Raw genomic sequence first — 72,089 nt, 5'->3', positions numbered from 1 at the left:
AACAAAATTCGAATCAAATTTGACTCATATTCGAAAATGAAAACAAAAAGAATAGATTAGAATAGAATAGAAAATAATAGAATAGAATGGAATGGACAAGACTAGTATAGAAAAAAACAATAGAATAGAACAAAATAAAATATACATTTCTGATATTCTTTCCACTTCACAATTTGAATAGATTAGAATAGACTAGAAAATAATAAAATAGAAAAGCATAGATTAGAATAGAAAAAAACCCCCAATAAAATAGAATATAATAAAATAGAAAGAATATAACTGTGTTCCGAAATTAAAATTTCAAATAAAATAAATCTGAATAGATTAGAATAGACTAGAAAAGAATAAAATAGAAAAGCATAGATTAGAATAGAAAAAAAAAACAATAAAATAGAATAGAATACTATAGAAAGAATATAACCATCTTCCGAAATTCGAATTTCAAATAGAATAAATTTGAATTTGAATAGATTAGAAAATAGACTAGAAAATAATAAAATAGAAAAGCATAGATTAGAATATAAAAAAATTAAATAGAATAGAATAAAATAGAAAGACTGTAACCGTCTTCCAAAATTTGAATTTCGATTAGAATAAATTTGAATTTGAAAACCAAATTCGTTCAAATTGAATTAAAAAGTGAAACAAATTCAAAAGATGAATTAAACAAATTTAACGAAAAAAATGTATTTAACAAATCGAAATGAAGCAATTTTTTTTTCATTCTGCACATGTCTAAGATAGCTTAGCTGCACTATATGGCACCAAGCTGTGTCAGGGCCAGTAAAGGAGATAAATAGAAGGAGGTTGCGCAGTAAAAGCTAGGGGAACAGAGAGCAGAAATGGGGTCTGCACGTCTATAGCCGGAGCACTGAGGTTATAGGAATGTCTGAATAATGAAGGTGATAAAAAATTGCTGCTGGGATGCAAATAAAAATGTAATTGATTCTCTTCTGTATGCTAGTCAGCGTCTAATTGAACTGTGTTCAAATAAATGTTCTGGGTCAATCAGTTGCACTTCTCATTCTACTGACTATTGATAAGATCCCATGACTGATGACATAACTGTCCCTGTTCACATAAATCACATAAGAAATGATATCACGTATCTGTAATATCTTCTGTAACATCCACAAATACAACAGCAATCACAAATATTATTAAATAGAAACCATTCATTGTTGCCTTTGTCTTGCAACTGCTAATTTGTATTCCTAGATTGCAGGGACCACAATTGTTGATGCAAAGAGTTGAAATGATAGAGGGCAGTCTCTTGGCTCGTATTAAAGGTTTTTGGGAGTCACAAATATATATTTAAGGGGACGAGCATTTGAGCAGCCATCAGTTTGTTACCTTAGGAGCCCTGATTCTGTTTTCTACAGTTTGTTTGCCTTGTGTCTTCATTTATTGTACAGGAGAGATGAGGAGTCCAAGGGGATATAAAATCTGATGGGAAGGCTTAAATTTTTTTTGTGTGTTTTGCTGGCAGGGGCACCCTACAATAAATCTGTCCTAACTTTACTGAAAATGACATACGGTGTGAGGAAATGTGGATCTGCTAACCCAGGACTTTGGCAAGTACCTTAACCCTTTCACCTCTCTCTGATATCTCTTTGCTGTGCTATGGTTCTTTGTATATTTATATATATATCTTAGTTACATCTTGTTTCTGTAAATATTTTTATTGCACCCGTTTGAACTTTTAGTAATAAATCTTTCTTTCTAATAGTGTTGAACTGTTTCTATAGCTCTGTATTGCAATTTACGAATCCCTGCCTCTAAAGAGAACGCTACTGTTTGTTTAACCCTCTGTATAACAGGCCTGTGTTATGACCGTTTTATACAGACGATTATCTCAATCATTATAGTGTTATAGCTGATAACACCGAGTTTCCTCTTTCCTCTTTCTCTGTACAAAAAGGAGGTGGTGGCAGTGTGAAGGGTTAATTTCATAATTAACCTGACCCAGTAACAATCGTCCAGGCTGCCGGTGCATGGATTGTGGTCCGTTAGCTGGAAAATCGTTGTGCAGGATGCAGCTGGGTGTGGCATTGTTACGCACGTCACATTGCGGTTTTAGATTGGCTAGTCCTTCGGTCACGACTTTGGTGAGAAGGTCTGGGGTCTGACGCCATGATCGTGACATATTGGTGGCAGCGATCGTGGGATCATGACAAGGGGCAGTGGGACAGGAGGAGCGTAGAGGGACAGATGGGGGGCAGCATAACTGGGAGGGCATGGGACAGGATCGGGGCAGTGGGACAGGAGTAGCGCAGTGGGACAGGTGAGGGGCAGTGGGACAGTAGGAGCACAGTGGGACAGGTGAGGGGCAGTGGGACAGGAGGTGCGCAGTGGGACAGATGAGGGGCAGTGGGACAGGAAAAGCGCAGAGGCATAGGTGGGGGGGCAGCGTTACAGGGGGCATGGGATCAGGGCAGCTGGACAGGAGGAGCGCAGAGGGACAGGTGAGGGGCAGCTGGACAGGAGGAGCGCAGACAGACAGGTGGGGGGCAGTGGGGACAGATGGGGGGTAGTGGGACAATGTGGGGGACAGGAGGGGGGAAGTGAAACAGGTGAGGGGCAGTGTATCGGGGGACAGTGAGACAGGAGTGGGGAAGCACCAGTCCTCCAAGCACTTACCTGTCCAGCAGCGGCTCCTCCAGATGGTGTCAGCATCACTCCAGGATGGGTGCCTGTGTCCCTTCTCCCCCAGGATCTCCGGTGGTGGCTGTAAAAGAGCGGGTGGACTCCTCCACCCTGACCTCGTCCTCTTCTGCTTCCTCCTTTGCTGGCACCTTCTGGCCATCCTGCACATCCCTGAACACTGACAGCGGGCCCCGCCCTTCATGCGCTCTGAGAGCTCACCACTCCGCTCTCCTCTGCAGCCGGTCCCTTGGCCTGGGTGACCCTCCTTGCTGTACCCTCAGCCATGGCAGCCCTGCCCCTCTCCCTTTTTCACGGAAGTGTCCCTTTCGTGGGAAAGGGGGGGTGGCACTGCCGCCGTGCTGCCCCCCTTAAAAGTGCTGCCCTAGGCAAATGCCTTGTTTTCCTCGTGGCAAATACACCCCTGGGTATAGCATGCAGAATAATAACTGCTATCCTTCCCAGCCAGGTCACAAGCAGTGGGACATGTTCCATCTTGGTGACTATTACCGTTAGTCACATATACTCCCCAGCCACTTTATTAGGTATACCTGTTCTATTGCTTGGTAACACAAATTGCTAATCAGCCAATCACATGGCAGCAACTCAATGCATTTAGGCATCTAGACATGGTAAATACGACTTGCTGAAGTTCAAACCGAGCATCCGAATGGGGAAGAAACGGGATTTAAGTGACTTTGAATGTGGTATGGATGTTGGTGCCAGGCAGGCTGGTCTGAGTATTTCAAAAACTGATTTACTGGAATTTTCACGCACAACCATCTCTGGGGTTTACAGAGAATGGTCCACAAAAGAGAAAATATCCAGTGAGCAGTAGTTGTGTGAATGAAAATGCCTTGTTGATGTCAGAGGTCAGAGGAGAATGGGCAGACTGGTACTAGATGATAGAAAGGCAACAATAACTCATTTCAATATGGACCAAAATCTCTGAGGAATGTTTCCAACACCTTGCTGAATCTATGCCATGAAGAATCAAGGCAGTTCTGAAGGCAAAAGGGGGTCCGACCCGGTATTAGCAAGGTATACCTAATAAAGTGGCCCCTGGGTGTACATTATCTATATGATGCAACACCCAAAGCAACAATTTTCTTTATGTCCTTTTAGTATTCCTTCATATGTGAATAACCATATTCTTTACTTATCCAACATCTAGATTATTTTCCTTCTATAAGGAATGAGAAGACACATGTATAAATGATATTGGAATTTACATTACAATTTGTGTTTCATTTTCCATCAGATCTGTTATGCCCTAGATATGTGGCCATTATTTTTTTGTGGAATAACTAAGCTCAGACCCAGACCACTTTCAGGTAGCCCTTTAGTTGCCATACATTAGATGACATTTAGTTATTAGATAAGTAGATACTTGCAGTCCTCAGTTCCACCATTTCAGCAAGGAGCTTCTACTGTTGGTGCCACGTGCCAATTTCCCAAGCAAAGAGGCTTCTAAAATTAGTGGTCACCAAAAACCAAAAACCTTCTGGTGCAGAGCAATGTATGGAAAAATTGCTATTGCAGGTGTAAGAAGGCATTGGGGTTGCACCTCTGGCAGATACTGTATGCTCGTGGCCAACTGAAATGGATTTTGACATGTTTGACATCTTTTGACATGTTTATGGTATCTTGACATTGTCAGATTATAATTTTTATTTCATTCTAAAACTCAATTTCGAGTAAATTAAGTGTCTGTTGGCTCAGTACCTTCATTCCTTGTAATTAATTCAGTATAGAAATATTTCCCAAATATACAACTGCATCCACTGGTATATAAACGTGGTTCTAGAAAAGCATCATTATAACCTTAAATATGTAATGTAAACGTTCCATAGAGGTGGAATGTAATATACACTGCTCAAAAAAATGAAAGGAACACTTTTTAATCAGAGTCAATTAAACTCCTGGGATATTGATCTGGTCAGTAGCAGAGGAGGTTGTTAATCAGTTTCAGCTGCTATGGTGTTAATGAAATTAACAACAGATGCACTAGATGGGCAACAATGAGATGACCCCCAAAACAAGAATGGTTTTACAGGTGGAGGCCACTGACATTTTTTTCCCTACTCATCTTCTCTGACTGTTTTTCACTAGTTTTGCATTTGGCTAGAGTCAGTGTCACTACTGGTAGCATGAGGCAATACGTGGACCCTACAGAGATTGCACAGGAAGTCCAACTCATCCAGCAGGGCACATCAATACGTGCGATTGCCAGAAGGTTTGCTGTGTCTCTTAGCACAGTCTCAAGAGCATGGAGGAGATTCCAGGAGACAGGCAGTTTCTCTAGGAGAGCTGTACAGGGGCATAGAAGGTCCTTAACCCATCAGCAGGACCGGTATCTGCTCCTTTGTGCAAGGAGGAACAGGATGAGTACTACCAGAGCCCTACAAATTGACCTCCAGCAGACCACTGGTGTGAATGTCTCTGACCAATCAGAAACAGACTTCATGAGGGTGGCCTGAGGGCCCCACGTCCTCGAGTGGACCCTGTGCTCGCTGCCTGGCACCATAGAGCTCGATTGGTATTTGCCATTGAACATCAGAATTGGCAGGTCCGTCACTGGCACCCTGTGCTTTTCACAGGTGAGAGCAGGTTCACCCTGAGCACACATTCCAGACATGAAAGGGTCTGGAGAAGCCATGGAGAACGTTATGCTGCCTGTAAGCATGACCACTTTGGTGGTGGGTCAGTGATGGTGTGGGGTATATCCATGGAAGGATGCAAAGACCTCTACAGGCTAGACAGTAGCACTCTGACCATCATTAGATATCAGGCTGAATTCCTTGGACCCATTGTCAGACTGTACACTGGTGCAGTGGGTCCTGGGTTCCTCCTGGTACATGACAAAACCTGGCCTCATGTGGTGAGAGTATGCAGGCAGTTCCTGGAGGATGAAGGAATTGATACCATTAGTCAGGCATGCTTGCCTGACCTAAATCCAATAGAACACCTCTGGGATATCATGTTTTGGTCCATCCAACTCCGCCTGGTTGCACCTCAGACTGTCCAGGAGCTCAGTAATGCCCTGGTCCAGATATGGGAAGAAATACCCGAAGACACCATCTGTCGTCTCATTAGGGGCATGCCCCAACATTGTCAGGCATGCATACAAGCACGTGGGGGTCATACAAACTACTGAGTACCATTTTGAGTTGCTACAATGAAATTTCAGCAACATGGACTAGCCTGCTGCATCATTTTTTCACTTTGATTTTTGGGGTGTCTTTGAATTCAGACCTCTATAGATTGATAATTTTCATTTCCATCAAACGATGGGGCTTCCTTACATTCCTAAGACAACACCCAGTCCATATCAGTGTAGACATGCAGCATGATATTTTTTCCCATTGAGATCTGATGTGTTTTCAAAGTGTTCCTTTAATTTTTTTTTGAGCAGTGTATTTAAGCAGTACAGCTCCTCTGTAGGAAGACCTCAGATTTGTATAGCCAACATTGAAAAAGATAAAGTCTCCCATAGCTCAAACTATAATTTGTTGCATAGTAATTAAAATTGTAACTAGTGTTTCTATTATCTGAAATACTTATTACAGGAGAGTTATGTTCTGTAGACAAACTAAAATTTGCAGTGCTTAATTGCATGCTTCCTTCATCATTTAAATACTTTCATCCCACCTCATGTCAATTGCCCTCTAATTCACTATCTTTTTGTTTTCTTTTCTGAAAAATAAATAGAAAAATATTGAAGTGAAAATATAATTGCATATACATCCAGGTGACACAATAATAATGTATCATTTTTTATTACACTTTCAGTTCTGTTACATTTCTTTAGAACTGTATGATAGAAATGACATTGCCTTTTGAGACCTATTCACTCTAAAATGAAGAGTCGTGCCGCTAAAAACATTTCACAATAAATTCTTGTTTTTTTTCTATGATCATTTTAGCCTCCTAGACTATGTTCATGCTGAAAAATAACACCTCTGAAATGGCAGATTCAAATGAAGGTAACATATGGTGTTTGACCCAATCAAGCATATAAATATCAGTGACTTCTGTGACTTTCACGTAAACAATATATATAAGCCAATAACGGACATACAAATTAATGTGCAATCATATATAATCCCCAAAGAGGTAAAAAATATATTTATAGTCCCAAATAGTGATGTGATCAACCAAGGAAAAAATGACTTCCGAGCAAATCCTCCACCAATATGCACTCACCAGAAGCAAGTGTCAAACCAGCATGAAATGGACTGACAATTGCGGGAAAATTTGCTCAGTTCTACCACCCCAGTCAGCAGGTCTGTCCAGGGGTAAGATCTCTCCAGAAGCCAGCAACAAATCAGAAAAAAACTGCAGTTTAGGAACAGGGACGGACTGACAACTCATGGGCCCCCGGCAATAGGGGATCATGGGGCCCCTTTGTCTTTGCCCAAACTCCAAAAAGCCTATGAAAAAGGTACCAGGGGCATCTCATGGGGCCCCCTACTGAGCCTGGGCCCTCAGGCAGTGCCCAAGTTTCCAAATGGTCAGTCCATCCCTGTTTAGGAATAAACTTGCTCCATATTCAGCCAAGTGTTCAGGGTAGGGTTTCTCCTAAAGGATAAGCTCAAAAAGCGGCCCAGAAATAGCCTCATATGGTGTTGTATGTTTATTAAAAATTGTAAAGCAAATCACATGGAACTCTATGCATAAAACGATAAAAGCACTCATAAAGATGGCTACCGAACCATCATGTGGACACGGCAGCATGACGTCAGCACGTAGGCTCCTCTCTGACGCGTTTCGTGCACACGCACGTTCTCAAAGGGATCTGCCCAGGGATCACTTCAGCTTGGTTCAACAAAATGTATGTTTATGATAATAGTACCAATAGTTGTGGTACACCACAGCGAACCAAAGCATTTAAAATTGGTACAGAAATATGGAGCTTAAAGTGGTGAAGGTAAAAACTTCCTTGCGTCAGTGGTGTCACTGGAAGTGAAAAATACCCCTGCATCTGCAGTCGCTGAAAGGAAAAATGTCCCTGCGCCAGCGGTGCAACTAGAAGGAAAATAACTTTGCATCAGTGGTGTCACTGGAAGAAAAAACTGTTCCTGCATAAGTGGTGTCACTGAAAGGAAAAATTCCCCCTGTATCGGTGGTGTTGCTATGAGGAAAAATGATGTTGCATCAGTGTGAGTGGGAAAATAATGCCCCTGTGTTGGTGGTGTTGGTCTGAGGAGGACAGATTGGGATTTATGTCAGTGAAATGAAAGAGGGGAGTGGGGAGTTGGGCTCTGTGGGGTGCATAGAACTCAGGGGATCTGAGGGGCCTCTGACGGACAAAGGGTTAAGGGGCTTTTGGGGGAATCTGAAGAGAAGAGAGGAGGACTAGGGCTGAGTTTTCCCCCTAGTATCTGTGTACTCACTTAATTCAGTCGTTCTAAATGCGACACCCATTGCGACACCCATTGGAAATTAAAAGTATAACTAAAGACAAAACTTTTTTTTTTTTAGTTTTCAACAGATGGATAAGAAAACCTGTTGCTGGCTGTGCCCCCTGTTAGGGAGATTCCTCCTCTCTATTTGTCCTGGTTACTATTATTATTGAAAGCGAAAGTAAAAGAAACCCCAAATTTTGGGTTGTCCCCAGAAAAGTAATAGAGGGGAAATTTTTCAATGGGGACACTAGTTCTGGTGACCTGGGGGTCCCCAAGAAATTCCAGTAACCACTTGCCCTCCAGAGGATTTACCCCCCCCCCTTCCTGAACAGGCCATTTTTTGTATTACAGCGCTGCGCTAACTGACAATTGCGCGGTCATGCAACGCTGTACCCACGTCCTTTTTTTCCCACGAATTGAGCTATCTGTCAGTGGTATTTGATCGCCTGTGCGTTTTGTTTTGTTTTTTGCGCTATAAAAAAAAAGACTGAAAATTTTGAGGAAAAAAAACAATATTTTTGTATTTTTCCTATTAATCATGTCCAGTAAAAAAAATGTTAAAAATCAAATTTCATCATAAATTTAGGCCAAAATGTATTCTGCTACATGTCTTTGCTAAAAAAAATCCCAATATGTATAAATTAAATGGTTTACGTGAAAGTTATAGCGTTTACAAATGGCGGTATATATATTGGAATTTTTTTTGAATTTTTACTAGTAATGGCGGCGATCAGCGACTTATAGCGGGACTGTGGCAGGCATTCTGATACTGGGGGAACTGACTTGCTGTAACTGACATCCCCAGTGACACCAATACAGTGATGAGTGCTAATAAAAAGCACTGACACTGTACTAATGACACTGGGCAGGAAGGTGTTAACCACTTCCCGTTCGCCCTATAGCAGAAATACTGCTACAGGGTGGTATGGGTGCACAAAATCAAGTATATATACGTGATTTTGCATTTCCGGGTAGGGGGCGCGCGAGCCATTCACGGTTGTGGCAGTCACTGGGTCCCGGCCATTAATTACTCTCCGGCGCCCAGTGATTATAAAGATCTCCGATGGGCAGGAGGATTTTTTTGTTTACTAACAGTCCTCCTCCCTGTCAGCTCGGGCACACTGCTCTGGATGGCTGTGCACAGCACAGCCATCCAGAGCAGTGTGATTACAGTGAAGCACACTGACACCGCCCCATAGTAAAACACTCCCTGCACACAGTTAACCCTTTGATTGCCCCTCATGTTAATATGCAGAGATTTTCTCACTTCCTGTTTGGCTATGGGACAGGAAGTGAAGGTAAATACCCCCAATGGGACACAGATGGCAAAAAATAAACTGACAGGTTATAACCCTGCCTTACTCTATCCAAAATGAAAAAAAAAAGTTTTGCCTGTAGTTCTACTTTAAGGTATCTTCTCCTTCTTCCCATATCAAGTTATATGGTATGCCATATGACAAGGGAAACAGGAAGAAGGACAGTCTGTCCACACTCCTAAATTGCACCATGCTGAAATGAAGGTGTGTTCGTAGTAGCTGCCTGCACTTTTCTGCCCATAGTAGGCTGCTATTGGAGAGAGGGGAGAGCAGAATCCACAAATCAACATTGTGCCCATGGTATGTGCTCCTTCTGCCCCCCTTGTCCTGGCAGTGATGTCCCCTCAAAAGGCGTATATCCTCTTAGGAGCAATTGATGCTGGTCTCCATTCAGCATCTTCAATTACTGCAGGGGACAGTGCTGGAGAGCAGGTGGGTTTCACAATTTAGCCTGCATTTTTTTCAAAATGCTGGGGTACCAAAATAGACAATAAGGTAAGATCTTTGCAACAGCTTGTAATGACAATTGTGAACCAAGGATATTTTTAATATTTATGCCACCCTAGACACACACATTCATATGGGATAGGAGCTAGCCATCGGAAGCTAGAAGCTAAGTGCAAGGGTACCCACAGCCTTCAGATAATTATCACTCAATCCAGTGATTACTACTTTTACCTGTTACCACTGCTGTTATCCTTCAGATAAACTGAAGACAGGATCCTGTTGCTTGCTCTGTCCTCTTCGCTCTGCATATACAGTATCTCACAGAAGTGAGTACACCCCTCAAATTTTTGTAAATATTTGATTCTCTCTTTTCATTTGACAACACTGAAGAAATGACACTTTGCTACAATGTAAAGTATTGAGTGTACAGCTTGTATAACAGTGTAAATTTGCTATCCCCTCAAATTAACTCAACACACAGCCATTAATGTCTTAACCACTGGCATCAAAAGTGAGTACACCCCTAAGTGAAAATGTCCAAATTGGGCCCAATTAGCCATTTTCCCTCCCCGTTGTCATGTGACTCGTTAGTGTCACAAGGTCTCAGGTTTGAATGGGGAGCAGGTGTGTTAAATTTGGTGTCATCTCTCTCACTCTCTCATGCTGGTCACTGGAAGTTCAACATGCCATCTCATGGCAAAGAACTCTCTGAGGATGTGAAAAAAAGAATTGTTGCTCTACATAAAGATAGCCTAGGCTATAAGAAGATTCCCAAGATCCTGAAACTGAGCTGCAATACGGTGGCCAAGACCATACAGCGGTTTAACAGGACAGGTTCCACTCAGAACAGGCCTCGCCATGGTCAACCAAAGAGGTTGAGTGCATGTGCTCAGCGTCATATCCAGAGGTTGTCTTTGGGAAATAGAGATATGAGTGCTGCCAGAATTGCTAAAGAGGTTGAAGGGTGGGGGGTCAGCCTGTCAGTGCTCAGACCATACGCCGCACACTGCATCAAATTGGTCTGCATGGTTATCAACCCAGAAGGAAACCTCTTCTAAAGATGATGCACAAGAAAGTCCACAAACAGTTTGCTGAAGACAAGCAGACTAAGGACATGGATTACTGAAACCATGTCCTGTGGTCTGATGAGACCAAGATAAACTCATTTGGTTCAGATGGTGTCAAGCATGTGTGTGGCAGAAACGAGGTGAGGAGTACAAAGACAAGTGTGTCTTGCCTACAGTCAAGCATGGTGGTGGGAGTGTCATGGTCTGGGGCTGCATGAGTGCCGCTGGCACTAGGGAGCTACAGTTCATTGAGGGAACCGTGAATGCCAACATTTACTGAAGCAGAGCATGATCCCCTCCCTTCGGAGACTGGGCCGCAGGGCTCTATTCCAACATAACGACCCCAAACACACCTCCAAGATGACCACTGCCTTGCTAAAGAAGCTGAGGGTAAAGGTGATAGACTGGCCAAGCATGTCTCCAGACCTGAACCCTATTGAGTATCTGTGGGGCATCCTCAAACGGAAGGTGGAGGAGCCCAAGGTCTCTAACATCCACTAGCTCCGTGATGTCATCATGGAGGAGTGGAAGAGGACTCCAGTGGCAACCTGTGAAGCTCTGGTGAACTCCATGTCCAAAAGGGTTAAGGCAGTGCTGGAAAAAAATGGTGGCCACACAAAATATTTGCACTTTGGACTCAATTTGGACATTTTCACTTAGGGGTGTACTCACTTTTGTTGCCAGCAGTTTAGACATTAAGGGCTGTGTGTTGAGTTATTTTGAGGGGACAGCACATTTACAGTTATACAAGCTGTACACTCACTACTTTACATTGTAGCAAAGTGTCATTTCTTTAGTGTTGTCACATGAAAAGATATAATATATTTACAAAAATGTGAGGGGTGTACTCACTCCTGTGAGATACTGTAAATCTCTTAGAAGCTTGACTCATAAGGGGGTGATCTGACCCTCTGATACATTGTGACAGCATTTACTGTAGACAGCTTTCAATCCATCATTCCTTCACTTACTGATCTTTGAGCATAGGCCTCCAATGAGCGCAGTTTACCAGCATTAAGCTGGCCATGAACCAGCAGAATTTCCTTAGACAATTTCCATTTTCTGAACATGTGTTAAATTTTCTAATGGTTAGTGGAATGAAATCATCAATCATTTTCAATTGTAGTCACAAGAATATTAGAAGGAGCACAATTGAAATGTTTTCTCATTTCTTATTTGAAGATGTGAAATCCTAACTATAAATGTCATTTCTGTTCAGAAAAAAAATGTGCATATTGTAATGTGCATGTGCTAGGCACAAAAGAAACCTGTTTAGTATGCGGGGTGTTCAACTCAAACTGGGACTTTTGAGTTTATATAAAAAAAGAACATAATTCAAGGATTGGAAACTGCATTTATTTTTCAACATACTCCCTGCTACATGTATACACTTATCCCAGCTTTTATCTAATGCCTGGAAAGTTTCACCATAGAAAGATTTGCCAGTACGCCTGAACCATCCTAGGACAGCCTGCTTCACTTCATCATTGTGTGTACCATTCCCACAGAAAGGTTTGTCTCTTGTGCAATTTCATGACAGGTTATGCGTCGATTATCCAGGATCAGGCGCTCCACATGCTGAATGTTCATAGGAATGACTGCTGTGGGCTGGGAACCATCACGGCCGGGATCATCACCGATGGACGTACATCCACCTTTGAAACATTTACACCATTCAAATGTCTTACTGTGGCTGAGCGTCTCATCACTGTACTGTGCTTGAAGTCTTCTGTAGATATCCACGGGTTTTACGCCTTCATTCACAAGAAACATCCTCACCACACGCTGTTCCATGCACACACTAACACTGTTGTCTGCCATCTTGATTAACGGCCTCGGGACTGGCCTGTGACATGTGCATCGCCTATCAGTAATAGGACACACTTGCCACTTACTACTGAATGTAGTACCGCCATGCTAGCATCCCTTTTATACCTGTAAAATTAAAAGTCCCTTTTGACTTGAACGCTCTTTGTACATATGGGATTCTATTCAAGTAGCTGTTCTAGACAACATTTTAAGGGCTTTCAAACAAAATTAGTTGATTCAATTAGGCAAGATTGCTTGTTCTGATGATCAGTTTTTCAGAATTTCAAATTAAAATAAAATTCTACTATTGTATGGCCAGACTTTATTGCAGTACTTCACGCAGTTTGCTTGAGGTACCATTATGCATAGTACTACTGACATCAGGTGAAGAACCCTTCTCACTAGAACAGTTTGGTCTAAATGTAACTCTTTGAAGACTACCGCTCAAACAAAACATATTTAGATAGGAAATTGGAGTTGGAAATCATTAAAACACATCATAGTTCATTTTTTGTTGTCTGTGCCCTATTAAGGAACTTTACTCATCTCTGCTTTCTTCCTTTCATGGAGAGACAATAGGAAATCTCTACAAAGAGAGAGCAATTTCCCTCTTGGATTGTTGTCATTACAAGAGGTGTCTTGATTGGAAGATTTCCTACTGTCTCCTGTGCTGGTGACACTTGTAAAATTCAGGATTTACCATTACTTTCTGTTTTGGCAATAATGGTCACCAAGACAAATGGAGAAGGGTCAATCTCCCCAGCAAAGAACCCAGACAATTAGAAAAAGAAAACCTTCCAGAGGTTCTAACACCTTTCTACTCTACCCAAAACTAAACAAAATGTGTTAATGAATGCATTTTACATGTGAATATGATGGGTAAGCAATATTTCCCCAGTAATCACAAGCCTTGGCATACGGGAGACATTTGAGTGATCATTTAATGACTACATGTAAATCCCTCTGTAATAATAGGTGGGCAAAGATGTCACTACTCATAGACATTCAGCAGAGCTGGAACACCAAATAAAGATCTGAGGTATGTCCAAAAACAAAGTTGCCTTGAGGCTTGGACACAACTATTGACTCTCCAGCTGCAGTTGTATCCAGCAGAGATAATGGACTCTGTCAATGGATCTTTTACACAGTACTCTGGAGAGTAATAAATGCTTGAGTCTTGGGTGTGTGTGTGTATTTAGTCTTAGCTACTTTAGTAGCGACTTCTTCAATGCAAAATGTAAGTAGAATAGGAGGGAAAGGCATACTGCTTCTGAAGGACAACACCACATCAGTTCTTTTTTTTTAGCTAACCAGGTCAGGTATGCACTAACTAACCTGTTATTTTTATTTTAAAAAAAAAAAAAAGCTGTGAATACCTGTAAAAATGGCTGTCCGGGTTTACTTGTTTACTTTGCAACCATGGTAACATTTAAATAGTAACAATCTTGGGAAAGAACCTTTAACCAAGTTCACTAAAACTACCTTTATCAGCAGCCAACACGTTTGGCAGTGTAATGCAAAGGTGAAAGTACACAAAGAAACAAAAAGCAATATAAATATGATTAAAGAAGAAGTATCGTCAGAAGTTGAAAATCATTGTTGACTCCCCCAGGAAACCCTGTGCACTTAGTACTTAGGGCTGTTGAGATCCATGCAGTGGTTGTGACATCAAAATACATTGCTTTTATCTCTGCGCTGGCTGTAGCTACACCCAAGGCTGAAGATCAATTTATGGGCATTCCTATGGGGGAGCGTCAGGCATAACTGAACCCTAATATAGATTTACATTGCTGCACTTAATGTGACATGTGAAAATCATGAAGACAAATATTGTGTCTTAATATGAAAAGTAAAAGGAAAGATGCAGATAATTGCAAATAAGTTAAAAATCAGTAAAGGGTGTGTTGAAAAAAATTCCTTTGTGTCCAGAATACTTACAACACCAAAGTGTACTACTACCAGGGGTGGACTGACAACTCGGGGCCCCTGGGCAATAGGGGATCATGGGGCCCCTGTGTCCTTGCCCAAACTCAAAAAAGCCTATGGAAAAAGGTACCAGGGGCATCTCATGGGGCCCCCTACTGACCCCAGGCCCTCGGGCAGTGCCCGAGTTTCCAAATGGTCAGTCCGCCCCTGACCACCACCTTAAGTTTAGAGGACTCTTCCCGGAACAAATGAACCCTTTGTGTAAAAAGAGTCACATGAGTTTGTAGGTTAAATAAATCCTGTGTAGCGGACCTGATGTCACTTCCAAATCTCCACATATGATCTACCCATTATCCAAGCCTTGTTTTGATTTTCCTCCACCCCAAAATAAAACAGGATAGGAATCAAGCCTCGTTCTGAAAGAAGTAAAGAAAGAACCAAGCCTGTTTATAAAAAAAAATAGATGGCAAAGCCTCAGTCTGAATTTAAATAGTCAATCTGAAATGTAATAGATGACCAAGCCTCAATGTAAATATAAAACAAGACTCACATCAACAAAGTGAGAATTTAATCGGCTGGTATATGAATAAAAAAAAATAATAAATAAAGGAATAAAGAACTCACACAAGGGAATATAAATACCCACTCCTGTCCTAGTAGACAAAAAAGAAGAAAAACTAACTATATAAAAAATATATTAAAATGTAGACTATAAAACACTGTGGGGTGATTTACTAAAGGTAAATATACTGTGCACTGCAAGTGCAGTTGCTTTAGATTCAAGGGGAAGCTCTGAAATGAGGCCGATTTCTTTCATCCAATCATGTGCAAGCAAAATTGCTGTTTTTTATTTTCCTTGCATGTTCCCCTCAGATCTAGAGCAACTGCACTTTCAGTGAACAGCCTATTTCCTTTTAGTAAATCATCCCCTATGAGTATGCCTTATGAAATGGATCACATAGAAATGTGCATAATTACAATATTAAAAAATGACCTCAACCTCAAACAATAACATTATTCCTAATCTTCAAGGTCCATGCTATCAATTTAATACAATGCTCAAAAAAATTAAAGGAACACTTTTTAAGCAGAGTATAGCATCAAGTCAATTAAATTCCTGGGATATTGATCTGGTCAGTTAAGTAGCAGAGGGGGTTGGTAATCAGTTTCAGCTGCTTTGGTGTTAATGAAATTAACAACAGGTGCACTAGATGGGCAACAATGAGACGACCCCCAAAACAAGAATGGTTTTACATGTGCAGGCCACTGACATTTTTCTCCCTACTCATCTTTTCTGACTGTTTTTCACTCATTTTGCTAGGGTCAGTGTCACTACTGGTAGCATGAGGTGATACCTGGATGCTACAGAGGTTGCACAGGCAGTCCAACTCCTCCAGGATGGCACGTCAATATATGCCATTGCCAGAAGGTTTGCTGTGTCTCCCAGCACAGTCTCAAGAGCATGGAGGAGATTCCAGGAGACAGGTAGTTACTCTATGAGAGCTGGACAGGGCTATAGAAGGTCCTTAACCTATCAGCAGAACCGATATCTGCTCCTTTGTGCAAGACGGAACAGGATGAGCACTGCCAGAGCCCTACAAAATGATCTCCAGCAGGCTACTGGTGTGAATGTCTGTGACCAAACAATCAAAAACGGACTTCATGAGGGTGGTCTGAGGGCCCAACATCCACTAGTGGGCCCTGTGCTCATTGTCCAGCACCAAAGAGCATTTGCCCTTTAACACCAGAATTGGCAGGTCCGCCACTGGAACCCTGTGCTTTTCACAGATGAGAGCAGGTTCACCCTGAGCACGTGACAGACATGAAGGGGTCTGGAGAAGCCGTGAACATTATGCTGCCTGTAACATCGTTCAGCATGACCATTGTGTGGTGGGTTAGTGATGGTCTGGGGAGGCATATCCATGGAGGGATGCACAGACCTCTACAGGCTAGACAATGGCACCCTGACTGCCATGAGGTATCGGGATGAAATCCTTGGACCCATTGTCAGAGCTTACGCTGGTGCAGTGGGTCCTGGATTCACAATGCCCGACCTCATGTGGCAAGAGTATGCAGGCAGTTCCTGGAGGATGAAGGAATTGATACCATTGAATGACCCCCACGCTCACCTGACCTAAATCCAATAGAACACCTCTGGGATATCATGTTTCGGTCCATCCAACGCCACCAGGTTGCACCAGACTGTCCAGGAGCTCAGTGATGCCCTGGTCCAGATCTGGGAGGAAATACTCCAGGACACCATCCGTCGTCTTATTAGGAGCATGCCCCAATGTTGTCAGACATGCATACAAGCACGTGGGGGCCATACAAACTATAGAGTACCATTTTGAGTTGCTGCAATGAAATTTCAGCAAAATGGACTAGCCTACTGCATCATTTTTTCACTTTGATTTTCAGGGTGTCTTTGATGGACATGAAAATGATCAACCTACAAAGGACTGAATTCAAACGATGGGGCATCCTTACGTTCCTAACACAGTATAGATATCCAGCATAATTATTTTTCCCCATAGAGATCTGTGTTTTCAAAGTACTTTTTTGAAAGTGTATAAACATATGATGAACATGTTGACCATGAAGAAATGTTGATCTATTAGTTGGATCAATAGTATTAGGGGCCACCTTGGCCTGGAGTGAGGGTACACCTCTAAAAATTACCCCGGGTCTTTCAGGTAGCATAGGACCCAAAACTATTAACTAATACCGATTTCAAATCTACGGATAGTTTCCACCATAAAGTTTGGTTGCGATCTGTGCTTTGCAGTCAGTTTGTCAGATTATGACACAATTGTACCAACATTGATGACTATAAAAGACAAGCAACTCTTTTAAAGAATCATTTCATTAAAGGGGTATGAAGAATATTTTTTGAATTTGGAAATCAACCAAAAGATTTAAATAGGGATCTTTTATTACATAGCTAACCAAAATGATTTTGACCATTTTAGATAGTCCATTACTTTTTTTCTGTATATTATCAATAAACATTGGGCTGTACTTAAAGTGTTATTAAGCCCACAACAGTAAAATGAGTCTGTATGTGCAGTAAAGCATGCTTGTTATACCCACTATGGAACCTAAGGGGTTAATCCTACGCATTGTGTAAAAAGACTGTTTGACCCTCTCTTCTCTGATCCTCCCCTTCTTCAACAGTCCCCAATCCAGCTGCTGATACTACAGAGCCCTAGGAGACACTGTGCACATGCTGTTTGGTGTGTATTGCAAGAGATTTTTTTTTTGTCATAGGACAGTTAGAGGAGACTGAAAACTCTTCCTCCAAACTTTAACATGTGCTCTGCTGGACACTGATAGAAGTCACAAGACTGCTATATACTACTGATGAGAAAAGGTATTTAGCAGTTTATATTTACTAAAATAATTGCACTTGCATGTTCTGTGTACTGTGGGAGACCAGATATAGTGAATGCAGGGTCCTGGGTTTAGTAACACTTTAACATGACAATGTTTTGGGCCCCATACAAATTTTTTTTTTAACCTAGTTTGGGGCTTTAAGATTGTTTACAAATTACACTCAGGCTAAAGCAGACTTTAGATATGCCCTAATGATTTATGAATACCCAATGACAAAAACCTTGTTTAAAAAAAGTGGAATTTTTATTGCATACAAAATTAAAAACAAAAAAAAAAAAAAACACAGATTCCCACAATTGTAAGCAAGTAGGATACATAATTTAAACAATCATTATTAATCAGTCATCACATTACAACTTACTGTCAGGACTATAGACAAAGCTTTCGCAAAAGACTGACCGGAGAACAAATGCATCTAGAAAAAATAACATTAACAAATCTGTATAATTTGTGTATTCTATCTTATACATGTGGGAAACCTATGTGTGCGAGTTTTTTTTTTCTTCTTTCTTTCAAAACAAAAAAAAAATATGTATGCAATAAAAATCAAAATGTCTTTCTGAACAAGGTTTGTCATTGGGTGCTCATATATCAATCAACAGAAGGCGTATCTAAAGTCCCCTTTATAGCCGGTGTACATTCAGGCTCCATGCACACAGGGCGTTTTAATAACGCTGGTAACATTAGCTGTGCAAAGTCACGTTAAAAAACTGAGTTTTTCAGCGTGTTTTTTTTTTTTTTAGTAAAAAAAAAAAGTCCAAAAATGCTAGGTTGCCACAATTTACTTTGTTTTACAGCGTTAGAGCATTTTTACAGCTAAAAAAACTCCTCTAGAAACCTACTAGTCCTGGGTTTTTTCCAGCCAAAAAACACTGATTACAGTCTATGTGAGCATGGACACATAGGATAACATGCTGGGGGGTTTACTGGCTGTAGAGAAAAAAAAAAAAAAAGTCAAAAGCCAAAAACAGCAGCTGTAAAAATGTCCAGTCTGCATGAGGACTTACTGTGTGTAGGTACATAGGGGTGATGCCCTCTAGTGCTATATATTATTTATATTACTGCAAGCATTATACGCCCTTCTTTTTCCTTCATTTGCAAACTACCTAGGTGTTGTGGTGTTCCCAGAGCCATCACCCAATAGATTAGAATGTATAATTATTTTCAAATTTAAAAAAAAACAACAAAACTTTAGATTAACCACTTGCCGTCCGCCTGCTGTTTATAAACGGCAGCACTCCAGGGGCAGGTTGCCGTTCATAAACGACACCCACCATTTGTAGCTGTGCACGCTCCCTGGGAGCGCGCAGCACCGTGATCCGGTGCCCGCTGTGTCCTCCGGACACAGTGAAACACCGATCGGACGGGATCTCTGTACGAGGTCCCGATCATGTGATCAATGATTGGCCAATCAGTGATCCCATGCAAAGTAGTAAGCAAGATGTCACTTGTGACATCATTGCTTACTACGTGTGAAATCTGTGAATGATCACAGAGGTCACATGGTACAAGGCTATTCACAACAGCCTTGTACCATGTTGCAAGCTGTGACCAATCACAGCTCACTCAGTTCTCAATGGCTGCAAGAATGCAGACAGAGAAAGAGAAATGATTGTTTTTACACCCATATAGGATGTAAAAGCAATCACTGTAAAAAAAAAAAAAATCTTCATCACCCCCCACAAGTAGTAAAGTGTCACCATGGTGATACTGTACTGCTAGGGTGACCGTATGTAAAAAAAACCCATAAATAAAAAAAAAGTTTAAAAATTATCTTTTTTGGTTATAAACTAACTTGGCTTTTTTTTTTTTTCTACTAAAGATAGCTGAATATATTTTGGCCAGGATTTATGATGAAAGATTATTTATTTGCAAAATTTTATAACAAAAACCCTTTTCAAAATTTTTGGACTTTCATTTACACAGCAAAAAAAATGAAAATCCCAGTGATGAATAAATACCACCAAAATAAAGCTTTATCTGTCTCAAAAAAAAAAATGGTAAAAAATTCATATGGGTACAGTGTTGCATGACCGCACAATTGTCAAAGTGGGATAGCGCTGAAAATTGCCTTGGGCAGGAAGGGGTAAAAGTGTCCGGACAGGAAGTGGTTAAAAAAAAAAAAGTAAGAGTCCCAACACTGAACCTTGCGGTACACCACTAACAACTCGAGACCAGTCAGAGTATGAATCATTAACCACTAGTCTTTGAATACGATCTTTTAGCCAGTTTTCCATCCATTTACATACGGATTTTTCCAAGCCTGTAGACTTTACCTTACACATTAGCCATGTGGGGAGCTGTGTCAAATGCTTTAGATGATCAATATCCACGATGGACCATTTAAGGTAGAATCCACCTTAAAAATGTACTCCTCCTATTTGCTCTCTTAAATATATAATTAACACCGTTAGCCTGGAAGTCAGTTGGGGGTGGGGCCTGAACATGGCGGCACTGGAGAGTGTAGAGTGAACACTCTCCGTTAGCCTCCCCCGACTATCTCCTCCTCAAGTGTCCCAGCTTGTGGACCGGCTGCTCTGGAGAGAAGTGAACCCACCTGCCTGGCTGATGAAGGTCTTTGGAGACGGTGGAGAGCTGAGCCTGGAATGAGACAGCGGAGTGCCTGCCTCTCCGGGGACATCTCGCGGTAGTGGCGAGACAAGGAGAGCGGTTGCCGGGAGACAGGAAGGTGTAGTCACGTGTGCGGCCGCGGAGGAGCACTGGGAGACAGAGTAGCCGGCCGGCCGGCGTTTTGGGAGGTCGGAGCAAAGCCGGCTTTCTGTTGGTTGGGTCCGTGGTGGCACGGGTAAGTGCACGTTAAGCACCCCATGCCAGTCTCCCCGGACCTTGAGAATCTCCAGGCTTCCATTAGATGCTCTTGAGAAAGCTCCTGCTTCCCTGCGGTCAGTTAGCGGTGGTGGTGCGACGAGGAGTGCGGCTGCCAGGAGACGCTTAGGACGGCGCAGCCACATGGGAGAGACGCCGCGCTCCGGCTCACACTCCGGGAGGCACAGGCAATAGTAGTGGAGAGGTCTTACGAGCCCTGTGAGGAGAGAAACCTGCGACCTGGCATCCCGAGATACATCTCAAGCCTTTATTACTCCACACCATTGGGAAATAATATATTGTTACTAGAAGAAGAAGTTAACTTCACAAAGAATAACCCCCCTAGGAGAAGATTGCTACAGAAGAGATTCACACCCTGAAGGACATTTCAACTTGGAGGGTGAGTGATAATAGTGGTTTTATTGCAGGGTTGTCTAAGGAATTTGGACTTTGAACCTGGAGAGTCCTAGGGTGGGTCTAAAGACCTGACAGACTGTAAGGAAAGGAGTAGGAATAAATCTTCAAAATAAACATGAAAGGCAAAAATACCAAAGGGGTTGGGTCTAGGAACCCCCAATCCGGGACAATCAAAAAATTTGCGACACAGGGAAATTTCACGCCAGAAAGATCCCAGGGAGTCAGTGAAAAAAGTGAATTGGAAATAAGCCTGGATAACAGTCCGAGACTTTCCTTGGGCCCGGTGTATAATAGTCAACAATTAATGGAAGGCATTGAGTCGAGAGAAATTGAAAGGGACCTTCAAATACCAAATAAAAAGGAAATGGCGGAGATGTTTAAAAATCTGGAAATATCAATAAAGCAAGAGATGGGTACAATTCGGGTAGATCTGGAGCAATTGTTATCTAGGGTGGAGGAAACGGAGGAAAAAGTTCAAATACACGCCCAAATCATCCCAAACTTGAAAAAAGAGATAATAGACAATAGAAAGGACCTAAAAAGATTGCTTTATATGATGGAACAACAAGAAAACAGAGCAAGGAGAAATAATCTAAGAGTGAAAGGAGTCCCAGAGTTGACCCCGGGGGAAGATTTAAAAGAGTTAATTGGTAAAATTTTGACCTTCATAATGGATAATCAGGACATGGCGATATGTAAACTGGATGGAGTATATAGGATTGGGAGGTATCAACGAGAAAAAGGAGTAGAGAAACCAAGAGACATAATTATCAAATTCCATAACCACGGTGATAAAGAAGAGATATGGAAAAAGGTGAAAGGAAGAACAAGTATTGTATATGGAGGGAAAAACATCCAAATTTTTGCGGACTTAACAGCAGAGACTTTGAGGAAAAAGAGATCACTGAAACCCTTATTAGAAGTGCTGAAAAAGCATAATGTGAACTATAGATGGGGTCGTACAGCGGGATTAATTGGTTGGAGGGAAGGAATTACAGCGGTCTTGAGGTTCCCAGAAGATATGGGGGATTTTTGTGATAAATTTGGCATACAGAAACTAGAGATCCCGGGTTGGGAAGTGGAGGAGGGAGAGCCATATAAATTGGAGGAAGAAACTTGGCAGCCGGTCAGAAAAAGAAATAGAGAAGTAATGGATAAAGGGACACGAGGGAGGGAGAAGGGGGGAGTGCGGTCATGGGAGGAGCTGAACCCCTAAGGTAGGGATCTGAGGTGGAATATGATCCAAAGGCGGAGGAGGCCTGGAGGGGAGGGTGTGGGGGGGAGAGGAGGGGTGGTGGGATGTGGGGGGAGGGAGGAGAGATGGGGGGTGGGGGGGGCCGGAGGGGATGGGAATTGGGTTGGAGGGAGGGAGGGGGTATTGGGTTAACACTCTGCATGATAGTAGGGATAAAGAGGAAGAGGCAATCTGGAAGAGAGATAGAGCGAATTAAGAAGGATGGAAGAAATACAGTTTATAACCTATAATGTGAATGGGTTGAGTTGTCCGGGGAAAAGATTTAGATTGTTTAGGGAGTTACATCATAGGGCAACGTCAGTGGTATTTTTACAGGAGACACACTTTGAGATAGAGGCAAATGTGAAATTGAAATCTAAATATTATCCAACATGGTATTACGCAGACTCTCCAGTTAAAAGAGCAAAAGGGGTTGCAATAGGATTGGCAAAGAATAGGAGATTTGAGTTGGAGGATAGAAGGACCGATCCGGAGGGGAGATTTTTATTCTTGAAAGGTAAACTTCAGGGGATCGAGTGTACATTGGCCAACGTATATTGCCCTAATAAGAAACCGGAGATGTATATGAAGGGTCTGTTGAAGAAATTGATGGAATTTAAAAAGGGGCGTTTGATAGTAGCAGGAGATCTAAATTTCTGTATGGACCCACAAAAGGACGCTACCTCTTCTGTGCAAAGAGAGGGGGGTAGGTCTCTGAGAGCTTTGAAAAAAGTGATTCACGAGTATCAACTAGTGGACACTTGGAGAATAATGCATATGAAAGACAGAGACTATACCTTCTTCTCTAATGCTCACGAGACATACTCGAGATTAGATTACATTTTAATCGACCATCAACTTATAGAATTTCTGGTTAAAATTGAAATAGAGACAAGAACGTTCTCGGATCATGCCCCTGTCGTAATGAAAATGGGATGGGGAAGAAGGTGGACTGGAGGTTTAGGATGGAGGTTAAATGAGGCCCTTCTTCTGGATGAGGATATAGCTCAGAAAATCGAGAAAGAGATTAAGGTGTATTTCAAGGAGAACGAAACAGAGGAAGTATCGATAGCCACAGTTTGGGAAAGTCATAAGGTATTTATAAGAGGAATCTTGATTGCGGCAGGAGCAAGGAAGAAAAAAGAAAGAAGAGAGAGGGTCAGTGGGCTTCTAAAAGAAATACTGGACTTGGAGCAGATCCATAAGAAGAAAATAACAAAAGATACAAGTCAGAGGTTAACGGATAAAAAAGATGAGCTAGAGATGTTGATGGATGAGGAGAAGAGAAGAGTATATAACAAAGTCTTAAATGAGAGATATAGATGGGGTGATAGACCAGGAAAATACTTAATGAGAGCCTTGAATAAAAAGAAAAATAGGAACTATATAGAAAAGATAAAAAGTTCTAAGGGGGAGTTGGCCCACTCAACTAAAGAGATTATTAAAGTGTTTACGGAGTATTACAGAAAGTTATATAACATTAGTCCCCAAGGTTCCCCAAAAGAAGCTCGAGAGGGAATTAATGAAAAAAGGATGATATATTTAAAAAATGCGGGATTACCAAAACTAAGTGAAGCTCAGCTGAACTCCTTGGACGTGGAAATTTCCCAGGAAGAAATTAAAGCAGCATTAAGAAGTACAGGGGGAGGAAAAAGCCCAGGCCCGGATGGCTATACAGTTAAGTACTATAAGAAATTTAGTGAAGTGCTGTTACCCAAACTGGAAAAGTATATGAATGCTCTGGGAGGTGGGATGGAAGTGAGGAGAGAATCTTTACAGGCCCATGTAGTCCTTATTCATAAGGAGGGAAAAGACCCATCTCAGTGCTCCAGCTATAGACCTATTTCATTATTGAACACAGATACCAAACTGTATGCAAAGGTTTTAGCAAACAGGTTGAAAGATCTAATGCCTGAATGGATCCATGGAGATCAGGTGGGCTTCGTACCTGGGAGAGAGGGTAGAGATAACGGCCTGAGAACCCTGATGCTTATTCAGAAAAATAGAAAAGGGAAAGCCCCGGTGGTGCTCTTGTCAATTGATGCAGAGAAGGCATTTGATAGAGTGGACTGGGGCTTTATGATGGACAACTTAAAAGTGCTGGGGATAGGTGATAGAATGCGTGAGTGGATAAGTAAATTATATAGGGAGCCTACTGCAATCATCACGGTAAATGGGGAGAGATCAGAACCCATTGGAATGTCTAATGGAACAAGACAGGGTTGCCCACTGTCCCCTTTACTATATGTGTTGTCACTCGAACCTCTGTTGTCAATAATAAGGAACAGTGGAGCGGTAAAGGGAATTCAGATAGAAACTATAGAACATAAAGTAGCGGCCTTTGCGGACGACTTATTGTTCTATGTGGGGAATCCCCGAATAACTCTCCCAAATATAATGAAGATTCTAAAGGAGTATGGTGAACTATCAAATCTAAAAATTAATCCAACGAAAACAGAGATCTTGAATATTAATATATCAAAGAATGAAAAAGAAAAACTACAAAAAGAATTCCCCTTTATATGGAGAGAAAAAGAGATAAAATACCTAGGAATAAAACTCACTGCCTCATCTAAACATTTGTATAGATTAAACTATATTTCTTTGATAAATGAGATCAGGGAAGATTTAAAAAGATTAGAAGGAGGAAACCCATCCTGGATAGGATGTATAAACCTAGTTAAAATGGTAATTATGCCTAAAATATTGTATAGATTTCAAATGGTACCAATTAAAATTCCAGAGGCCTTTTTTAAGATAATAAAAAAAATGTTAACAAGATACATATGGAAGAATAAAAAACCTAGAATAGCATATGAAACATTGAGTAAGACTAAAGAGAAAGGGGGATTGGGTCTACCAGATGTCAAGAGATACTATAAAGCAGTGGTTTTAGCAAGAATATATGACTGGACATTTAACCATAAGGGGAAAAGCTGGGTAACAATTGAAAATGATCTTAGTGGAATTAGATTGAGTCAGATGATATGGGTTCCAGCACAGTTTAGAGGAATTAAAGAAAGCACAAGTATTTACACTTTAAATGTTTTAAGGGTATGGGACAATTTACACAAAAACATGAAATGGGAATTTAATTCTACACTAATGCCTCTCACAAACACTGAGTACTTTCCCCCGGGACAGGATAAGATATCAGGGAGATGGTTTAGAAATCAGGATACCCAACTGAGAGATGTTCTGGTGGAGGGGGAATTGAGATCACTTAAAGAATTAACGGAGAAGAAGGGAGATATCTTTTTTAGAATAGATGAGTGGAAATATCATCAATTGAAATGTTTTATTGGAAATCTCCCGAAACCCCCGAGATTAAAACAGGAGTGGAATATGTTTGAAAGGTTGTTAGAAACACGAAGGGATGGGAAGCACGGTATATCAAAAATCTATCTAATACTCACAGAATTAGACACAAACATAAAGTTAAGTTTTATAACAAAATGGGAAAGGGATATGGAAGTTGGGTTTGACGAGGACAAACAGAGAAAGATGTTTAGATTGATACACGAGAATGTTAGTATGAGAGAGGTTGAGATTAATTATAAGTGTATGACACGATGGCACATTACACCGAGTGTTGAGCACAAGATGAATGGGGAAAATTCAAAAATGTGTTGGAGAGGATGTGGAGAGATAGGCACGGTGTTTCACATATGGTGGGAATGTCCGAAAATCCAGGTTTTTTGGAAGGTAATAGTCAAATTGATTGACGAATTAACTGAAATTGACATAGGGTTAGACCCAACGACGTGCCTCCTACATAATGTGGAGACATCTGTAAATAAATACAAATACTCAGGCGTATGGTACTTCTTAAATGCGGCGAAAGGGTTGATACCCAAGTTTTGGCAGAAAACTGAGGTACCGAAGAAGGAAGACTGGATTAATAGAGTAAACCAGATAGGTAGAATGGAAAGATCATACCATATGCAGGAAGATAGGATGGGAGTTTATTATATGAGATGGGAAAAGTGGGAAAAAGGAGGATTGAAAGAGAAATATAGGAAACTATGAACTAGGATGTTAGCTAAAAATTAATAATGCCTCGAGAGATTAGAAAGGTTTAGAGTCTGCAGAGGGGGAGGAGGGGGGAGGAGGGGTGGGAAGGGTTGGGGTGGGATGGGAAAGAAAAGAGTTTTTAGAAGGGGAAATGTAGAAATGTTATAAATGCCTATTTATATGTGAATTGTTTCCCTTTTTGGGTATTTGTATTTATATGAAAAATTTAATAAATATTTAAATTAAAAAAAAAAAAACACTGTTAGCCTGGGTTCATATACGGTACGGTATAGCGCATGTGGTTCGCACAGGAACTGCACCACATTCCTGTGCAAATCACATGCGATTTGTGTGATTTTGTATGACTCTAATCGCACCACACAAAAACTGTGCAGGACCCTTTTTTTGGGTCCGCACTAGAATCGGATCGCATGGGCATTCAAACCTATGCGATCCGATTCTTCACATCACACCACGTTATGCGGACTGCTTTCGGGGTGTTAACATACATACCCGCAGTGGTTCGCATGAACGGAGTGCGATTCTGATGCAGAATTCACACTGAAAGCGCTGCAAATTCCAGAGTGTGAACCAGGGCTAAAGGTTAAGGTCTATATGTTAAAGTATGTAATGCTGCCATCAAAAACTGAACAGGCATATTTTGTGTGCAATGGAAACCTGGTTAGTTCAAAAAGTTGCTTTCAGACAAACCTAAGGAATATCAAATGAGTGTGTTGGCAGGAGTTGGTTTGCATCCTCTAGTAAAATCAATAAATCCTATATGAATATTTTACATGAGAATTCTAGAACAGATTTTCTCTGCTGGACATTGTGCCTACATACAGCAATTACGGCCTTGATTGGCAGCCACAGACCCAACTGTCATGTTTAGAATCGATGCATTTACCTTGAAATCCATAGCTATACAAAGAGTTTACCCTTTGCAGATATGTATTGTGAAGGGCCAGCCTTTAATCAGCCGTCACCAGCTGTCAGAACCCAGATACTCACTCATCCTGCATTGAGACCTGTGTATTCTTGCATACAAATAGAGAAAGCAATGACCATTCACTCCTACAACTTAATATGGAAAAACGAGATAAGCTGAATGTTATGCAGGGCATATTCAGAAACACCAAAGGATTGATCAATCATAAATTTGTCTCAATTCCTCATTCAAAATTGATCAATTGACGCAACAAAGAAAAATTCAGTAGGATTTTCCACCAGGGCTAAATGTTAGTTTTTAAGGAGAATGATTTATTCTGAAAGCTACAATGATTTCATTATATAATGAGTTCTCCCATAGCTAAAGCTGAACTCCAGGCAGAGGTTTTAAATGCAACATGCATAAATACCTGGATTTGACTTGGTGACAGTACTAATGGGATTGGGAGGGGCAGCACCAGGAACCAATCTGGTTTACCATGGTGAAAATGTACTGACGTGAAACATACTGGCAGGTGGAGAGAAGATCTAATTAGTCTTCTGCTGCCTCTAAATTGTCCAATCACGGGTTGGGGGTAGGGAGGTGACCTAGATGTACTGCATTAAATAAAAAGTCAGGTCTTACCCCTGTATAGACTTACATACATTAATCGGGGTTGTTCTTGGAAGTATGACAAGGTGTGGGCTCCATGGCTAGCGCCTTTTCTCCTCTTCCTCTGTGTCCCCCCCCTCTTTTTTGGGATTTGCCATTGCTTTTGGTTGTTGTATGTGTTCTATACACTGCTCATGTGTGACTTCTTAATCAAATTTATTTCCTTTCCGACATTACAATATATGAATGGTCTAAAAGACCCTGCATGTCTCCACTGGATAGAATACACGGCTTTAAATTCTTTCCCAGCCTCAATGGCCGGGAAATCTCTCAACGGGGGGCCTGGAAGTGACATCATAACATTACTTCTGGGTCAGGACAAGAAGAGGAGGGAAGCAGATGTGTCCGTTCTCCTCCCTCCCCTCTACACGCTGGTACCCGCTGAACTGGTCCCAGGCCTGCAGATGGGCAAGGGGAACCAAGAAGACATAGCAGGCAGGACGGAGGTACACAGGGGTGGCTGGCACTTTAATGGGCTGTGTGGAAGCAATCAGCAGCAGCACTGCTGTCTGAATGCTTCTACCTGACAGGTGAGCTTTGCTGCTTGCCCACAGCAGGGCTAAAGGTTTAGAAAAAAAACTACCTGCCTAGAACTACACATCATGGGCGTCTGTCAATAGAAATTAAACATCCCTGCACACGCTCACCAACTCTTCTGCACTGGGGTCGCTTACAGCTACAGGATCATCGGTTGCCTCCTGCCGAAGCTCTTCCTAGTGAGGAAGGTGTAGACTCACACAAGCATAGGACAGCTGGACTCTTCCAACAATTTTCTCCTGGTCTCTTTCCGCTGAGCTTCTCCAGACCCACCTTAATCCCTGGACTCTAGCTTAGCTAGACCTATTTGCAAGCCTAACTAGGACCTCTGTGTCTTCCTAATCGCTTCTTCTAGAAATCTGCCCCAGGAGTAGAGCCCCTCCAGCAGGACTGGATACAGGACCTCTGCACCCTGCTGCTCAGGCCTCAGACTATGGGCACTCTCACCAACAAATGGGCACACATCCCCAGGGATTGGCTGGCATGCCCATTCTTCCTACTGTGAAGTAAAAGAGCAGCAGCCTGAGAGACACTGAGCAGCTCTAATTAAATCAACCCCTGCTTCTCTGATTGCAGTAGAGCCAACTATATTTCCCTAGGAGCTAATGCTCCTCTAGGAGGATGCTACATTATAAAAGCAGTGAATTTCTCATTGATCAAATATTTACTGCAGATGAATCTTCCAGGTGCATCAAATTAAATAAAAGCAAAAATGATTCACCACAAGTGATTGGTGAAAGCAGTGTTCACGGCTTTATAAAATATAGCCTTTAAAGTGTACGGCAACGCTTGGTTGTTAGGAGGCTGGTGTGTGTTCTAGTCTTTAGAACTGGCCTCTTCAAGTTAGAATTAATAAATGTAAAGAAATGACAAACCACAAGCTTGTATATCAATGTACAAACCGAGATCCCTGTCACATATACGTAAAATAAAAAGCTGTCCAAGAAAAACAGTAATCAGTTTTTGGTTTTGTTTTTACATTTTATTACAACACAATGTTTTTTTCACAATATTGTAAAAACACACTCAAAGAGTCACATACACATAACAGTTTTAGGCCATTTAAAGGGAAGCTGTCAGTGTACATATGAAAGATGCCACTGCTGAGCAGTTTTTTTTAAAAGTACATCTGCCACAAAAGAGCTGTTGGCTGCAATCCTGACCTTTCCCTCTGAACATTTTAATCAGGACAAAATTTGGCTTCAATATTTTACTGATCTATAACTAGTACAGAGGCAAATGTTTCAACTTAACTCTCACTTTCATTTACTGCATACGGATTGTGATGGGTGACTGCCATAATGAAAGACATGTCAACCGGTCAGACATAATCAGGCAATGGAGAAATTCTTAAAGGGGGACCAGCAATGGGAGTTCCAAATATTTCTCCCCTGACAGGTGTTCTTTAAAAGGTTTACACCCTTGGGGCCATTATCCTCATTTTTGCTTTACCGCCTACTGAAAGTTAGAATCAAACAAGTTTGCAGCCAAATCTAAATTGTCCCTAGAGCGGGGAAAAAAACAACAGTTCTCATTTTCTGACATATTCCCTTTAAAAGTCTGAGTTGGTTTAACTCTATTCTTTTCTGCATCTATATACACAACTTGTTTCCACTGATTTAAGATAATAAAAGTAATGCAAACATATATATATAAAAAAAGAAAGAAAAAAAAAAAAAAAAAAAAAAAAACACACACACAAAAACCCCCCCACAAACATTAACAGTGCAGCACAAGGCCTCATTCACACTGGCATTCCTAAATAATCTGGGGAGTACAAACATTTATGCCTCCCCAATCACATTTTCTGCATTTAGATGTTCCTGCCTTAAAGGTGTATAAATGTGGCTAAACCAACCATAGTGTCTCTAAATGGATCCTGGTAGCACAGAATTATAATTTCTGTAATCTCAGCTAAATGCTTAGTGTGAATAGCACGATTTGTAAAATCATTACATGTATTTACATGCTTCAGAAATGCTCTCTAAAAGCATATAAATGCAGGTTTGGCAATGCCAGTGTGAATAAGGCTATGGTTCATAAAAGTTCATTATAAATATGCTGGAATATACATTTTCCTAGAAATGCGTATTGCTTAGATGTGTATCCTGTACAGAGAAGGCTTACTTAGGGGAAGTGGTTATACCACTCAGGTTTTAAGTAAAAGATAAACATTCCTACTGTGTTTTGCAGAAAATTAGGTGTGCCACGTAGAGTAAGCCACATTCAATGTTACTTTTCTGTAGAGATCCCTAGTAGGATTCTGATACACAGCTATGGGATACCATACTTTGGCTTATTAAATAAGCCTGTTTGACTTTGTTCATCTTTTCAAGTGAAAATATTTTCTCTATGTGTTTGCATAGGCTTTATATACAGACTACATTCATTAATGGAATTATGTTTTCATGTATTTTCGAGTTTGGGTAACAGGTATACCAAAAAGTTCCTAACAGCATTTTATACTCAATAGCACTTTCTACAGAGTGTATTACATTAAAATTTATTTTTTAAAAATGAACATTAGACTTGTGTTAACGAATGCCATTTTAAAGAGTACTGTTCTAATTTAGACAATCAGCAACTTGTATCTTGCAGATAAAGTTCAGTGCACTTCAGTTAGATGATTTTTTCCACCACATAATGACTGAATTTAAATCTCTGAGTGTATCAAAATTTGAAACCAGAAGACTGCTACCAATGATAGTTCTTGAAAATACTAGCTTTCCAATGGTCTTGTCGACTTCTACACCGCCCATACAGCAGATAGATCAAAAATTGGTCAGTTCAGCAGAGAATGGCCAATCTTCAATCCATCTATAGCCATTCCTGCTCAGCAGAAGTCAATCTAACAATCGACTTCTGTTGAAAAACTCTCCTTGATCAGCCACTGACAAGTGTATTCTGACGGTGAAGGAGTCCCACTGTCAGACTATAAAAGCACAGCAAGGAGGATTCCTCCATGTAACCTGTATGTGTGCATGGGAGAATCCATTCACTTTTTCTTTTTCCTATCAGCCCTATGACTGATGAAAATAAATAACTAAAACAAGGCATTTATGGCCAGTTACTTTAATCCTTCAATGACCCAGAACAAATGGTCAGATAAGGAGACGTGTGACTTTTCCAATCTTCATCCTTGTTCCATGTCAGTGACTCACCATACTGAAACCAATAGGTCAACATGTCAGCCAGACAACTAACATTTCCAGAATCTGGTCAGCAATAGCAGCCCCTTGATATTGATTCACTGCTTTCTGCTCAACATCGAGATCCTAAAACGTGTGTATAGATCCTAACCCTTGAGAACAAGCATTGTGAATTTGGAATAGGGCAGAAAATGCACTTCTCCAGTGTTGAGTATTCTATACTTGTTCCTGCATCCCTGAATTCCTACAGGACGTAATGGGCTGCTCTCAGGAAGAGAATTGCCAAATTGCTAGAAATCTGCACGTCTATTGTAAGGAAATAAAATAAAGAAAAAAGGCACCTTGAATACAGAGATCAGTGAAGTTAGTGAGGAAAAATTAACACATTTGGCAGTGCAATACCCTGCATGTTTCTGGGAATATGCTTTCTAGTGAGCCGATCCCAGCACATATATGGGTTTTGAATACTCTGGTATAGCTCAACACTATTTGTTGAAGACTCCAGCATTACCAGTTCTGCAAGAAATTACAAATGTTTACTGATTTATAGAACTGATAGAAAAAGGTCAATTTAAGAGCAACTGTTTTAAATTAAAAAATACACACACACACACACACACACACACACACACACACACACACACACACACACACACACACACACACACACACACACACACACACACACACACACACATGTAACCAAACTGAATGTCTTTTTTAAAGCAGTGCGATACGGCACAACTTCTTAAAGCTGACCATACATGCTACAACCTGATTGTAAAACCTTTAATGTGAGGGCCTGCCTAAAGTTTATATCAACTTCAGAAGATACCACGTCATTACTGGTATATCTTACCCCCAGTAGTTATTATACAGGATTTATATAGCGCCAACAGTTTGCTCAGCACTTTACAATATAAAGGGAGACAATACAGCAACAATACAGTTCAATACAAGAGGGAAAGGAGAGCTCTGCTCCTTGGAGCTTACAATCTAGGAGATTCACATCTATGCGGCCTTGCGGGTTGCGTTTTGCAGGGGCACGAGAGCCCATTCATTTGAATGGACTCCCGTGCCACGCAGGGAAGAAGTCCCTGCACTTCTTCCAAAAATGCAGCCCGCACGAGGTTCCCAGTACAGTTGCGTTTTCCAGTGTGGGTGGCATGCCATTAGAACTAATGGCACCCGCCCACGGGTCCGCATTTCTCTGTGCGGGTGGTGCGGCTGCACAGATTTTCGTGCGGATCCACAGCAGCACCACCCTCACAGATGTGAACCTAGGGTAAAGGAGGATGTAGAGATTGTAAGGTGTGTGGTCAGCTTTAGAGAGTATACAAAGTGTAAAAACTGTGGTGCGTATTCAGTCTTCTAATATGGAGAGTAACAGCGTCTGCAAAACACGCGGGTCTTCACAATGTTATAACGTGCTCAAAAACTCTCTAACCTGTAATGAACAAAACATTTGTGTTATTTAACGTTGCAAACAAACATAGAAATGCTTTAAACTTGGCTCAATAAAATATTAGTCTGCAGAAGCATACACAAATATAGAATATTAAAGTGAAACTCAAAGTTTGGATATGGTGTAAAAGATTAAAAACTACTCTTAGAGCAGAGTGCCAGCCTTGCATAGTTGTACAGGCTCCGCTCCTATAATTGAAATTACTTAACTCTGATTTTCACTGTGAACTGTGTGCATTAGAGGTTGCAGTAAAGTCAGAGTGCTGGCCTCATTTCCTGGCGGGAGAACATCCAGCATCATCCAACTCTTTCCTCCCCAGCATTGCTGTCACCACTTTCATTTATTGGATTTTAGTTATCATGGAGGCTCAGCATCACATGTGAGCATCACTTAGGACGGTACACAAATACAGTCCACCTAAGAGCCCCCACTACTCCAGACTAACATCTACACTACTCAAGAAAATTAAAAGGAACACTTTTTAAATCAGAGCATAACATCAAGTCAATTAAACTCCTGGGATATTGATCTGGTCAGTTAAATAGCAGAGGGGGTTGGTAATCAGTTTCAGCTGCTTTGGTGTTAATGAAATGAGCAACAGGTGAACTAGATGAGCAACAATGAGATGACCCCCAAAACAGGAATGTTTTTACAGGTGGGAGGACACTGACATTTTTTTCCATACTCATCTTTTCTGACTGTTTTTCACTAGTATTGCATTTGGCTAAGGTCAACGTCACTACTGGTAGCATGAGGAGATACCTAGACCCAACAGAGGTTGCACGAGCAGTCACAACGCCTCCAGGATGGCACATCAATATGTGCCATTGCCAGGTTTGCTGCGTCTCCCAACACAGTCTCAAGAGCATGGAGGAGATTCCAGGAGACAGGGAGTTACTCTAGGAGAGCTGCACAGGGCCGTAGAAGGTCCCTAACCCATCTGCAGGACCGGTATCTGCTCCTTTGTGCAAGGAGGAACAGGATGAGCACTGCCAGAGCCCTACAAAATGATCTCCAGCAGGCCACTGGTGTGAATGTCTCTGACCAAACAATCAGAAACAGACTTCATGAGGGTGGTCTGAGGCCTCTAGTGGGCCCTGTGCTCACTGCCCAGCACCATAGAGCTCGTTTGACATTTGCACACATTGAACACCAAAATTGGCAGGTCTGCCACTGGCGCCCTGTGCTTTTCACAGATTATTATAAAACGGGATTTATATGGCGCCAACAGCTTGATGAGAGCAGGTTCACCCTGAGCACATGTGACAGATGTGACAGGGTCTGGAGAAGCCATGGAGAACATTATGCCACCTGTTAGTACAAAATGTGTAAAGAACCTCCTGCGCTCCTATCTAAGTCTCTACAATAGTAGAAGAGGTACAGCTGCCAACATCCAATCATGTACCTAATGATCTATATGTAAATATTCCAAAAAATGTGGCGCTAATACCATGCGGAACCCAAAAACAAATACAAAAATAAAGCAATATATAGAAAATAATAAAATATATATGAAGTGATGACAGGTGTCAACAACACTCACACAAACGCGTGTGTACATATAATAAATAAAAAGTACCAAGAAATATAAATCAATAGTGCCCAAAAACACCCTAACTGGATCTAAAAAGTGATGTAAAAGACAAACTAAACCGTATGACAAGGAGTCCAAAATAGGACTGCATACAAGTGCTACAACCCCCCAAAAAAATGCACTGAAGGTATAAATCACAATCCACATACAAAACAAAAACAATGTGTCACACAAAAATAGCAAAAAATGCACCTAATCGGTGCATACGTGATAATAAACTATCACATGTAAATAAACATGTGCATCAAACCACAGAAAAAAAAAATGCATAACAATAAAATGCGTATATTGAACACGAAATACAAATAAAAAGTCCTGTGCGGTGAACAACACCTAAATTCGGTCAGATAATGAACCCTTTGTGATGGTGAACAATAGGCGACATCAGGTGCCAGGAAGGTTGCTAAAAAATGGCTGCTATGCCCGCTCACCTCCTTGTTTCGCCACGCACAGGGCCAAAACAGCTTTAGGATCTCTACAATGGCTCCTCCATGTATGGGACTCCTCCAAAACCTCGTCACAGATGAGAGAAGGTTCACCCTGAACACGTGACAGACGGGAAATGGTCTGGAGAAGCCATGGAGAATGTTATGCTACCTGTAACATCATTCAGCATGACCGTTTTCCTGGTGGGTCAGTGATGGTCTGGGGAGGCATATCCATGGAGAGACAGACCTCTACAGGCTAGACAATGGCACCCTGACTGCCATGAGGTATCAGGATGAAATCATTGGACCCACTGTCAGAGCTTACACTGGTGCAGTGGGTTCTGGGTTCCTCCTGGTGCATTACAATGCCTGGCCTCATGTGGCAAGGGTATGCAGCCAGTTTCAGGAGGATTAAGGAATTGATACCATTGAATGGCCCCCACGCTCGCCTGACCTAAATCCAATAGAACACCTCTGGGATATCATGTTTCAGTCCATCCGACACCACCAGGCTGCACCTCAGACTGTCCAGGAGCTCAGTGATGGCCTGGTCCAGATCTGGGAGGAAATACCCCAGGAGACCATCCGTTGTCTCATTAGGAGCATGTCCCAATGTTGTCAGCCATGCATACAAGTATGTGGGGGCCATACAAACTACTGAGTACTATTTTGAGTTGCTGCAATGAAATTTCAGCAAAATGAACTACCCTGATGCATAATTTTTTCACTTTGATTTTTGGAGTGTCTTTGAATTCAGTCCTCTGTAGGTTGATCATTTTCATCAAACGATGGGGCATCCTTACATTCCTAAAACATTACCCAGTCCATATCAGTATAGATATGCAGCATATTTTCCCCCATTGAGATCTGATGTGTTTTCAAAGTGTTCCTTTAATTTTTTTGAGCAGTGTATTTATACATTAGGGAATTTTGATATTTGCATAACTCCCCCAAGAGCCAACCCACTGATTTTTTTAGGGCCAAGTCTTTTAAATACTACGGAAGCATGTGGTTATGTTTTCACGAAGATACGTACAGCGCCTGCTGTCCCCTCACCTTAGCCATGGTATGCCTGCATTGCATAGGGAAGCACAGAGATTATGACACAAAGTATAAAGTAACTATGAAATGAACATGGAAAAGATTATAGTTAAAACTTTCATTGGCATGATGATGAATGAGGAAAGAAGGAAGACAAAATATAACCAGGATTAAACTTCCATCTTTTTCACAGTGAAACCACAAGGAACAAGGGCAAACACATTTATCAATTCTGTTGCACAGCAAGCAATACTGAACAGGAACAGTACAGACGGTACAACAGATTTACTAAAAAGGTTACAGCATCTAAAAAAGAACCCTCCTTTTGATGCTTAAAATCAGTGGTGGTCAACTGACTGGAACAGGGAGGTCTTAAGGGCATGCTGACAGACAGACACGCTATTTAGATATGAGGAATGAGGGTGAAGGCTATGCTCTTATAGAAAGAATAACTGTCAAGATTGCTGTAGAAACATACAAAACCTATAAAAATGTGCTGGTTACAAAAATGAATTTAGATTCTCAGATTAATAGCAGAGGAATTTTCCATTGTTATGTCCTTTGAGAAAATCCATCACGTTGCGTAATAGACTGGATGATATAGGAAGGTCACAAGAGGACATCTGATAACAAGAAAAGCACTGATACAAGAAAACCTCTGCAGACTTTGAAACCAATAAATAAGAATTACTTTAAAATGACAGTGTTGCTCAGAGGAAGACTGCCATCATCAGATAAAGCGTGCAGTATATATTAATCAGAACAAACACCACAGACGTTTTAACACACCTTTTCAATCATGCATGCTTGTTTCTGCTTATCATGCTTAAAATCTTCATTCACATCAAGTGTCAAGATGGGTATTTCTTGCAGATATGCGAAATCTGTCCTAAAAAGAATAAATAAAAAATTATTCAGACTGGTCAGATAACCTTTAGAGGATAAAGTATTATTTGCTTGCTCTGTAAAATAGTGTTAAATGCAGTGTCATGCATCAACGGATCGTAATCACAAAACGGCTTATGGTAGCCGAAACTTATGAAGGATTGGGTGCAGCTTGTCACACCAACCCACTGCTTTATGTACTCTTCATAAACAAGGCAGTAGCTGGCCCTAAATGAGTCCGTTTTTTTTCGATCAACCAGCACAAAGAAAAAAAGAAGAAAGAAGGATGAAAGAAGAATTCCCAATTTCCCTATGCACAGACTGATTCCTTCCCACTGTGTGAGTGTACTCTTGACAGTGGACTGACTTCCCTACTATCAGAATACGTATACCGATCAGTGCTGAAAGCTTTAGCATAGGTGCTGCGCTAATTGACTGGAAGTTTTACAATAAGGTGGTTGAAGAAGAGAAGCCGATTAGTAGAAAGACCTCTGTTCAACCACAGTGGCCAATAATGGATCAAAATATGGTCAGTCCCTGCTGAACAGGGCAAATTGTGATTGATGTATGGCCAGCTATAGAAGCTAGTACCAAACCATAGAGCTATACAAAAATAAAGGGCTAGAAAAATTAAAGGGAAACTCAATGCAAAACTGATTGGGTCTTGTAAATAGTAGGTAAAGGGACACAGCTTTCATCAGGTATCAATGTGCCCTGTGGGAAGATTTCACCCCAGTTCTGGTGTTGTCCCTGAAGTGGAAAGTAAGCAAAAAGTGCTTCAATAAGGGAAAATAAAAACAAACAATGAAAACCTGACAGAGGACCTAACCTTACCCCTTCCTCAGACTTTAATCCCCACTCCATGAAACCTGAAAATTGTCCCTCGTAGTGGGGCTGCATCCAAACTACGAAGGTTATATGCTCATTTAGGTCTAGGGTAAAAGCACTCTGCTTCCCCATGCTCCAGCAGTAGGCTGTTCCTCTACATCCAATGCAGGACTATGTACCCTACATTGGGCTTGATGATGAAGCACGGGAGAGGAGAGGTTGTGGGGACCAATCTAGCAATGTGGATGTAGGACCACTGCAAGGGAGAATTTTAGTTTCCTGGCTTTGGGCTTTAATTTAAGGGTAGTATATGCAAATAAGTAGTGGTAAGTGGTTAATATATTCATCTGGCTTCTTTATACCAACCAAAAACAAGATGATACACCAACTGGCCTTTCTGTAGGTTATTATGTAACTGACTGATAGGGACATGAAACTGTAGCTTGCTTAAGGGCAGGAGTTGGATTGAGAGGTTTCTACAAAATATGCTGGTACTATTCATATGAGTATAAGAAATATTTCGGGAGCTGGTCAGCCTCACCCAGCAGCCAACAGGAATTTGTAAATGGCTTGAAATGACATGCTTCCACCAATATCCATGGTTATCTGGTTCACCTGCATACTTGTCTCCTAGAATCTGTCTACATCTGCCCCAATGCCAGGATGTGCAATCGACTCACAGTAATGAATTTAATTGAAAAGTAATTTAACAGTAAATAAAGTATCCTAACCACATGGTCAGGTGTGATAACATGTAAAAAATGGAAGCATCAAATTTCCTTCCAGTGTGACACCAAATAATTGTACAGTGTTGGAGAATGGAGGGAACTAACTTCATGTTCCTGTGATGAAGCCAGCTCTCATGCTTGTAATGAAGTTTTTCTAGGTATTCCATTGGAATTCCTTGTTCTTCATCTCTTCCACGGGTATGAATCCTGCTCAGACATTTCTGTAAAGAAAAAGTTAATATGTTGTAGATATTATTAAGGTCTCATGCATGCAGTGTGTCAAAAACCGCTTTTACAGCCTCCTTTAAACACTATGTTAGCCTATGGGGGAGATTTCTTAAAGTGCAAAATCTGGTAAAACCAATCAGCTTCCAGGTTTTTGTCAAAGCTTAACTGAACAAGCTTAAGTTAAAATCTGGTGTAGCTGTACATGGTAGCCATTTTCTGAGTGCTCCAGTTTTTGTAAATCTCCCCCTTTGTGTCAATGCACACATAGGCGTTTACACATAAATCTGTGATACAGGTGATAATTGCTGTAGGATGGAGAAGGCTCCTGAATAGCAATTGAAGACATTACACATAAATCCTCTTAAACCAACCAACCCCTAAAAGAGCTACATGGGAACTTCTTTTATCACCAAGATTCTTAGGAGTAGCGGGCATATAGGTACCACTACACATGGCTGCCACTTCCAAGCACATCCCACACCTGAATGTCATGTTCCAGCATAGTCACATCCTGCGTATCACTCACCTCATGGCCATGTTCTAGCAGGAGTAGTCACATCTCAACATCTCACACGCCTCATGGAAAATGTTCCAGCCGAGTAGCCACATCCTAGCATATCCCGCACACAGAAGCCAAGTTCGATATATGGCAGCCATGACCCCCAAATTAGTCATTTTGTCTTTATTCATTTTTTCTAAGCTCACATGCTGGGAACTAATGTCAGGGTAGTGAAGCTTCACTTATTTACCTATCCTTCAAGGACCATCATGGCTGCAACACTTGACAGTGAACAGCAGTGAACCATCTGGCTTTGTGACTGGTTGTCTTTAAATGACAAGTCTAGTTTGTTCTCCCTCCCAAATTTCTGCGAGCCTAGCCTCCATTTACCTCTGGATCAGCTCGAAGATAAATAATTCCATCCAATTCAAGATCAGCACAGAACTGGGAATTCATCCACTCATGCCAGTCCTGATATACCGTCCATTCTGTCTCATTCAGACATTCTTCTTCGTACAGATTGGAAGCAAAGATGTACCTGAAAAGAAAGTATGAGGGTATTTTACAAGGACTACAATGCAAAAACAAATTAGGTACCACATATGGATAGGCTATAAAGTGACCTGTCATATGCACTCATCCAGAGCGTTAATTATGCCCACCTCTTTCATTCATGGAAGCTATAGTACAGCTTCTTTCAATGAAGATGCATTCTATACTTGAAGGTGGTGGAGCCGTCCATTATCCACCCCTCCTTCATTAATGAAAGCTATAGCACAGCTTGTATCAATGGAGGTAGTGGGCAGAAAGGGGGAGCATAGTAGTCACTCTTGATGAGAGCCTGCCACAGCTCAATCATGTTAACCCCTCGGATACCATAATCATCAAGTACAGCAGGGATTATTAGATCAAAGCTGTGAGAGGCACTCATCACCTTTTTCACCCAACTACTCTATTACATTGCTTTGAAAGGGTGGGGGTCGGAGGATGAAGATTTCTAGGAATGCAGGAGGTAGCAGCACAAGGGACATGTTGGGTTAGCATTAAGTAATATCCCTTTTGCATATTTCTTTTTGTTAAACTAAACTTGTCAGTGTCTCTGAACTACATTAACCACTTGAGCTCCAGAAGGCTTTACCCCCTCCATGGGGGGGGGGGGGGGGGGGCGATTTAAACCATGATCCATTTTCCAACTAACGGATTCTGTTTTTGAATTTTTTTTTAACCTGACATGTTGGTGTTATATCTTTCACTTGGATGGTATAGGTTGCAGAGTAAATACAGCTGAACAAAAACTGTCTTCATTTCAGGCTGCCAAGCAACGAAATGGGATGATTTTAAAAAGGGAGGCAATTATTTTCTATGCCCACTGTATACACTGATCAGCCACAACATTATCACCACCCATCTAATATTGAGTAGGTACACCATTTTTTGCCAAAACAGCTCTGACTTGTCAAGGCATGGACTCCATTAGACATCTAAAAAAGGTATGCTGTGGTATCTGGCACCAAGCAAGCAGTCAATAGCAGATCCTTTAAGTTTCAAGGTGGATGCATTAGACTTTCCACCACATCCCACAGATGCTTATTTGGATTGAGATCTGAAGAGTTTGGAGGCCACCTCAAACCATTCTTGAACCTGTTTCCAGTGTGGCAGTGTGTATTATCCTAATGAAAGTGGCCACTGCCATCAGGCAATACAGTTTCCATGAAGGGGTGTACTTGGTCAACAAAAATGTTTAGGTAGGTGGTACATGTTAAGCAACATCCACATGAATGGCAGGACCCATGACTTCCCAGCAGAACATTGCCCAAAGCATCATGCTTCTTCTGCCGGCTTGCCTTCTTCCCATACTGTGTCCTGGTACCATCACTTACACACACCTTCTATCCAGTTAGGATGCTCACTTGCCTATTGTAGGCACTTATGGCTGTGGACATGGGTCAGTACTTGTCTAAAAATTATAATTTAGCCTCTGTCAAAGTCACTTAAATCCTTATGCTTACCCATGGACAACATGTTTACTTGCTGCCTAATAAAACCTAACAACTCTCAGATTCCATTGTAATGAGTTAATGTTATTCTCTTTATGTCAGTAGTCATAATGTTATGGCTGATCAGTGTATGACTCTGGCAGCAACATATCCAGCCTCTATTTCTGCTCTCACCTACTTTTCCTGCTGCATTCTCTACAGCAGAATTATAATAGGATTTCAATAAAGGGGTGATATCCCCAGTTAGTGTTCCTAGCAGTTATGCACGGAAAACCGAAGCACACTGATTTTAGTCTGAAGCCCCCAAAAAAAAGGCACAAAAAGGGTTACAGTTACTGAAAACTAATATCAGAATTTGTTGGAGTAACCCTTTAATCTACAGGTTTTCCATACCTGTCACTGTAGACCGAACGCTCAAAAAACAGCACAGGGTTTTCTGCTTCTCTTAATTTCCCACCAAACGCTTTTAGTTGGGCACGTATGCGGCTGAGACAGGCATAGGACTGAAAGGTAAAGGACCAGCGTTCCGGCTTTTCATACATCATCTGAAGAAGATTTCCACCGCTTTTCTGAGAATTCGTTAGCTCCTGTTCAGAATCGTATTAAAATAGAAAAAAATTATACGTGAGTGCCCTCTACTGGTGATCATGGCAAATTCAAACACTCAGAAATCTGCCTCCTTTCACATTGTCAATTTATAATATAAACCAGCAAAACATCATAAGAGAAATTTTGCTGTAACGATTTGAACATATTTGCAGTTGCAGATCTCATTTTGAAAATATTATTCCCATTGTGGTCTCTGGCTTTAAAGTAGAACTCCAGGCAAAAACTTTTTTCCATGTCTTTGCTGCTGATCCTTCACTGAATATGTCCTCCATCTTCTGGTTCACTCAGTTCTGAAATAGGCTGATGATTTTCAAATCAAACGGTTAATCCCCTGTGGTTTCCTGTTTGTAAGACCGGTGGCTGCTATTCCCCCAGCCTTTGGTCTTGGCACATCCCCTCTGTAGTTCTTCCTCCAGGAAGCTGTGATGTATTTCTTCCCTGCTCACTGTAGTGGGCGGAGTCAGACTACTGGTCTGTAACTCCCAACCAGGCAGTGTTCGAAGAATGACAGCTCAGGACATCCTGGGTCTGTCCTACAACTGAAGCTATAGGAGGCGGGACAGACAGAGTATCCTGAGCTGTCATTTTACCCATGATTTTGCCGCAATTTTGCCACGTTTAGTGTGCATTTTTCATAGGTCATGTGACTCAAACACATCAAAACTGCAGCACGTATGTGATTCAGATGCATTTTCAATGCGCTTCAGATAAACAAAAGCAAAAAAAGGGCACACTCATCGTGCATTACCTTGGTACACCACGTATTTATTGAAAAAAACAAATATATACTCACAAACCAAAAGAGAATAAAAAAACAGAACAGGTGGTCTGCAATATCAGTCCAATGCAATACTGTGCCCTAAATAAGGATAAGCTGATGCGTTTCGAGAGATGAACCCCCTTCTTCAGAGGCCTGGTTCACATCAATGCAGTTTGCGTTTTGTCCGTTTTGAACTTTTGTTTATACATTTTTTTTTTTTGGCCAACTTGTTGCTGGGCAGATTAAAAGCAAAAAACACATCAAAAACGTAACACGTTTTGTAAGCGTTTTTGCTGTATTTTCAATTCATTTCAGGCCTGGTACACACCAATGCAGTTTGCGTTTTGTCAGTTTTGTATGCGCATTTTGTTTTGATGCGCTGTGTTTTTGGAAAAAAAATTTTGGCCAACTTGTTGCTCAGTAGATTAAAAACGCATCAAAAATTTAACATTCGGGCGGTTTGCTGCTGTTTCAATGCATTTCAGGCCTGGTTCACACCAATGCAGTCTGGGTTTTGCAGTGCGTTTTGCGCATGCACTTTTGACGTGGTTTTTGAAACTTTTTGGCCAGCTGGTTGCTGGCGCAATTAAAAAAAAAAAATGCATAAAAAAGTAATAAGTGTGCGTTTTTGCTGCATTTTCAATGCATTACAGGCCTGATTTAGAGGGAAAAAAAATAAATGCAAAAAATAAATGCAAAAAATAAATGCAAAAACCAATGCAGTTTGCATTTTGTAGTGAATTTTTTTTTCTTGGACAACCTGTCACTGGGCAGTAAAACGCAGATTAAGGCTCCATTCACACTAGGGCATTTCAAATCGCGGGCGGAATCGCCACAATTCTGCAAGCAATTTGAAACCGCGCGATGGCATGTTCAGGTGCCATTCATTTCAATGAGGCAGGGCCTTTTTGCCACGATCACGATGTGGTTTTCCACATGACAAATGCGTTGCATTTGCGCAAACAGAATCACTGTACGTGCAATGCCTAAAACTGTTCCAGAACGCCCTGCGTTTTTCAGGTGGCATTGAAATGAATGGCACCTGAATACGCGATCGCATGTTTTCACAATTGGATTTCAAGGTCCTAAAGATATTAAATAGGTTTACGTTTTCCATATTACCTGCCGATAATATTGTATTTATGTAGTCAGTTTTAGAATACACACACCTCTGCACAGTCGTGAGTATTAGGCTGGCAATTGATAGATTCCTACATCCACACATGCAAGGTTTATAGAGGAATCCTCCCTGCTGAGACACTGTATTCTGACAATGGAAACTCTCCCATTGGCTGCAGCCGCTGATCGAGAACGTTCTCCCCCCACCAACAATCCTGATCGACTTCTGTTGAGCAAGGGATGCCACACGTGGATCAAAATCTGGCCTGTCCCTGCCAAACCGGAAACATTTCAACCTATCTATGGCCAGCTTTACGGCACATCTTCCTGGATCATCTTACCGCTAAACCAACAGAAATAGTGAGGCTTATGCTTTGTCCACCAAGTAGCCTGGAGGTGACACAGGAAGCTCTATATCTAAATCAGAAGATACATCACCTGCCTAGCTGTGCAGAATTACAAATGCTTTTAGCAGGTAAAATGGTAGACATATACCTATTAATTAGCACTTAGCGTTTTGCCTGGAGTTGCACATTAAATATGTCCTTCTTAAATACATATGCAGCAATGCATTTTATTTTAATGTAAAATCCTAGGGAACATTTGTATTCAGTATTATCCCTTGTAAAATGTTAGTAGTTAGTAAAGCGAAGGTAGATTGTTTAATTGGATTCTAACAAGCATACAGTGCAGCCTAATCTATGAAATGGAGAGAATGGTTCAAGACAAACCCTAAGATGTTTTGATAAAGCAATTTGTACAATTAGATTTTAATGTACGATATATAGCCGACTTGAAGCATTTGTAAAGCCAATTTTTTTCTCTTTTAAAAACATGTTATATTTCCCAGCTCTGTGCAATGGTATTCCACAAAGCAGCCCCAATCCCCTTCTCAGGTCCCTGCAAGCGCTCCTGGCTCACCTTCTTGGTATGCCACCATAAGAATCAGCTTTCTATTGTGGCACACTTTCAGGCTCAATCCCGAGCTGCATGGCTTGTATCTATAGACACAGACAGCAAAACTTGGCTCCACCCCAGTCACAGTATATAAATGACAGCAGCAAAAACCAATGACTCTGGTAAGTATAGGAGGGGGAGATACACATACTGAACATTTTTATTTACCTTCATGCAGGGAATTCATGAAGGTAAAAAATGTTTAGGCTTTACAACCACTCTAAGTTTCAGAGCTTTCACATCACTGTGCCGTCCAGAATTACAAATCTGACAATACAGTCACCGTGGCATATTAAGAATTGAGCAGGCTCTCCATTGCCAGTGTCAGGTTTCAGTAATTTACCCTCTACACTGTTTGCACTTCATAGAATCTTTATGATTGCTTAGATCCAGTCCAAAGAGCATCATATTAAATTTATATTTTGAAAGGGAAACCACTTCATAGTTTTGTAAAAAAAAAAATATATATATATATATATATATATATATATATATATATATATATATATATATATATATATATATATATATATATATATATATATATCACCAGTCAAAAGCCATAAGCCTCTTTATTTGCCCAAAAACATATTTTGGCTGCATTCACACATTTAGTAGGTATACAACATGCCAGCATGTACAGAACAGTGTGTTCTCAAAGCAGCGGGAGCCTGCATGCAGGAAGTATAGTACAAATAACTACAAGCATCAATGATTGAGTAGTTAGCGAAACCTTCTTGGAGGGAAGATAGCTTAAGTACAAGCAATGGTCTACCAAGTAACAGTGTCAACTTAATATCAAACACTTTTTTTTTCTTCTGACTTAAACTGGCCGCACATTATGCAATTTTCTTATTCAATTTCCTTTAGATTTACCTTCAACTATGTGCTGCAAGGGCCTGACTTCTAGCAAACAAATTGAAAGTGTTTATATGACTTTGGTAAATCTAAAAGGAAAAATTGTATAATGTATGGCCAGCCTTAGAAAAAGAAAGAGAAAGGTAGGCACACAGCCAGATGCTTGATTGGCCCAGTCCAGCCATATCTCAGGCAATTGGTTGAGAGCCAACCAGCACCAGATTGGGGACCTGAGGATTCCAAAAAACAAGAAAGTGAGTTCCATGCGCAGTCGCTCATTTTTCAGGCGCTCCCACTGAATTCTGTTAGAGCCAAAAACCCTTGAAGCTATAAAACTATATATATAAAAAAAAAAAAAAAAAAAAAAAAAAAAAAAAAAGGGAGCATACAAAAGATTTTGTTTCTGGAGCCTCTAAAGCAGCGGTTCTCAAGCTGTGGGTCACGACCCCTTTGGGGGTCAAACGACCCTTTCACAAGGGTCGCCTAAGACCATCGGAAAACACACATTTCCGATGGCCTTAGGAACCAAGTTACCGCTCCTCTATCCGTCTCCAGGCAGGTCCGCCCACATGCAGATACGCCCACGTACGAGTACCCGGTGTGATGACATCGCGCCAACCCCATGACATACACCCTGTACAAATACAGGTGTATGTGACAGGGTTGGCGCCATAATGTACTTATGTGGACCAGTCACACATGTGTAAAGAGCAGCTACTGTGTTGAAAGCAGCAATATTGGAAGTAAAACGACACTTCATGAATTATAATTCTAATTGTTTTTATGATTAATCAATATGCTTTAATTATGTTCAATTTGTAACAATAAAAATACATCCTGCATATCAGATATTTACATTATGACTCAATAGTAGCAAAATTACAGTTATGAAGTAGCAATGAAAATAATTTTATGGTTGGGGGGGTCACCACAACATGAGGAACTGTATTAAAGGGTCGCAGCATTAGGAAGGTTGAGAACCACTGCTCTAGAGCATTGCATCAGCAGATCATTGGTGTCATGGAGGTCTCCTGCAGACCTGTCAGTGCATCTGTGTGCAGGCAGAGATACTTACTGACAGGACGACTGGATGAAATACCACAGCACCGTGGTAGTTCATTGAGAGCTACAAGCAGACATCCGCAAAGCTCGTCGGAACTTGAGATCTCATTCACAGAATAGAGAATGCAGAGGGTTCTTCCAGGATTTCTAGCGTTAACATGTGGTTACACCCCTTTAGCACCTGATCGATAAATGCATGTACAAACTACTGGGATTTGAGCACAGGGATATATTGTTTCTACCATGAATGAGTGACCCGGCCAGGAGGGCGGAGGCCCGCACAGCAGCATTTTTTCTAAATTGTGACAGCTAGCAGAGGGGAGAAGATCCCCCAACTAGCTGTCACAACCAGGATCAGTCCATTCATAACATGTTACACCCTGAATATGGGTGGAACATGTTACAAAAGGTGAACTTATCCTTTAAGCTACAAAACGCTGTGTTTTTGGGAATGTGAATGGGGCCGTATAGTTAATATGTACACAATACTAAAACACATGGCATACCTGGAACTCATCTTGAGAGCTCTGAATGTTGCACCATCTTGCTATGGGCTCAGGAACAACCTCCCAGTCCTCATGGCATTTATTGAGAAGGCAGACAAAAGTAGATTTACCAGCAGCTTGTGGAAGAAAAGAAAGTCAATTAAAAAAGGGAGATTTATAGGTCTGTACGTACAACTACAGCATGTACAGGCACCAAAAAGAAATCAAATAACCAAAATCTAGCTATTATCAATGTGTATGCAGATTGGGATCTTCTTTGATGTTACACATTCTGGGTCAGTGACAAAAAGGTACTTCAACACCATCACCCGGATATTTATTACCATTCCTCAAGTGTATGTCTACATCCGGGTTTCTTAACCAGTGTTCTGCAGAACCCTAGGATTCCACTGCCGTTTACCAATGGAGCAGATTCAAACCTGCTGCAATGGTTCCATTAGAGTTCTGTTGCCCATTTATGACTTGTACAGTATCATCACAGGCTACGGCAGAATGATATTGGCCCTAAAGCGTCTTTAGAGTCAGAGTGCTATTAGTCAGTGTTAAAAGTGTAGGACAAATAGAGCTGTTCTGGCCTCCAGTGTGAATAGCATGAGTAGTCCCACTGAACACCAACATAAAATGTTTATTACCATTTTCCACTGAAAACCAATGCCAGCATGTGTAAATACAGTACGCCTGCCTTGTATAGTACACTGCTCAAAAAAAAAAAAAAAAAAAAAAAATATGAAAAGGAACACTTTGAGAACACATCAGATCTCAATGGGGAAAAATATCATGCTGGATATCTATACTAATATGGACTGGGTAATGTGTTAGAAACATAAGGATGCCCCATCTTTTGATGGAAATGAAAATGATCAACCTACAGAGGACTGAATTCAAAGACTAGTCCATTTTGATGAAATTTCATTGCAGCAACTCAAAATGGTACTCAGTAATTTCTATGGCCCCCACATGCTCGTATGCATGCCTGACGTCAGGGCATGCTCCTAACGAGAAGACGGATGGTGTCCTGGGGTATTTCCTCCCAGATCTGGACCAGGACATCACTGAGCTCCTGGACAGTCTGAGGTGCAACCTGGTGGCGTCAGACGGACCAAAACATGATATCCCAGAGGTGTTATTGGATTTAGGTCAGGAGAGTGTGGGGGATATTCAATGGTATCAATTCCTTCATTCTCAAGGAACAGCCTAAATACGTTCAATACCTGAGGCCAGGCATTGCCATGCACCAAGAGGAACCCAGGACCCGCTGCACCAGCATAGGGTCTGACAGTGGGTCCAAGGATTTCATCCTGATACCGAATGGCAGTCAGGGTGTCATTGTATATCCTGTAGAGGTCTGTGTGTCCCTCCATGGATATGTCTTCCCAGACCATTACTGACCCAGCAACAAAACAGTCATGCTGAACGACGCTACAGGCAGCATAGCATTCTCCATGGCTTCTCCAGACCCTTTCACGTCTGTCACGTGCTCAGGGTGAACCTGCTCTCATCTGTGAAAAGCACAGGCCCCAGTGGCGGACCTGCCAATTCTGGTGTTCAATGGCAAATGCCAATTGAGCTCTATGGTGCTGGGAAGTGAGCACAGGGCCCACTAGAGGACGTCGGGCCCTCAGGCCACCCTTATGAAGTCTGTTTCTGATTGTTTGGTCAGAGACATTCACACCAGTGGCCTGCTGGAGGTCATTTTGTAGGGCTCTGGTAGTACTCATCTTATTCCTCCTTGCACAAAGGAGCAGATACTGGTCCTGTTGATGCGTTATGGACCTTATACAGCCCTGTCTAGCTCTTCTAGAGTAACTGCCTGTCTCCTGGAATCTCCTCCATGCTCTTGAGGCTGTGCTGGGAGACACAGCAAACCTTCTGGAAATGGCACATATTGATATGCTACCCTGGAGGAGTTGGACTGCCTGTGCAACCTCTGTAGGGTCCAGGTATCGCCTCATGACACTGACCCTAGCCAAACGCAAAACTAGTGAAAAACAGTCAGAGAAGATGAGTATGGAAAAAATGTCAGTGCTTCCACCTGTAAAATCAGTCCTGTTTTGGGGGTCGTCTCATTGTTGCCCATCTAGTGTACCTGTTAATTTCATGAACACCAAAGCAACTGAAACTGATTAGCAACCCCCTCTGCTACTTAACTGACCAGATCAATATCCCAGGAGTTTAAGTGACTTGATGCTAAAAACTCTGATTAAAAAGTGTTCCTTTAATTTTTTGAGCAGTTTATATAGTTACAATTTAAACAAAGAAAGAAGGGATTTTAAATATAAGATATAGATTTAAAAGAAACCAGCTTGATATACTGCACATCAAAAGCTGCACAATTCATTTAAAGTGGAAAAAAAACCCCTTTAACCACTTGCCTTCCAGAGGATTTACCCCCCTTCCTGACCAGGCCATTTGTTGTGTTACGGTAACTTTGACAATTGCGCAGTCATGCAACACTGCACCCAAAATTAAATTTACAATCTTTTTCTCCCCAGGAATAGAACTTTCTTTCAGTGGTATTTGATCGCTTTTTTTATTTTTAGCGCTATAAAAAAACCTACAATTTTGAGAAAATATATATTATTTACTTCAAAAATGTCCAGTAAAGTAAAAAAAAAAAAAAAAAAAAAATATCTAATTTTGTCATAAATTTAGGCCAAAATGTATTGTTACGTCAATGCTAAAATAAAAAAAAAAAAATCCCAATACCGTATATACTTGAGTATAAGCCGAGTTTTTCAGCACATTTTTTGTGCTGAAAAACGGCCCCCTCGGCTTATACTCGAGTCAACGTCTGCAGATGACATGCCATCCCTGTCATCTGGACACACCCCCGGGATCAATCCTCGCTGGTGATTGGCCGCCGGAACTGTAGCTCAGGAGAGGCACACAGGCGCCCAATCACCGGCGAGGAGGTGGAGCTTGGAGAGGAGGAGCCGAGCGGCACCACGAAGATCGAGCGAGTGAAGAGGAGGAGAGCGGCCGGAGAAGGAAGACATCTGACCGTTAAGTGTGTACCATGGGAGAGAGAGGGAGCGAGCGAGCCCAGGCTGGAGCAGGGGTCAGCAACGATGGGGCACTATTCCTCCCCCCCACTGACACCAACGATGGGGCACTATTCCTCCCCCCCACTGACACCAACGATGGGGCACTATTGCTCCCCCCACTGACACCAACGATGGGGCACTATTCCTCCCCCCCACTGACACCAACGATGGGGCACTATTCCTCCCCCCCACTGACACCAACGATGGGGCACTATTCCTCCTCCCCACTGACACCAACGATGGGGCACTATTCCTCCCCCCTCGGCTTATACTCGAGTCAATAGTTTTTCCCAGTTTTTTGTGGTAAAATTAGGTACCTCGGCTTATATTCGGGTCGGCTTATACTCGAGTATATACGGTACATGTAAATTAATTGGTTTACATGAAAGTTATATTGTTTTTCAAATGATATATACTGTTTTTTTTTTGTTTTACTAGTAATGGCGGCAAACAGCGACTTATAGCGGGACTGCGGCGGGCATTCTGACATTGGTGGCAACTGAATTGGTGTCACTGACATCCCCAGTGACACCAATACAGTGATCAGTGCTAATAAAAAGCACTAAAAAAACCCGGTACTAATGGCACTGGGCAGGAAGGGGTTAACATGTGGGGCGATCAAAGGGTTAACTGTGTGCTTAATATGGGGCTGTGTGTTTGTGCTTCACTGCAAGCCCACTGCTTTGCATGGCTGTGCTATGCACAGCCATGCAAAAGCATTGTGCAGGAGCTGACAGGGGAGAGAAAACTGTTGTTTACACAGTTCTACCCCCATTGGAGAAGCTCAGCAATCACCGGGCGCCACCCGGTGATTGACAGCCGCGGACGTGAATGGCGGCATGCGCCCCCTATCCGAAAATTCAAAAAACACGTGTATATATACACACATATGATTTTGTGCACTGTGCCACCCTGTAGCAGTACTTCTGCTATAGGGCGGACGGGAAGCGGTTAAAGCAATATTAAACCCAAAACAAAAAAATTAATATATTGAAGGTTACCAGACATTAGATGTGGTGAAATTAGTTTTCTTTTTTTAGTTTTTTTTTCACCTGGTGATTTGGCCAGTAACACCTCCTGTATTAGAGTGCCCCCACTCATGAAGGAGCACAAAGCACCTGGACAGCAGCATTGTCTGAGAGAAAGGGGGGTTTAGATGGACTAGCAGATTTAAAATAGACTAACATATCAATGCCAAACTCCATCTCACACTTTTTGTTTGTTGGTTTGTTTTTTTAAAGCTAAAAGGCTTTACATAAATAACTGCTGATCATTGTACATACCCAACAGTGTTAAATGGTTTTTCTCTCATCCTTGTAAACAGATAGATCTGGAAGAGAGCATGTTCTTTTGAAAAACAGACTAAGGGTGGTTCACATATATGTGGGTGTGCGGGCCACGTGAGCCCATTCATTTGAATGGACTCTTGTGCCCTGGGGCACGCAGGGAGGAAGTCCCTGCATGGGAACCTCGGTTCCCAGTACGGTTGCGTTTTTCCAGTGCGGCCATTAGAACCAATGGCACCCACGCGTGGGTTCGAATTCCACTGTGCGGGTGGTGTGGCTGCACAGATTTTCATGTGGATCCGCAGCTGCACCACCCGCACATATGTGAACCCAGCCTTACTGGCCAGATCACCAGATGAAAGGGCCTGGGCAGCAAATAAACAACAGCTGCATCCAATCTGAGGCTGCTACCGTGGGTGGCAGCTATCAAAATACAATGGTTGGCAAGGGAGATTCGTCCATCTATGCTGTTCCACTTTCAGTCACTATACCCCAAGAATTAGGAGGAGTTGGCACTCACTGATAGTTGCACATTGTGTATATTGTAGAAACTGAATGATCACAGAAATAAGACAGTTTACAGCAATGGTACTATGCAGTGTATGGTGCAGGTCAAACTTTTTCAAACAGAAAAGGTAATGATGATCAACAAGGCACTCTTTCAACAGGGATATAACATGAGCTTACAGACCACAGAATGCCTGACGAGCACTTCCCTTGTAAGAGGTTCACAGATTACTGAGGGCACCCCGACTTCCCCAATGTCTTTGCGGTTATATGGTTGCCAGTGGGAAACTGTCCCAGAAAGCTGTTGCTCTTTCCCTCATTTGGGTACCTCTCTCCCTAACAGTGGGGCTCCGCCCTTGACCACCTCCAGCACTGCAGGTACAGCGTAATGATCCAGAATCTGCCTTTTAAGCATTTATGTGTTATGATGGCTGCCCAAATCTCACGGGAATTTGGCATCCAATAAAGGATACCGTCCTCCCCAAGATGGCTGCCTGAAGCCCATAACAGAAGACAAATCAGTTCTCAATGGTCCTCCGCCAGCTTGAAAAATCAGCACAGTGCCACCTTCAGCTTGGTAAATATACTGCAGCCCTACACCTGCCTACACTGATTTCACTTACACCGTGTGTCAGAATGACAGCAAGGGAACTAGTATTCTCAAAAAGAGTGCAGCCATGTCTTCCTCATTCTCTCCTGACTGCCTATTGCCATTAACATTTTTTATTTTTTTGCGTTGGGTGTGACTGAAACAACTGAAAGTAAATTTATCCATCTAGGGGTGGACCCACCTTACTTATTAAAGCAGGAAATCTTTTCCTGGTTCAGGTCAATTATTGAAACCAGTTCTGCTATCGGTCACCTGTGCCAGAGAGTGACTGCATGATCTCAATTCATCCACACACCTAACTTAATATGAGACGAATGTATTAAAAACTGTCTGCAAATAGAAATGCTTCCATAGCAACTGGATTCTTCCTCTCCTTCTGCTAATGCAGCGTGCTTAGCAATAAAAACAAAAAACATTTATAAATAGAGCCCAGTATTAGACATCCACCTGATCATTTTTAGCAGTTATGTTCACACCTGTTTTACACTTCATTCATGTCTCTGCACAACAGCATGGTGCCTACCTGTCTGCTTTTTACTGCGCTGCAGTGTGAACAGGGCACATAGGAAACAATTGTTCTCTATGTGCCCTAGTGGTGACTGGGGTTTAACAAACCTTTCATCTGGGCACACCTTTGACTTGCTTCAACTACTAAAATAAATGCAAACCTAGCTTCCTGCAACGATCGCAATCCCCAGATGTCTGCACAAAGCCAAGAGGCATCCAAGGTACAATCCTGCACGCAGTTTCATCATTGGCGATATAATGGAAGCATGCTGCATACCTTATAGGATGTCTTTATAACAGTAGTGCTGATCATGTGATTAGCTGCTGTAATACTGCAGGGAAAAAAAGGCAAAGAGGTAGATGTGTATTTTTTGCACCTGTGAATGGATAAGATGCCTCAGCTCATGTCACAGACAATGTAGAGTGAATCAAAGTGGCTCTGTACTGCGCGATTGCTGGGAACCAACAGCCATCAAGTGTAAATACTATTAAAAACCCCAGACGTTATTACACTGCCCAAAAAAAAAAAAAAAAAATGAAAAAGGAACACTTTTTAATCAGAGTATAGCATCAAGTCAACTGAACTCCTGGGATATTAATCTGGTCAGTTAAGTAGCAGAGGGGGTTGTTAATCAGTTTCAGCTGCTTTGGTGTTAATGAAATTAACAACAGGTGCACTAGATGGGCAACAATGAGACAACCCCCAAAACAGGACTGGTTTGAGGACTGACACTGACAATTTTTTTTCCTACTCGTCTTTTCTGTTTTTCACTAGTTTTGCATTTGGCTAGGGTCAGTGTCACTACTGGTAGCATGAGGCGATACCTGGACCCTACAGAGGTTGCACAGGAAGTCCAACTCCTCCAGGATGGCACATCAATACATGCCATTGCCAGAAGGTTTGCTGTGTCTCCCAGCAGTCTCAAGAGCAAGGAGGAGATTCCAGGAGACAGGCAGTTACTCTAGGAAAGCTGGACAGGGCTGTAGAAGGTACTTATCCCATCAGCAGGACCGGTATCTGCTCCTTTGTGCAAGGAGGAACAGGATGAGTACTACCAGAGCCCTACAAATTGACCTCCAGCAGGCCACTGGTGTGAATGTCTCTGACCAATCAGAAATATATTTCATGAGGGTGGCCTGAGGGCCGGACGTCCTCTAGTGGGCCCTGTGCTCACTGCCAGGCACCATAGAGCTTGATTGGCATTTGCCACTGAACCCCAGAATTGGCAGGTCCACCACTGGCACCCTGTGCCTTTCACAGATGAGAGCAGGTTCACCCTGAGCACATGTGACAGACGTGAAAGGGTCTGGAGAAGCCATGGAGAACATTATGTTGCCTGTAACATTGTTCAGTATGACCGTTTTGGTGGTGGATCAGTGATGGTCTGGGGAGGCATATTCATGGAGGGATGCCCAGACCTCTACAGGCTAGACAATGGCACCCTGACTGCCATTAGGTATCGGGATGAAATCCTTGGACCCATTGTCAGACCCTACACTGGTTCAGTGGGTCCAGGGTTCCTCCTGGTGCACGACAATGCCCAGCCTCACGTGGCGAGTATGCAGGCAGTTCCTGGAGGATGAAGGAATTGATACCATTGAATGGCCCCCACACTCGTCTGATCTAAATCCAATAAAACACCTTTGTGATATCATGTTTCGGTCCATCCAACACTGCCAGGCTGCACCTCAGACTGTCCAGGAGCTCAACGATACCCTGGTCCAGATCTGGGAGGACATACCCCAGGACACCATCCATCGTCTCATTAGGACCATGCCCAGATGTTGTCAGGCATGCATACAAGCACATGGGGGTCATACAAACTACTGAGTACCATTTTGAGTTGCTGCAGTGAAATTTCAGTAAAATGGTCTAGCCTGCTGCATCATTTTTTTCACTTTGATTTTTGGGGTGTCTTTGAATTCAGTCCTCTGTAGGTTGAGAATTTTCATTTCCATCAAACGATGGGGCATCCTTACATTCCTAACACAGTACCCAGTCCATATCAGTATAGATATCCAGCATTATATTTTTCCCCATTGAGATCTGATGTGTTTTCAAAGTGGTCCTTTAATTTTTTTGAGCAGTGTATATACTGCCAAAATTACCTGGTAATGAGTGGATATTACAGGCTGGTACCCAAGTGCTTAAAAAGAGAAGTATGGCCAAAACTGGTTTAGAACATACTTCTACTGTGAATCAGAGCAGTGCACTTAGTTCTACACTCCTGAGACCTAGATTAAGCCAACAGCAGTCCACTGTCAACACAGAGCTGGTCTGGACTCTGCAGGGATCCCATCAATAATGTCGGGATCCACCCAGATGCCTGATGGCAACTGGCTCTCAGTGCACTGCTGAGAGCCTGAGCCAGCCTCTCCTGCCCCTCCACAGTCCAGCACTACAGTGAGAGCTGGAAGGGCAGAGCAGAGAGTCAGTGACTGATAGTAACCACTGTGTGCTCAGAACAGACCGGAGAACTAACCTATCGGCAATCTTTGACTGCTCAGTTCTCGTCGGTGTAGAGCCCATGGAGGAAAAGCTGCAGCATTGGATTGCATCTATATTGGAGGAGTATACTTCCCCCCCCCCCCTCTTTTTTTTAAAACCCATACTTCTCTTTTAAAAGACAGCTGATCATCCAACATAGCACTCATTTCTTACAATGTATATTGAAGGCCTGCAAAGGGTTGCATTTTCCACAACAAAGCTGGCCATACATGTCACAATATGATTATACAATCTTCTGTAGATGTATGCAAACTTGGTAATATGGAGGGGGGAGCAGCTGTCAGCAGACCCAAGGGGAAAGGTGGAGGGGAGAGCAGCGATCAGCAGACCCAAGGGGAAAGGTGGAGGGGAGGGCAGCGATCAGCAGACCCAAGGGGAAAGGTGGAGGGGGGAGCAGCTGTCAGCAGACCCAAGGGGAAAGGTGGAGGGGGGAGCAGCTGTCAGCAGACCCAAGGGGAAAGGTGGAGGGGGGAGCAGCTGTCAGCAGACCCAAGGGGAAAGGTGGAGGGGAGGGCAGCGGTCAGCAGACCCAAGGGGAAAGGTGGAGGGGAGGGCAGCGATCAGCAGACCCAAGGGGAAAGGTGGAGGGGAGGGCAGCGATCAGCAGACCCAAGGGGAAAGGTGGAGGGGAGGGCAGCGATCAGCAGACCCAAGGGGAAAGGTGGAGGGGAGGGCAGCGATCAGCAGACCCAAGGGGAAAGGTGGAGGGGAGGGCAGCGATCAGCAGACCCAAGGGGAAAGGTGGAGGGGAGGGCAGCGATCAGCAGACCCAAGGGGAAAGGTGGAGGGGAGGGCAGCGATCAGCAGACCCAAGGGGAAAGGTGGAGGGGAGGGCAGCGATCAGCAGACCCAAGGGGAAAGGTGGAGGGGAGGGCAGCGATCAGCAGACCCAAGGGGAAAGGTGGAGGGGAGGGCAGCGATCAGCAGACCCAAGGGGAAAGGTGGAGGGGAGGGCAGCGATCAGCAGACCCAAGGGGAAAGGTGGAGGGGAGGGCAGCGATCAGCAGACCCAAGGGGAAAGGTGGAGGGGAGGGCAGCGATCAGCAGACCCAAGGGGAAAGGTGGAGGGGAGGGCAGCGATCAGCAGACCCAAGGGGAAAGGTGGAGGGGAGGGCAGCGATCAGCAGACCCAAGGGGAAAGGTGGAGGGGAGGGCAGCGATCAGCAGACCCAAGGGGAAAGGTGGAGGGGAGGGCAGCGATCAGCAGACCCAAGGGGAAAGGTGGAGGGGAGGGCAGCGATCAGCAGACCCAAGGGGAAAGGTGGAGGGGAGGGCAGCGATCAGCAGACCCAAGGGGAAAGGTGGAGGGGAGGGCAGCGATCAGCAGACCCAAGGGGAAAGGTGGAGGGGAGGGCAGCGATCAGCAGACCCAAGGGGAAAGGTGGAGGGGAGGGCAGCGATCAGCAGACCCAAGGGGAAAGGTGGAGGGGAGGGCAGCGATCAGCAGACCCAAGGGGAAAGGTGGAGGGGAGGGCAGCGATCAGCAGACCCAAGGGGAAAGGTGGAGGGGAGGGCAGCGATCAGCAGACCCAAGGGGAAAGGTGGAGGGGAGGGCAGCGATCAGCAGACCCAAGGGGAAAGGTGGAGGGGAGGGCAGCGATCAGCAGACCCAAGGGGAAAGGTGGAGGGGAGGGCAGCGATCAGCAGACCCAAGGGGAAAGGTGGAGGGGAGGGCAGCGATCAGCAGACCCAAGGGGAAAGGTGGAGGGGAGGGCAGCGATCAGCAGACCCAAGGGGAAAGGTGGAGGGGAGGGCAGCGATCAGCAGACCCAAGGGGAAAGGTGGAGGGGAGGGCAGCGATCAGCAGACCCAAGGGGAAAGGTGGAGGGGAGGGCAGCGATCAGCAGACCCAAGGGGAAAGGTGGAGGGGAGGGCAGCGATCAGCAGACCCAAGGGGAAAGGTGGAGGGGAGGGCAGCGATCAGCAGACCCAAGGGGAAAGGTGGAGGGGAGGGCAGCGATCAGCAGACCCAAGGGGAAAGGTGGAGGGGAGGGCAGCGATCAGCAGACCCAAGGGGAAAGGTGGAGGGGAGGGCAGCGATCAGCAGACCCGGAGGAAAGGTGGAGGGGAGGGCAGCGATCAGCAGACCCGGAGGAAAGGTGGAGGGGAGCGATCAGCAGACACAGAAGGGCTCCATTGTTCTGGCGGAGGACACCTGCTATCAGCCATCCAGTGGGTGTAGGATGTTGCTGATGACATCCTATTGGCGGGAAAGTCGTTCGTGAATATAGATGACACACTTGGGCCGGTTCCCCGTAGCACAGTATGACACATGGATTCTATACAGAGCATGGCCCCGGGCTCTCCGCTCTCTAGCACAGTATATACACTGGACTCCTCTTACCGATGTTGCCCTCTATGGAGATCCTCTTGATCTTACTCTTCTTGCCCGGGGAGGAGCTGGGTGAAGGCGGGGAGTCGGTGCACATTCTCTTCGGTGGGGTGGCCATGGTCTCCGGAGAACAAATAGCAGACACTCACTCAGCTCACAGCGCGCCTTCCGATCCTCTGTCTCCCGCTCGTTCTTCGTTTGAGTTTTGGCGCTCGGAGGACCAGCTAGGCGGTGCTGAAGACGTCACCGCTCTGCGTACAGGTCCCTGCTGAGGAACACTGGCTGGGGCTCCATGACGTCACCGGACAGGGGCTCACCCTCCGGGGGACATGGGCCAACCAATCAGTGGGGAGCAGATGTCAGTGTTTTAAAGGGGCGGGGTCGTGACAGGTGCTGGAAGGATTGCTGAGATAAAGGCTTTGTAGTGAATGGATAGAGATGCACTACATTGCCGAAAGTACTGGGCCGCCTGTCTGTAGTGCCCCGTCACACCAGTGCCATTTCCGGTGCAATTTGCTGCAGTGCGATTTCTGAAGTAGTTCTGGCATTACCTTTTCTACACTTTTGTTGCATTTTCACATACATAGAATATAATGGAAATCACACGGCAAATTGCAAGAAATGGTTGAAAATCTTAACAAGTAGCAATAACGTCTTCAGAAATTGCACACAAATCTCACAGTTTTAAACCATTGACCGGTGACTTACACGCACATGAACTTTACTGGCATCCCAGTCCAATATTGAGTCCCAGTCCCTGGCATCCAGGGTTCAATATTGAGTTGACCCACTTTTTAGCTAGAACAGCTTCAACTCTTCTGGGAAGGCTGTCCACAAGGTATAGTAGTGTGTCTATGGGAATGTTTGACCATTCTTCCAGAACAGCATTTGTGAGGTCAGGCACTGATATCAGATGAGAAGGCCTGGCTCATAATCTCCGCTCTAATTCATCCCAAAGATGTTCTGTCGGGTTGAGGTCAGGATTCTGTGCGGGCCAGTCAAGTTCCTCCACCCAAAACTTGCTCATCCATGTCTTTATAGACCTTGCTTTGTGCACTGGTGCGCAGTCATGTTGGAACAGGAAGGGGCCATCCCCAAACGGCTTAAGAGTTCCCTTCACTGGAACTAAGGGGCCAAGCCCAACCCCTGAAAAACAACCCCACACCATAATCCCCCCTCCACCAAACTTTACACTTGGCACAATGCAGTCAGGCAAGTACCATTTTCCTGGCAACCGCCAAACCCAGACACATCCATCGGATTGCCAGAGAGACATGATTTGTCACTCCAGAGAACATGTCTCCACTGCTCTAGAGTGCTTTACACCACTGTATCTGACGCTTTGCATTGCACTTGGTGATGTCAGGCTTGGATGTAGCTGCTTGGCCATGGAAACCCATTCTATGAAGCTCTCTATGCACTGCTAATGTGCTAATCTGAAGGCCACATGAAGTTTGGAGATCTTTAGCTATTGACTCTGCAGACAGTTGGCGACTTCTGCGACTGTGTGCTTCAGCATGCACTTACATTGCTCTGTCATTTTATGTAGCCTACTACTTTGTGGCTGAGTTGCTGTTGTTTCCAGTTGCTTCCACTTTGTTATAATACCACTAACAGTTGACCGTGGGATATTTAGTAGCAAGGAAATTTCATGGATGGACTTATTGCACAGGTGGTAACCTATCACGGTACCATGCTTTACTACCTGCACAGCCAAGCAACACACATTTTCCACTTGCATCCAGAAACAAGAAACAGTCCATGGCAGGGGCAGACTGACAACTTATGGGGCCCCCGGGCAATAGGGGATCATGGAGCCCCTGTGTCCTTGCCTACACTCAAACTACACCCAAAAAAGCCTATGAAAGGTACCAGGGGCATCTCATGGGGCCCCCTACTGACCATGGGTCCTCAGGCAGTACCCGAGTACCCAAATTGTCAGTCCGCCCCTGTTCCATGGGCTCCTGAGAGCGACCCATTCTTTCACAAATGTTTGTAGAAGCAGTTTGCATGCCTAGGTGCTTGATTTATACACCTGTGGCCATGGAGGTGATTGGAACACCTGAATCCAATGATATGGAGAGGTGTCCCAATACTTTTAGCAATAAAGTGTACGTTCACTAAAAATCACGGCATGTACCTACTCTTCATGATTGGGTACCTTCAACAGCTCCCTCCTTGTATTATGTCACGCTTCCCTCATGAGAGCTGCCGTCTTTGGGTTCCCCTTTACTTCCTGCACAGCCAAGCAACACACATTTTCCACTTGCATCCAGAAACAAGGAACAGTCCATGGGCTCCTGAGAGCAACCCATTCTTTCACAAATGTTTGTAGAAGCAGTCTGCATGCCTAGGTGCTTGATTTTATACACCTGTGGCCAAGGAGGTGATTGGAACACCTGAATCCAATGATTTGGAGGGCTGGCCCAATACTTTTGGCAATATAATGTATGTGAATGTATGTGCATACTAGGCTCCCTCATCACAGCATATTTACCAGTATGTTACATCTTTTTATATATATATATATATATATATTATTATACAGGATTTATATAGCGTATATGTATATATATATCAGCCATAGCTTTGTGACCACCCACCTGATATTGTGTAGGTTGCCACCGAAACCACCCGGACCTATCAATACATGGATTCCACTAGACCTCTGAAGGTATGCTTTGGCATCTGGCACCAAGCTGTCAGTAGCAGATCACTGCCTCTGATGACTTGCCTTCTTCCCATTGTGCATCCTGGTGCCATCTATTCCCAAGATAGGTGATGCACACACACCCTGCCATCCACATGATGTAAAAGAAAATGTGATTCATCAGACCAGGTCACTTTCTTCCATTGCTCCGTGGTTCAGTTGTGATGCTCACGTGTCCATTGCCATTTAGGCTGTGGACACAAGTCAGCATGGACACCCTGCAGCTAAACTAATAAGCAACAAACTTTGATGCCCTGTGTGTTCTGACACTTTTCTATTAAAATCAGCATTAACTTTTGTTTCAGCAATTTGAGTTACAATAAGTCTTCTATTGGATTGGACTACATGGACCAGTCTTTATGCCTCATGTGCCTCAATGATCCTTGGCGACCCATGACCCCGTCACCAGTTTGCTTTCCTTCCTTGGACCACTTTTAGTAGGTCCTGACACCTGCCATCTGGGAACATCCCACAAGAGCTGCAGTTTTGGAGTTACTCTGACCCAGTACTCTAGCCATTACAATTCTGTCTTTGTCAAAGTCACTTAAATCCTTAGGCTTGCCCATTTTCTCTGCTTTCTACACATCAACTTCAGAGACAACATGTTCACTTGTATATCCCACCCACTTTCAGGTGCCATAGTCAAAAGATAATCAGTGTTATTCACATTATGGCTGATCAATGTATATACATTTGCCTTGACTATGTCATGTTTGTGCACATTCTTTCAGACCTATGTGGCTGGTTGTAGTAGTTGTTCTCACTCCTTCAAACATATGTCACTAATTAGTCATTCCCCTTGCTCCTCATCCAGACCTATGTGACTCATCAGTTCTCCTTACGTTCCCTCTCAAACATCTGTCAGTTGTCTTCTGAACCTGCGTCACTTGTCCATCATCCTCCTAACTTCTTATGAACACCTCACGCATCTGCCAGTCATTTTCCTAACCATGCCTTTAAAGTGGTAGTAAACCACAAAAAAATACAACAAAAAAATATTCTTCCTGCAAGTAAAAAGCATAATGTGCTAGCATGCGTTGCATACTAGCACATTATGAAAGACTTACCTGAAAATGAAGCCCACCGGTGTTGTCTGTGCTCTCCCAGGGCTTCCATCTTCTTCTGGTCTTCTTTCTGGGTTTGCGGCCCTTTGACTGGCCAAGCTGCAATGACCTTATTGAGCAGCTTCTTCCCCTCAACCCTTGCTGTGTGGTTGGTGGAGTGGAAAAAATACGCAGCTTCCTGCCAACTGATATGCCACTTCCCCCAGACATTACCCACTAGCCTACAGGGCACTTATACCCCCTTCCTGCCCAGGCCAATTTTCAGCTTTCAGCGCTGTAACACTTTGAATGACAATTGCACGGTCATGCAACACTATACCCATATGAAATTTTTATCATTTTTTTGAGACAGAGCTTTCTTTTGGGGTATTTAATCACCTCTGGGTTTTTTATTTTTTGCTAAACAAACCAAAAACAATTGAAAATTTAAAAAAAAACATTTTTTCTTAGTGTCTGTTATAAAATTTTGTAAATAAGTGGTTTTTCTCCTTCACTGATGTGCGCTAATGAGGCTGCAGTGATGGGCACTGATAGGCTGCACTGATGGACACTGATGAGGAGGGGCCGGTAGGTGGCACTGATGGGCATTGACAGGCATCACTGATGGGCACTGAAAGGGAGCACTCATATATGGCACTGATAGGCGGCACTCATAGGTGGCACTAATAGGCAGCACTGACTGGCACTGTTAGGTGGCACTGACTGGCACTGTTAGGAGGCACTGATAGGCGGCACTGACTGGTACTGATAGGTGGCACTGAATGGCAGCTCAGATGGGCACTGATATGTGGCACTGACAGGTGGCATTGATGGGAACTGACAGGTGGCACTGATGGGGCTACACTGATCATCAGTTCCCTAATGATCAGTGTACATGTCCCCTCTGAGTAATGCCGATCACGAGCTGTCAGCGGAGGAGAGCAACCAGCATTTCCTTATTTACATGCGGTCAACTGTGATTGGACACAGCTGATCACATGACAGAGTCGACATCTTTGGCTTTTTCCATTGATCGGTGATGTGCTGTGTCCCGGTGACACAGCACACCACCGATCACCGCAGTGCGCGTCCCCAGGGGTGCGCACGTGTGGTTAGAGTGGGAGGACATCATATGACGTCCTCTCAGAACGAGAGAACTGCCTTGCGCCCGTCATTATCTTCTATGGCGGGCGGGAGGCAGTTTAAGTAGTCAGGTCCATAAATATTGGGACATCGACACAATTCTAACATTTTTGGCTCTATACACCACAACAATGGATTTGAAATGAAATGAACAAGATGTGCTTTAACTGCAGACTGTCAGCTTTAATTTGAGGGTATTTACATCCAAATCAGGTGAACGGTGTAGGAATTACAACAGTTTGCATATGTGCCTCCCACTTGTTAAGGGACCAAAAGTAATGGGACAGAATAATAATCTTAAATCAAACTCTCACTTTTTAATACTTGGTTGCAAATCTTTTGCAGTCAATTACAGCCTGAAGTCTGGAACACATAGACATCACCAGACACTGGGTTTCATCCCTGGTGATGCTCTGCCAGGCCTCTACTGCAACTGTCTTCAGTTCCTGCTTGTTCTTGGGGCATTTTCCCTTCAGTTTTGTCTTCAGCAAGTGACATGCATGCTCAATCGGATTCAGGTCAGGTGATTGACTTGGCCGTTGCATAACATTCCACTTCTTTCCCTTAAAAAACTCTTTGGTTGCTTTTGCAGTATGCTTTGGGTCATTGTCCATCTGCACTGTGAAGCGGCGTCCAATGAGTTCTGAAGCATTTGGCTGAATATGAGCAGATAATATTGCCCAAAACACTTCAGAATTCATCCTGCTGCTTTTGTCAGCAGTCACATCATCAATAAATACAAGAGAACCAGTTCCATTGGCAGCCATACATGCCCACGCCATGACACTACCACCACCATGCTTCACTGATGAGGTGGTATGCTTAGGATCATAAGCAGTTCCTTTCCTTCTCCATACTCTTCTCTTCCCATCACTCTGGTACAAGTTGATCTTGGTCTCATCTGTCCATAGGATGTTGTTCCAAAACTGTGAAGGCTTTTTTAGATGTCGTTTGGCAAACTCTAATCTGGCCTTCCTGTTTTTGAGGCTCACCAATGGTTTACATCTGGTGGTGAACCCTCTGTATTCACACTGGTGAAGTCTTCTCTTGATTGTTGACTTTGACACACATACACCTACCTCCTGGAGAGTGTTCTTGATCTGGCCAACTGTTGTGAAGGGTGTTTTCTTCACCAGGGAAAGAATTCTTCGGTCATCCACCACAGTTGTTTTCCGTGGTCTTCCGGGTCTTTTGGTGTTGCTGAGCTCACCGGTGCGTTCCTTCTTTTTAGGAATGTTCCAAACAGTTGTTTTGGCCATGCTTAATGTTTTTGCTATCTCTCTGATGGGTTTGTTTTGTTTTTTCAGCCTAATGATGGCTTGCTTCACTGATAGTGATTGGATCTCATCTTGAGAGTTGACAGCAACAGATTCCAAATGCAAATAGCACACTTGAAATGAACTCTGGACCTTTTATCGCTCATTGTAATTGGGATAATGAGGGAATAACACACACCTGGCCATGGAACAGCTGAGAAGCCAATTGTCCCATTACTTTTGGTCCCTTAACAAGTGGGAGGCACATATGCAAACTGTTGTAATTCCTACACCGTTCACCTGATTTGGATGTAAATACCCTCAAATTAAAGCTGACAGTCTGCAGTTAAAGCACATCTTGTTTGTTTCATTTCAAATCCATTGTGGTGGTGTATAGAGCCAAACATGTTAGAACTGTGTCGATGTCCCAATATTTATGGACCTGACTGTAAATAAAGTGGTGGGGTCAATGATTTTTCAAGGAGTGGGGCCACCCGGTAATGTCATTGACCAAGAGCAAAGCTAGTGTGAACAAGTACCTATGTTATCTCTTTTTTATAATTATTATTTACATTTTTTAATAGCCCTTTGATGAAATATCAGAGGTCTTAACACCCCTGCTGCTGGGGTACCAGTGGGAGAAGGTTCTTTAGTCCTTCAATAAGCTGTGAACTACCTTAGCCATATAGGTTGCAGGTCCTACCATTTTTGTGCCCACTCTTTTGTCTAAACACCCAAAGTAGCCACCTCTTCTACCTACCCCTCTGCCCTGCCCGAGGACCCCAAATCCTGCAAAAATATGTTTCTGCACAGTGCTAGAGCATTTTTTCATGTGCAATGCCCCAACAGGAAGCGATCAGAAGCTGGCATGCAAGGTGAGTATATTTCACATTTTAATTGTTAATTACATTTTGTTAGCATTTTTTATTCAGGTGGTGGGAGGCCCTTTGACTGCAATGTAAATAACGTATGATGTTCTTTGGTGAATCTGCTGAATGCAGGGTGAATAGAATTTTGTTTGATTCTCTCATTGCTAACTACAAGTATGCAGAGTACTGATTGTGCTTTTGCTGGTAGAATAATTGTACTGGGTTTACATATTAAAGCCATTGGATCAGATCTTTGATAGCCCAGCAGATAGCATTTTCAGAAGGGGATCAGGAGAGGAGGAGGCTTGTATGTATTTCTCATCACAGGTTTTACATTAAGTCTGTTTGTCTTCAAACATCAGCTGCCGCTGCCTGTTTTATCTTGACTGCTTCTCTAAATTGCTTCCTGTGTTTAGGTTCAGTGGAGCAAGGTGTTACCATTTACCGGCAATTTATTTGTGGGCACGCAATGATGCACCTGGCTTAACAATTTTAAAAAATTCTCCTTTAAATAAATATTTTTAAATGTTGCTTAAAAGTATGAAGCACATTGACCACCCCCAGAATCTTTACAGAAATGTTAGCTGTTGGTCCTATTCAGGTTGGTTGGTGTTGTATGTTGATTTGATTCTTCTTACAGGTCACAGCTAACTGCTGGACAATAGACTTATGTAGGTCCTCATCAGTCCTGGTTCCTGTGACCATCTCTCTTTGCACAAAGTACGTATTGTGGAGGTTCAACATCAACACAATATGGCTTTTGATTACATGCCCAACTCAAATCAAGTATTGGTGTACAGACCCCAGATCACTCTTCAAGTCCTGTCCTCTACAACACAGATTCCATTTTTTTAGTTGTGGCATCCTTTTCAAGTATGCAAAATCTCAAGGCACTTAACAATAGGAAACCTGAACTAGGGATGATACACACAACCACATTGATAAAATTAACTTCACATCAGAAGCTCCACTTCACATCAGAGGTACCCCTCCTAACACCAGAGACCCCCTACATGTCAGTATTCCCCTATCACATCAAAGTCCCCCCTATACTTTGTTTACTATGCTTCCGTTTGTGAATCAACAGGAAGCCTCTCTACAGAGTGCTTCCTGTTCATACACCTGCAGTGCAGTTGAAGCTGCAGACAAAGAATTGAGGACACTCTGTCCTCAGTCACTTCCTCTTTCTTAAAAGTGAGACATTAGGGGTCTGCAAAGTAGCTGCCATGCCTCTTATCAATTACCTTGGAGTGTCTACTTTCCAAAAAGGAGTCATTTAACCACTTCCCGTCTGGCTGTTGTATATAAACAGCCCCCTGCTTGTGTGCGCTCCCTGGGAGCACGCAGCACCACAATCCTCCGGTCCCAGTGGAATACCGATCGTAGTACGGGACCTCTGTGCGATCATGTGATCACTGATTGGCCAGTGATCACATGAAGAGTAGTAAGCAAGAATGCAGCCAGAGAGAAGGAGAAATTATTGCTTTTACAGCCTTTATGGGTGTAAAAGCAATCAGTGTAAAAAAAAAAATCTTTATCACCCCCCACAAGTATTACAGTGTCACCATGGTGACACTGTATTGCTAGGGTGACAGTATGTAAAAAAAAAAAACATAATAATATAAAAAAAAATACAAATGTAAAAAAAAGTTTTAAAACTTATAATTTTTGGTTATAAACTAATTTGGGTTATTTTTTTTTTTACTAAAAAGATAACTGAACAAAATTTTGGCCAAGTTTTATGGTGAAATATTATTTATTTGCAAAATTTTATAAGAAAAACACAGTTTTTTCAAAATTTTTGGACTTTTTCATTTATATAGCAAAACAAAAATCCCATTGGTGAATAAATACCACCAAAATAAAGCTTTATCTGTCTCAAAAAAACATTTTTTTTTTCATTTTCCAAAAACTTGTGGCAAAAAAAAAAAAATCTTCCATGTACTCAACATGCCTCTCAGAAAATACATTGGGGTGTCTACATTCTAAAAAGGGGTCATTTGAGGGTGTTTATACTGTTCTGGCATTTTAAGACCTCCGAAAATATGATAGGTAGTCAGGAAATCCAATGCGTAAATAGCTTGATTTGAAAGCCTGAAGGTGCTCATTGGATTTTGGTGGCCTGTACGTGGCTAGGCTGACAAAACATCTCTCACATGTGGTGTCGCCATACTTGAGAGAAGTAGTAGAATGCGTTTGGGGTGTAATTTATTTATTTATTTATTTATCAAAGGGTTTGCTCAGTGCTGTACAATAGAGGGGGGGACAATACATGAAACAGTACAGTAACATCAAACAGCACACAAGGGGTAAGAGGGCCCTACTCTTTCGAGCTTACAATCTAGGAGGGAGGGGGTAGAGGTACAGGAGGAAATGGCTGTGGGGGATGGAGTGGTAGGAGGAGGGAAGGGCAGCGGCTGTTAGGTGAGGGTGGGGTAGGCTTCCCTGAAGAGGTGGGTTTTCAGGGAGCGCCTGAAGGTGAGGAGGGAAGGAGACAGTCTGATGGATTGGGGTAGTGAGTTCCGGAGGATGGGGGAGGACCTGGAGAAGTCTTGCAGTCGTGCGTGGGAGGAGGAGACCAGGGAGCAAGATAGAAGGAGGTCCTGTGAAGAGCGAAGGGTACGGGTAGGGTGGTACCTGGGAATCAGGTCGGGGAGGTAGTTAGGGGCATTGTTGTGAATGGACTTATAGGTCAGAGTGAGCAGTTTGAATTTATTGCGTTGGGCAATGGGGAGCCAGTGGAGGGAGAGGCAGAGGGGGTTGGCAGAGGTGGAGCGGCTGGTGAGGTGGATGAGTCTGGCAGCTGAGTTCAGGATGGTCTGAAGCGGGGAGAGTTTGCACTGGGGTAGGCCGGTGAGGAGGGAGTTGCAGTAGTCAAGGCGTGAGATAATCAGGGAGTGTACGAGTAGTTTAGTGGTGTCTGGGGTAAGGAAGGAGCGTATCTTGGCGATGTTCCGGAGGTGGAGCCTGCATGTATTTGTAAGTGATTTGACATGAGGTTGAAAGGAAAGGTTTGAGTCCAGAATGACGCCAAGGACCTTGGCTTGCTGGGCGGGATTGATGGTGGTGTTGTTGGTAGTGATGGAAAGGATGGGGGGGGGGCACGGGAAGGGGGAAAGACAAGAAGCTCGGTTTTGGAGAGGTTGAGCTTGAGGAAATGGAGCGACATCCAGTCAGAGATGTCGTTTAGGAGGTGAGTGATGCGGGCCGAGAATGTGGGGGTGAGGTGAGGGGTGGATAGGTAGATTTGAGTATCATCAGCGTAGAGGTGGTAGTTGAAGCCGTGGGAGTGTATGAGTTTGTGTAATTCCACACATACCCATGACACGTGTAAGGAATATCTTATTAAAGCGACAACTTTGCTTAAAAAAAAAAAAGCCCACACCTCCCATATATAGATTATAGTTATGGACACAGAGAGGCTTTTCAATGACACCAGACGCCGTGTTAATTTGAACTGTCGTGTCTGGGTAATTGGAAAACAGGATGAATACATTACATTTGTTCTTCCATTTTAGTGCTTGTAGTTCTTTATTCCACAAGCAGGTTTTCTCCCCTTTTCTAAGTGGGGTGTTAACGAGCCGTTGGAGGAATCCCATGTGATTATGTCGTATGGTGCTACAGCAGCCAATTTCTTGAAGGAACAAATGTCTAAAAAGTAGCACACTTGTATAAAAGTTGTTCATGTACAAATGGCACCTCTTATGGGACAAGGGTGACAACAAGTCCCACACACCTTACCACTGTTCTCCATGTAGTCTGGGTATCTGGGGGCTCCATTTGACTGTCTTTTCCCTCATAAACTCCAAAGCAGTATGGGACATGCTTGGGAAGATAATGCTTTATTGCAAGCCTGTCATTAAAATGTTCAAGGAACTCATATACGCAGATGTTTTGTTGGGGCATATACACATCTGCATATTTCTGGGATAGGTAATTTATGATGGACCGAATCTTGTGGAGCTGATCATAGTCAGGGTCACCCCAGGGACGACAGATGGTATTGTCACTTAAATGCATAAAACGTATTATTGCCTCATATCTCTGCCTGGCTATTGCAGCAGAGAATACAGACATATGATGAATTGGATCTGTGAGCCAATATGACCGCAATTAATTCTTTCTTTCTCAATGTCCATGTTACAGATTAGACCCCAAAAAATGTTAAATTCGGAAACCGAGATAGGTTACCACGTGAATGGCCTGGCAAAGTATGAGTTTTGGGTTGGCAGCAATGTGATGTTGGGTATAAACACTACTTTGGTCCACACTCAAATTGTAGAGATCTTTGGTGATAAACAGCTCAAGTCAAGGGGTGTTGTTAAGTTCACTGTTTCCACCTGAACCCTTAGCTGGGCTGTGAATGAGGGGATAATGGGTGCTGCTGAATGTGGGGGCTGTATGGGCATGTGCTCAAATTCTTGGTGGCTATGGTTCATTACGCTATGAGTGCTAGCCACCTCATCAGCTTGTACTGCACTGCTGGTGCTCGCCATTCACCAAGAAATACTACAGTGCTGGTGTCTAAAAGGCCAGATCACCAAAAAGTAGTGCAAAGCTAGTACTTGTGCCCTGCTACATATGAGCATAATTATGTGTTAATAGCACTTTAGCAACATAGGGTCAGGTATGCCTGATTTTAGCAAGGACCTCTTCACCATTGTCCGAGCTAGCTGTCAGGGTGCTTCTGCTTTCTACAGGTTCACATTCTGAGCCTCCTTACTAGTGTACCTTTTTCTGGATATTTTGGGCACAAACTTTACAGGTACTTAATGGTGACTGTGGGAAGAGAGCTCCTGGCTCTTGTGCACTAAAAATAAAACTAACTGCTAGTGCTAGCATACATCAGGCTTGATCTTGCCAACATTGCAGTTTTGTGGACAATGTATCAGAGGTGGCAGTGATCAGAAATAATATCCCTACACCGCACTTGTTGGGGGGGGGGGTGTAAACACAAGTGCTGGCAGTGATTGGGGCCGATTGTGTGTTTTTGAGAATACTATATTATTGGGGACACTAGTATAGTTCTAATCGTGACCAGCATACTATTCCGTACAGACACTATATTAATAATGGCATTGATCAGCGACTTATAGTGTGACTGCGATAGTGTGGCGGGTAATCTGACACTAGCTGATAATGGCTGGGAGGGACGCTGACTAACTGACTCTGATGCTATCTGACACCAATACAGAGATCATTGATAAATGTACACTGTAAGAATGACAATTGTGAAAGGGCAATCAAAGGGTTAACTGGAGGGCAATCAAAGGGTTAAATGAGCAAGTGTATATGTGCTGGTTTTACTCACACAGGATCTGTATTTCTTCTCTCCCTGAATGAAAAGGGTTCAGGGAAAGAAGAACCGGCCAGATTCTGCATCCATGTTTACAAACAAGATGGGGGGCACCCCAAACCTGGAACAAAGGTCACAACATACAGGTATGTCGCTTAGCTTGGCTGTGTCGCCCGGCTGCAGTGCATGTATGGCGAGTGGGCGGCAAGCGGCTAAAAGTCGTTAGCCACAGTACTGGTACAGACTCTCTTTTGTTTTTGGGTGGCTGGATAAAGTTCCTATTTGAAAAAAATGGTTTAAAGCCTGTTGCTAATATAGTGTATAGTCACAGATCTTGTTATTGGCAAAACAAATACTTTGTATCTAGGCGTGGTTCTCATTTGCAAATGTTCTCAATTACGATGATTAGCACCTCATATAAAGTACAATTATTTTATTAACTTCCTGGCTAAACCCTGGTTCACACTGATGTGAATTGTCATGCAATTTGACCAATCAAATCACATGACAAATTGCATGTAATGATCAGCAATGGAACTGTTCTAATCGGTGCGACTCTGATTTCGTTATTAGAAAAGTAATTCCTGCACTACTTTTCCCAATTTGTGGTGCGACTTGCATAGACATCTGTGCATGAAGTCGAACAGATGTCTATGAAGTCGCACAATTTCAAAGTTGGAAAAGTGTGAATCAAAGCTAAAGGGCCAAGTCAACCTCATTTTTTTTAACGCTGAAAGTGATCTGTTAAAAATACAGGTTCATCACTCTCCATAGACAGTCATTGTGTTTTCAGGAGAAATCAGGGGCATTTTGTTTGCAATCAAGATGAGGTTATGTCATGTGAAAGTTCAGGGAACACTTTTAATTAGGGTGGCTGTTATACTAAAAACAGGTAGAACGTGAAACATGTTTTCAAAGGTGAACTTATCCTTTAACTATGAGGTAGACAAGCAGAACATAAATGGATTAACCACTTGCCCTTCAGAGGATTTACCCCCCTTCCTGACCAGGACTTTTTTTGCATTACGGCTCTCAACTGGTAATTGCACGGTCATGCAATGCTGTACCCAAATTAAATTTATGTTCTTTTTTCACACACATAGAGCTTTATTTTGGTGGTATTTGATCACCTTTTTTACATTTGGCTATAAAAATATATAGTGTGAACTCAAAGTTAGTCATAAATTTAGAGCAAAATGTATTCTGCTGCACGTCTTTGGTAATAAAAATCCCAATAAGTGTATATTAACCACTTGTTATCCTGAGGATTTACCCCCCTTAATGACCAGGCCTCTTTTTGCTATTCGGCGCTGCACTATTTCAACTGATAATTGCGCAGTCATGCAATGCTGCACCCAAACAAAATTTACGTCCTTTTTTTCACGCAAATAGAGCTTTCTTTTGGTGGTATTTGATCACCTGTGTGCTTTTTATTTTTCGCGCTATAAACAAAAAAGTCCAAAAAATTTGAAGAAAAACCATATTTTTTACTTTCGGCTATAAAAAATATATAGTAAGCTCAAAGTTAGTCATAAATTTAGGCCAAAATGTATTCTGCTACATGTTTTTGGTAAAAAAAAATCCTAATAAGTATATATTGATTGCTTTGTGTGAAAGTTATAGCGTC

General features: G+C 42.8%; 1 protein-coding gene across 1 annotated transcript; it reads right to left on the bottom strand.

The window, feature by feature from the left end:
- Window positions 1-29,597: 29,597 nt before the first annotated feature.
- Window positions 29,598-58,416, bottom strand: DCK (deoxycytidine kinase). Its single transcript, XM_089679579.1, has 7 exons — window positions 58,158-58,416; window positions 47,351-47,466; window positions 41,873-42,066; window positions 39,873-40,020; window positions 38,861-38,976; window positions 37,104-37,203; window positions 29,598-33,233 (listed from the first exon to the last, which is right to left on the bottom strand). The coding sequence occupies exons 1-7, from the start codon at window positions 58,261-58,263 to the stop codon at window positions 33,207-33,209; spliced, it is 807 nt and encodes a 268-aa protein (XP_089535705.1). The 5' UTR covers window positions 58,264-58,416; the 3' UTR covers window positions 29,598-33,206.
- Window positions 58,417-72,089: the final 13,673 nt, after the last annotated feature.

The sequence above is a fragment of the Staurois parvus genome, unplaced genomic scaffold, assembly GCF_062004578.1.
Source record: "Staurois parvus isolate SC_StPar_1 unplaced genomic scaffold, SC_StPar_1.0 ptg000227l, whole genome shotgun sequence".
Taxonomy (NCBI): Eukaryota; Metazoa; Chordata; class Amphibia; order Anura; family Ranidae; genus Staurois; species Staurois parvus.
The sequence above is the reverse complement of the archived record's forward strand: the minus strand, read 5'-3'. Positions and strand labels throughout refer to the sequence as shown.

What these genes read in the sequence shown, in the direction of transcription:
- DCK (XM_089679579.1), bottom strand. Translation starts at nt 58,263, where the DNA reads ATGGCCACCCCACCGAAGAGAATGTGCACCGACTCCCCGCCTTCACCC. An exon ending in CTCCATAGAGGGCAACATCG is followed by an intron (nt 47,467 to 58,157) that starts GTAAGAGGAGTC and finishes TTCTTCCACAAG; the next exon opens with CTGCTGGTAAATCTACTTTT. An exon ending in AAGCATGCATGATTGAAAAG is followed by an intron (nt 33,234 to 37,103) that starts GTGTGTTAAAAC and finishes TGTTCATTACAG; the next exon opens with GTTAGAGAGTTTTTGAGCAC.